This window comes from Pygocentrus nattereri, chromosome 2 (assembly GCF_015220715.1).
Source record: "Pygocentrus nattereri isolate fPygNat1 chromosome 2, fPygNat1.pri, whole genome shotgun sequence".
Classification (NCBI taxonomy): Eukaryota; Metazoa; Chordata; class Actinopteri; order Characiformes; family Serrasalmidae; genus Pygocentrus; species Pygocentrus nattereri.
In genome coordinates this window covers 18,529,249-18,601,337 of record NC_051212.1, presented here as the reverse complement: position 1 = coordinate 18,601,337, position 72,089 = coordinate 18,529,249, and the positions used below count along the sequence as shown (strand labels likewise).

The 72,089-nt window shown below is 42.4% G+C and overlaps 2 protein-coding genes and 2 non-coding genes across 10 annotated transcripts in view; 3 read left to right on the top strand and 1 right to left on the bottom strand.

Annotated features, from left to right (window-relative positions):
* The window catches only part of LOC108442815, a 10,439-nt gene extending 5,877 nt beyond the window's left edge, over nucleotides 1–4,562 (top strand). The window contains exons 2-5 of the mRNA XM_037535158.1: nucleotides 2,012–2,233; nucleotides 3,594–3,848; nucleotides 3,933–4,059; nucleotides 4,504–4,562. Coding sequence (XP_037391055.1) covers nucleotides 2,012–2,233; nucleotides 3,594–3,848; nucleotides 3,933–4,059; nucleotides 4,504–4,513 — 614 coding nt within the window. The 3' untranslated portion in view covers nucleotides 4,514–4,562. The remainder of the gene's footprint in view (nucleotides 1–2,011; nucleotides 2,234–3,593; nucleotides 3,849–3,932; nucleotides 4,060–4,503) is intronic.
* Nucleotides 4,563–40,285: 35,723 nt separating this feature from the next.
* On the top strand, nucleotides 40,286–45,431 carry LOC108442837. Of its 7 annotated transcripts, none has more exons than XM_017723080.2 (8): nucleotides 40,286–40,481; nucleotides 41,437–41,704; nucleotides 42,452–42,539; nucleotides 42,627–43,426; nucleotides 43,563–43,953; nucleotides 44,070–44,694; nucleotides 44,809–45,009; nucleotides 45,094–45,431. In XM_017723080.2, exons 4-8 carry the CDS (start codon nucleotides 43,368–43,370, stop codon nucleotides 45,282–45,284), a joined length of 1,467 nt encoding a protein of 488 aa, XP_017578569.1. In that variant the 5' UTR covers nucleotides 40,286–40,481; nucleotides 41,437–41,704; nucleotides 42,452–42,539; nucleotides 42,627–43,367; the 3' UTR covers nucleotides 45,285–45,431. The 7 variants fall into 7 exon arrangements, with proteins under 7 accessions (XP_017578569.1, XP_017578568.1, XP_017578566.1 ...); XM_017723079.2 differs by having other exon boundaries at nucleotides 41,395–41,704; XM_017723077.2 differs by having other exon boundaries at nucleotides 41,382–41,704.
* Nucleotides 45,432–51,882: 6,451 nt separating this feature from the next.
* LOC119262703 lies at nucleotides 51,883–52,073 on the bottom strand. The gene has a single exon (XR_005129842.1). It is a non-coding gene; the product is annotated as a U2 spliceosomal RNA (small nuclear RNA).
* A 13,760-nt stretch (nucleotides 52,074–65,833) lies between these two features.
* Nucleotides 65,834–66,033, top strand: LOC119262728. The gene has a single exon (XR_005129861.1). It is a non-coding gene; the product is annotated as a U2 spliceosomal RNA (small nuclear RNA).
* Nucleotides 66,034–72,089: the final 6,056 nt, after the last annotated feature.

Here is a 72,089-nt window from a genome sequence, read left to right as displayed (position 1 = left end):
TATTGAGGAGTACATTCAGAGGTAGCCTATTAAGTTTCAAATTTTGATGAAGCATTGAGTTATGGAATTTTTGAACTTATTAATTATTTCAGATGTGTTCATTGGCATATGGCAGCCATATGGTTTATAAAAGTGAAGATTTTTAATAGTTATTGAGGTTCTGGCTTTTCTGAGTGTGTTTTGACACTAGTTGTGTGGGAATTGAGCAAAAACCCTATGACTAGTTTGCAAAAGTAGGTTTTGCATATTATGCATTTTTTGTGAAAAATCTGTGTGGCCAAATTACAGATTATTTTGGTTTGACTGAAGGAATCAGGGGAAAAACATACCCTGTAGGTCTAAAATGTTCCTTTTAGAAGTTAAAAGGTCAAACATGCTGTGCTGCACAACTGCATCCCCTTTATGCTGCCTGGGCTTATTTCATGTGCCTGAGTAATGGGAGAAAACTTCACAGATCGTACTTTCTTGTCTCTGGGATCTACTATTTGGTTTGGCTAGATATTTGTAGAGAATAATCAGATGAATAAAAAGAAATATCTGCTGGCAGCAATAAGCGGGTTCAAATACACATCAGCAGCCCTTTTACAGTTTAAACTAGTTAGGCCTAACTTGGGCCTAAGGATGCCTATAAATAAAACCCGAGCAGTGTTCGGCCGAGAGAAATGAACAGACAGGATGGACATAAACATACATAACATAACATACAGTGTGTTTTAAACGTGTTCACGTTCATTTGTACTGATCATTAAAGGTTTGTAGAAGAGGCAAGAAATTGACAATATAGAGGTCAAAACTACATGATTTAGTGGCAAAATTTCTCACAGTTGTGTTTGCAAAGTGGGTTGAGTTCTCCATATTTAACCCTTTAGCATGTATGCCCAGGGCATCCGTAAGCGGGCCTGTTTGGCATAGAGAAGCTAAGTGAAAGAACAGGCAGTTACACTGTACAATGAAATTCTTACTTTGCTGTTCCTCCATTCACCAAATATAATCTTAAGAGAATAGAGAAAAAAATAAGAATAACTCTAAAAGCAATAGTACAAATGTGCAGTATGTGCAAAGTTGAAATAAAATTAGTTGCATGTGCAAATATGTAGAGCAGTTGTTCATAAAGTGCATCAAGTAACCGATGTGAACAGTAATGTTCTGTGCAAGGTATCGATGTTAACAGTATTGTTCTAACAGCAGCAGCAGTAGTATTATAGGTAAGGTGCAGTTATTAAGTGCAAGGTTGGCCAAAGTTAAACCAGTTCATGATGGGAGGGGGGGGGAAGAGGTAGTAAGTGCAGAGCCTTTCTGTCCTGAGCAGTAGAGTTTCCATACCAGACCGTGATGGAGTTGGTAAGAACACTCCTCACGATCGTACTCCTGTAGAAGGTGCTGAGAATTTTGGCTGGCATGCCAAATTTCCTCAGTCTTCTCAGAAAGTATAATCGCTGCTGGGACTTCCTGATGTGTGTGTTGCGAGACCAGGTGAGATCCTCACTGATGTGCATGCTGAGGAATTTGAAGGTTTTCACCCTCTGCACCTCAGTCTCACCAATGTACATGGGTGTGTGCAGCTTAAGCTTCCTCCATGGATCAACAATCATTTCCTTGGTCTTGTCTGCATTCAGGGAAAGATTATGACACCAGGCCACCAGCTCAGCCACCTCCTTCCTGTACGCTGTCTCGTCCCCACCAGTGATCAGTCCAACGACTGTAGTATGAGCAAACTTGATGCTGGTGCTGTTCTGGGAGGCCACACAGTCATAAGTGAAGTGTGTACAGAAGGGGGCTCGGTACACAGCCCTGGGGGACCCCTGTGCTCACTGTTCTTGTGCTGGATGTGCGGCTGCTGGCTCTGACTGACTGGGTTCTACCTGTTAGAAAGTTCAGCACCCAGGTACAGAGGGCGGGTGTCAGTCCGAGGGTGAGGAGCTTTTCCTAAAGGTTGGTTTAGGATGACCATGTTAAATGCTGAGCTGCAGTCAATGAAGAGCATTCTGATATATGTGTTCTTGCTCTCCAGGTGTGTGGGGGCTGTGTGGCAGCGTTCACTGCGTCGTCTGTGGACTTGTTCCGACGGTGTGCAAACTGAAGAGGGACTGTAGTGTTTGGAATGGTCTCCTGGATGTGAGTCTTAGAATATATCTAAAGCAATACATGAAAATGGGCCAAAGATGCAGTGCATTTAATGCAACGAACTATTCTGCCATGCTGAAATACAGGACCATGTGGACCAGTGCAGCTTGTAAGAGACTGTCATTACATATACAGTATCTTTTTGTCCAGAGGCCAAATTTATCAAAGTGTCTTAAGAAAAAAATGACATTTATATTTCATATACCTTTTTAAGAATACTTATTTTCTTTTCTTAACTATTTTCTTAAGTGTCATTCTAAGAGCAAGTGGTATTCTAGAAAATGTTCTTAAATGTTTTCTAAATATTATGACAGCCTCAGTTTAGTGCCTACATTTATCACAGACATTGCCTCTGCTACTCCTGCCCATCCTGTTTCTTCCACCATTACCTTTAGTTGTAGTTTGCTAAAAAAAATTTATCAACTATCGGTTTGATGTTTTTCCTACATTTTGCTCCCCTTGGTATTTTGCTCCCCTTACATGGTAAAATGCAATGTAGCCCACATAAGAAAACAATGAAGATTTTTCTTTTATTGAGAAAATAATGAAGATTATCTTAAGAGAATACCTGAGATTATTATTTTTATTTTTAACAGTTGCATTTCAGGCCTCATTCATCAACTGTTCTTTAGCAGAAATTTCTTCTTAAAATCCACTTATGCAGCTTTGACAAAGATTCTGCTATTCACCAATGTTTTCTTATTTGGGATTTCTTTTTAGGGAAGAACAGAATACACACTCGAGTACAAAAGTGCAAACAATTCTGTGGGTTAAGAACGCATCATAAATCTGTCAACTTTTACTTGGCATCTATTTCAAAAACAAATTAAAGAAAAAAAGTAGGAAGATGTTGGGGAATGAAAGTCCCTCTCATGAACTTTTAAGTGTTTGTTTTCCTAAGAACATCTTCATTGTTTCCTTATGTGGGCTACGGTGCAGTTTACCACACATCATAAACAACGCATGAGAGATTTTGAATGTGGATTAACTTCATTTCTGTTTAGTTAATCCACTCAGAGGAGCAAAAGAGAGGAAAATCATCAAACCAGGCATTTAAAAATTTAGTAAACAAGAACTAGGTGATGGTGGAAAAAAACAGGGAAAAGGCCTCATTGGAAATTATGATAATTGAGTGGTGACAGATGAGGATGGGCAAGAGGAGCAGAGACTGTCTGTAAATTTAGACTCTGACTTCGTCAGTTCTTACAGCCTAAGAAAGTATGGGTCTGTTAGAAGGTTGAAAAAACATTTAAGAATATAATAATTTCAAGAATACCATTTGTTCTTAGAATCTCTTAAGAAAATGGTTAAGAAAATAAAATAAGAATTCATAAGAGGTTATTTGAAGAGTAAAAATTTTTCATAACTTTTTTTTCTTCAGAATGAAGTTCTGAAAAAAAGACACTTTTTGACTCTGGCCTCCTGTCAGACAAACATGGTCCTGCATGAAAATTAAACTTATATTTCAGATCTGAAGAATATAGAAGCAGCAGACAGACAAACTAACCAGGAGCAACAGACGTTGGAAGTGAGACACAGATTAGATAGCCAAGGACTACCCTCAGATGACCGAGGCAGGCACAGTCATGTTTCGGCTTTGGACATCAGTGGAAGACGAAGTCCAGGAAGACATTGTGCAGCCCTGGAAGACGGTGGCAGCGACAATTCAGAGCGCCGTGGATCGGTCTTAGAGGCCAGAGGCAGGGGCAGTCTGGATAGTCATGGTTAGGACTCACATATTGGAAGTAACCAGAGTTTTGCTGATTGCACATATTTCTTTTCTCACTTCAAGTTTGCATTTTTTGTAGATTGGAAATTTGAACCAGACTTGAAGGTGATTTCACAAGAGATCCGCAAGAGAGAGAGAGAGAGAAATGCTGACGTTTTACAAAAGGCATATTTGCTGGGCTCGTCCATTTTCAGTCATCCTCAGGGGTATGTACAGTCTGTGCTTTCACTCTAATAGACTAAATAGACTGTAATAGACTAAAAATAAAAAAAGCAGCATGCACACTACAATGTCAGTACCATGTCCAAGGACCAAGGGCCACCACCCAAATAATCTATATTCAGTGGTGGTACTTTGGGATCTCTCTTCAATAATAAATGGCTTGGAAGGGGGGCTGGTGTGTGTGTATACATGTATGTATGTACTTATATATGCATACATATGTATATGAATGCATGCATATATATTGTGTGCGTCTGTATATATATATATATATATATATATATATATATATATATATATATATATATATATATATATATATATATATATGTGTGTATGTATATGTGTGTGTGTGTGTGTGTGTGTGTGTGTGTGTTTATTATTATTATTATTATTATTATTATATAATCAATGCCTTCATCTTGCAGGAACTGCTGACACACTCCAGCCACATGAGGTCTAGCATTGTCCTGCATTAGGAGGAATCCAGGGCCAACCACACCAGCATATGGTCTCACAAGGGGTCTGAGGATCTCATCTCGGTACCTAATGGCAGTCAGGCTATCTCTGGCGAGCACACGGAGGGCTGTGTGGCCCTCCAAAGAAATGCCACCCCACACCATTACTGACCCACTGCCAAACCGGTCATGCTGAAGAATGTTGCATGCAGCAGATCGCTCTCCACGGCGTCTCCAGACCCCGTCACGTCTGTCACATGTGCTCAGTGTGAACCTGCTTTCATCTGTGAAGAGCACAGGGTGCCAGTGGCAAATGCCAAGCGTCCTGCACGGTGTTGGGCTGTGTGCACAAACCCCATCTGTGGACGTCGGACCCTCATACCAACCTCATGGAGTCGGTTTCTAACACATGCACATTTGTGGCCTGCTGGAGGTCATTTTGCAGGGCTCTGGCAGTGCTCCCTCCTGTTCCTCCTTGCACAAAGGCAGAGGTAGCGGTCCTGCTGCTGGGTTTTTGCCCTCCTACGGCCTCCTCCACGTCTTCTGGTGTACTGGCCTGTCTCCTGCTAGCGCCTCCAGCCTCTGGACACTACGCTGACAGACACAGCAAACCTTCTTGCCACAGCTCACATTGATGTGCCATCCTGGATGAGCTGCACTACACTGAGCCACTTGTGTGGGTGGTAGAGTCCGTCTCATGCTACCACGAGTGTGAAAGCACCACCAACATTCAAAAGTGACCAAAACATCAGCCAGAAAGCAGAAAGGTACTGAGAAGTGGTCTGTGGTCCCCACCTGCAGAACCACTCCTTTATTGAGTGCATCTTGCTAATTGCCAATAATTTCCACCTGTTGTCTATTCCATTTGCACAACAGCATGTGAAATTGATTGTCAATCAGTGTTGCTTCTGTGGAGTTATTAGCCTTATTATTGATCATATTACTGTTTTAAGATTTATTAAAGAAAGCTTATGTTTAGCATTGAAAGCTTAATGGTCATATTGTCCAATTCTAAGAGCTAAGAGTCAGCACATAAGGCTGTGTGCTGACTAACGGTTACACAAGGACGTCAGATAACAGGAAATACCTCGAAGCTAATCGTAGTAGACACTGGGATTAGCACACCACACATGTGGTTCATCTGGTCAGATAAGCAGAGCCATTGTCTGGAAAACGGGGGGGGAGTTGATAAACACAGGGAATACCTTAAGCTGACCTTGCAGACACGCTCACGTCTCGAGCGCATCCTTAAACTTTTATGGTATAGATTGGTGAGCTGGGCTAACACACACATTGGAGGCTTGATGGAACCTACGGATATCTTGGGTAAGGGAGGAGCGGTCATGCGACTATTAAAAGGGAGTCAGATGAGAAGGGGTCAGAGCTTACTTGGGAGATACATGATGCATGTTCTCTGTTTGTAACCTCTCCAGAATTCTGTAATAAAACCGTTTGTTTAACTTCAGTCTGATCTACTCGTCTCATTTGTTTTGCATCAACAAACACGCAGGACTGGATTCGTCCACACTTCCTAAGTGGACAGTTTGATTTGTATATTGTGTTGTTTAAGTGTTCCCTTTATTTTTTTTCAGGTGTGTGTGGACACACACGGATGTATGAATTTTTTTATGTAAGAGAGAGACACACACACGGATGTATGAATTTATGTAAGAGAGACACGGATGTAGGGCTGAACAATTAATCGCGATTTGAATGGATGCGATTTTCCAATCGCAAGAGCTGCGATTTGAATGAGCCAATAGCCTGCAAGTAGGACCAGGGAAAATCTACCCAACAACAAAAAAACGCGTGAACGGCCTGCTGTTGACCAATCAGAAGCCGCTAGTCATGCACATCCCTAAGGCAGAAATCGAAAGATTAACCTTTCATTTGAGCAACCGTGCGAGGCCCAAAGTCCAGTGGACGAGTTGGTACCAACGAAAAATGGCATGTGTGTGTGGGAGCATTTTGGTTTCAGGAAAACTGACATTGGCCAAGAACAGGTACTGTGCAAGACGTGTGGAGCATCGGTGCTAACCGCACGAGATGACACCACTAACCTCTATCAACACCTGAAGAAACATCATGGACAGCTGTACGATGAGTGCATGTTAAAAAGGTCCAGGGATGAATCCCTACCTCAGGCACATTTATCTGGTACCACGGCCAGGCAAACTTCTGTTACACAGGCGTTCGACCGCATTGCACCATATGGAAAAAAAGCTCGCGAAGGCACCGCGAGATAACCGATGCTATCGCGAAGTACATGGCTAAAGACATGGTACCGATTTACAGTGTCCAAAAATGGCTTTCAAAACTTTCTCTTGACTCTTGACAAAAGATACCAGCTTCCATCCCGCACATACTTCAGCCAAGTCGCCATTCCAGAACTGTAAACTACATGTAGGAACAATGTTGAAACGGAGCTGAGAAGTGTGGAGTATCACGCGACAACGACAGATATGTGGTCGAGCCGAACCGCTGAACCTTACCAAAGCCTCACTGTTCACTTCATAAATTAACATTTTGAATTAAAGATGTGAAAGATATGTTCTCTACATACTTCGTACTTTTCTCTTGACCATACGGGAGAGAACATCGCGAATGGATTAAAAGACGCGTTGGCCAACTGGGGTTTAAATGACGAGGGGCAAGTGTGCATAACCACAGATAACACGTCTAACATGATAAAGGCAGCCGACATAAACCAGTGGACCAAAACTTTCCAAGATTGAGCAGGCAGGCCCGCAAATATCTTTGTGCACCAGGAACAAGTTCACCCTCAGAAAGGCTCTTTAGTGCAGGAGGCAACATTGTTGTCAGCGTTCATGCATTAAGCCACAAAAGGTGGACATGCTCATCTTTTTGGCAAGAAACCTGTCATCACTGGTTTCTGTCTATAAATACGAACATTTGGTGATGCTACTTTTGCCCTTAATGTGATTTACTGCTAAGTTTATTTTGTAAAAATGCATCTTGTACTCAGAGTTTAACATATAACTGTGATATTTTGCTTATTTCAGCTTTTCTACTAATGCATGACTGTCCACTGCTGACTAGTCAGTTACTGATGTTGCAGTTAAACCTTTATGCGAATTTCTGTATATTTTGTTGTTAAAATAAAACTGACAACTGCATTTAATCTGACAACCCTGGGAATTTTTTTCATGTAAAAGTTTTTAATTATATTTGATAGATATTTGAAACACTAATACAGGTTTAGGATTTAATGAATTAAAAACAATCACAATTTAAATCGCAATATTCTGTGGAAAAATCGCAATTAGATATTTTGCCCAAATCATGCAGCCCTACACGGATGTATGCATTTTTTATCTGAGAGAGAGAGAGAGAGACAGGGATGTATGCATTTTTTTACGGGAGAGAGAGACACAGACACGGATGTATGCAATTTTTATGGGAGAGAGAGACACAGACACGGATGTATGCAATTTTTTTGTGTGAGAGAGAAAGAGACACGGATGTATGCATTTTTCATGGGAGAGAGAGACACAGACATGGATGTATGCATTTTTTATTTGTGTGTGTGAGAGAGAGAGAGAGAGAGAGAGAGAGAGAGACACAGATGTATACATTTTTATGTGAGAGAGAGAGAGACACACACGGATGCATGCATTTTGAATGAGAGAGAGAGACAGACACGGATGTATGCATTTTTTATTTGTGTTTGTGTGAGAGAGAGAGAGAGAGAGAGAGAGAGAGAGACGGATGTATACATTTTTTATGTGAGAGAGACACGGATGTATGCATTTTTTATGGGAGAGAGAGAAAGAGACAGACACAGACACGGATGTATGCATTTTTTATGTGTGTGAGAGAGACAGAGACACGGATGTATGCATTTTTTATGTGAGAGAGACACAGACACGGATGTATAAATTTTTTATGTGTGTGAGAGAGAGAGAGAGAGACAGACACAGATATATGCATTTTTCATGGGAGAGAGACACAGACACAGATTTATGCATGTTTTATGTGAGAGAGAGACAGAGACACGGATGTATACATTTTTTATGTGAGAGAGAGACACAGACACGGATGTATGCATTTTTTATGGGAGAGAGACACAGACACAGATGTATAAATTTTTTATGGGAGAGAGAGAGAGAGAGAGAGAGAGAGAGAGAGAGAGAGAGAGACAGACACAGACACGGATATATGCATTTTTCATGTGAGAGAGAGAGAGAGACACGGATGTATAAATTTTTTATGTGAGAGAGACACAGACACAGATGTATGCATTTTTTTTGTGAGAGAGAAAGAGACACGGATGTATACATTTTTATGTGTGAGAGAGACAGACAGATGTATGCATTTTTTATGTGAGGGAGAGAGAGACGCAGACACGGATGTATACATTTTTTATTTGTGTGTGTGAGAGAGAGAGCGAGAGAGAGAGACACGGATGTATACATTTTGTATGAGAGAGAGAGAGACACACACGGATGCATGCATTTTTTATGAAAGAGAGAGACACAGACACATGTATGCATGTTTTATGTGAGAGAGAGAGAGAGACACAGACATGGATGTATGCATTTTTTATTTGTGTGTGTGAGAGAGAGAGAGAGAGAGAGAGAGAGACACGGATGTATACATTTTTCATGTGAGAGAGAGAGAGACAGACACGGATGTATACATTTTTTATGTGAGAGAGAGACACAGACACGGACGTATACATTTTTTATGTGAGAGAGAGACAGAGACACGGATGCATACATTTTTTATGTGAGAGAGAGACACAGACATGGATGTATGCAATTTTTATGGGAGAGAGAGACACAGACACGGATGTATGCATTTTTTATGTGAGAGAGAGAGACACACACGGATACATGCATTTTTTATTTGAGAGAGAGACACAGACATGGATGTATGCATTTTTTATGGGAGAGAGAGAGAAAGAGACACGGATGTATACATTTTTATGTGTGAGAGAGACAGACAGATGTATGCATTTTTTATGTGAGAGAGAGAGAGAGACGCAGACACGGATGTATACATTTTTTATTTGTGTGTGTGAGAGAGAGAGCGAGACAGAGAGACACGGATGTATGCATTTTGTATGAGAGAGAGAGAGACACACACGGATGCATGCATTTTTTATGAAAGAGAGAGACACAGACACATGTATGCATGTTTTATGTGAGAGAGAGAGAGAGAGAGAGAGACACGGATGTATACATTATTCATGTGAGAGAGAGAGAGACAGACACGGATGTATACATTTTTTATGTGAGAGAGAGACAGAGACACGGATGCATACATTTTTTATGTGAGAGAGAGACACAGACACGGATGTATACATTTTTTATGTGAGATAGAGACAGAGACACGGATGCATACATTTTTTATGTGAGAGAGAGACACAGACACGGATGTATGCAATTTTTACTGGAGAGAGAGACACAGACACGAATGTATGCTATTTTTATGGGAGAGAGAGACACAGACACGGATGTATGCATTTTTTTGTGTGAGAAAGAGAGACACAGACACGGATGTATGCATTTTTTTGTGTGAGAAAGAGAGACACAGACACGGATGTATGCATTTTTTTATGTGAGAAAGAGAGACACAGACACGGATGTATACATTTTTTATTTGTGTGTGTGAGAGAGAGAGAGAGAGAGAGAGAGACGGCTGTATGCATTTTTTATGTGAGAGAGAGACACAGACACGGATGTATACATTTTTTATGTGAGAGAGACACAGACATGGATGTATGCATTTTTTATGGGAGAGAGAGAGAGACAGAAACGGATGTATACATTTTTCATGTGTGTGAGAGAGAGAGAGACACACACGGATACATGCATTTTTTATGTGTGTGAGAGAGAGAGAGAGAGAGAGAGAGAGAGAGAGAGAGAGAGACACAGACACCGATGTATACATTTTTTATGTGAGAGAGAGACAGACACGGATGTATAAATTTTTTATGGGAGAGAGAGAGAGACAGAAACGGATGTATACATTTTTCATGTGTGTGAGAGAGAGAGAGACACACACGGATACATGCATTTTTTATGTGAGAGAGAGAGACACAGACACGGATATATGCATTTTTCATGGGAGAGAGAGACACAGACACGGATGTTTGCATTTTTTATGAGAGAGAGAGAGACACAGACACAGATGTATGCAATGTTTATGTCAGAGAGAGACACAGACACAGATGTATGCATTTTTTATGTGAGAGAGAGAAAGAGACGGATGTATACATTTTTTATTTGTGTGTGTGTGAGAGAGAGCGAGAGAGAGAGACGTGGATGTATACATTTTTTATTTGTGTGTGTGTGAGAGAGAGAGAGAGAGAGCGAGAGAGAGAGACATGGATGTATATGTATGTGAGAGAGAGAGACACACACGGATACATGCATTTTTTATGTCAGAGAGAGACACAGACACGTATGTATACATTTTTTATGTGAGAGAGACACAGACACGGATGTATGCAATTTTTATGGGAGAGAGAGACACAGACACGGATTTATGCATTTTTTTTGTGAGAGAGAAAGAGACACGGATGTATACCTTTTTTTTGTGTGAGAGAGACAGACAGATCTATGCATTTTTAATGTAAGAGAGAGAGAGACACAGACACGGATGTATACATTTTTTATTTGTGTGTGAGAGGGAGAGAGAGAGAGAGAGAGAGAGAGAGAGAGTGAGAGAGACACGGATGTATACATTTTTTATGTGAGAGAGAGAGAGACACACGGATGCATGCATTTTGTATGAGAGAGAGAGAGACACACGGATGCATGCATTTTTTATGTGAGAGAGACACAGACACGGATGTATACATTTTTTATGTGAGAGAGAGAGACACAGACACAGATGTATAAATTTTTTATGTGAGAAAGAGAGACACAGACACGGATGTATACATTTTTTATGTGAGAGAGACACAGACACGGATGTATGCAATTTTTATGGGAGAGAGAGACACAGACACGGATGTATGCATTTTTTTTGTGAGAGAGAAAGAGACACGGATGTATACCTTTTTTTTGTATGAGAGAGACAGACAGATCTATGCATTTTTAATGTGAGAGAGAGAGAGAGACACAGACACGGATGTATACATTTTTTATTTGTGTGTGTGAGAGAGAGAGAGAGAGAGAGAGAGAGAGAGAGAGAGAGAGAGAGAGAGAGAGAGAGACACGGATGTATACATTTTTTATGTGAGAGAGAGAGAGACACACGGATGCATGCATTTTTTATGCTACAGAGACACAGACACAGATGTATGCATGTTTTATGTGAGAGAGAGAGAGAGACACACACACACGGATGTATGCATTTTTCATGGGAGAGAGAGAGACACACACACGGATGTATGCATTTTTCATGGGAGAGAGAGACACAGACACGGATGTATACATTTTTTATTTGTGTGTGTGTGTGAGAGAGAGAGAGAGAGAGAGAGAGAGAGAGAGAGAGAGAGAGAGAGAGAGACACGGATGTATACATTTTTTATGTGAGAGAGAGAGAGAGAGAGACACACGGATGCATGCATTTTGAATGAGAGAGAGAGACACAGACACGGATGTATACATTTTTTATTTGTGTGTGTGTGAGAGAGAGAGAGAGAGAGAGAGAGAGAGACACGGATGTATACATTTTTTATGTGAGAGAGAGAGAGAGAGACACACACGGATACATGCATTTTTTATGTGAGAGAGAGAGACACAGACACGGATGTATGCATTTTTTTGTGTGAGAGAGAGAGAGACAGACATGGATGTATACATTTTTTATGAGAGAGAGAGAGAGAGAGAGAGAGAGAGAGAGACATGGATGTATGCATTTTTTATGGGAGAGAGAGAGAGAGAGAGAGAGAGAGAGAGAGAGAGAGAGAGAGAGAGAGAGACAGACATGTATGTATGCATTTTTTATGGGAGAGAGAGAGAGAGAGAGAGAGAGAGAGAGAGAGAGAGAGAGAGAGAGAGAGAGAGACAGACAGACCCGGATGTATGCATTTTTTTATGTGAGAGAGAGAGAGAGAGAGAGAGAGAGAGAGAGAGAGAGACAGACAGACAGACAGACAGACACGGATGTATACATTTTTATATAAGAGAGAGACACAGACACGGATGTATACATTTTTTATTTGAGAGAGAGACAGACACGGATGTATATATTTTTTTATTTGAGAGAGACACAGACACGGATGTATACATTTTTATATAAGAGAGAGACACAGACACGGATGTATACATTTTTATATAAGAGAGAGAGACAGAGACACGGATGTATACATTTTTATATAAGAGAGAGACAGACACGGATGTATATATTTTTATATAAGAGAGAGACACAGACCCGGATGTATACATATTTATACATACATACACTCAGAACACTCCGGCTCCGACTTACCGTTCCTGCTTTTGGATCTGCGACGCAAACGCAACAAGGATTTTCAAGCAGCACTCGCCTTTTATAGCCTCCGCGACTGTGATGTCACCGCTGCCCGAACGCCCCGCCCACATTTCGTCACCATGGTTACATGTAAACAGTCGAGCAGCATCAGGTTTTTACTGTAAATGAATGAATTCCCAGACAGTATCAGCCGCTGGATCCGCTCAATCTATGGTAAACGGCCACCTCAACTCCAGTGACCAACAGTGATGTAATATAAAATCTTAGCAAAAGACTAATATATATGTGTATATATATATATATATATATATATATATATATATATATATATAGAGAGAGAGAGAGAGAGAGAGAGAGAGAGAGAGAGACAGACAGACCCGGATGTATACATTTTTATATAAGAGAGAGAATAGATCCATTGAGTCTGAGACTTCCGGTGTGACGCAGCATGGTGTAGCCGTGTTTTTGCAGCTCTCCGCCGATCGGAGTTTTATTTTAATGTTTTGAGGCTCGTTTGCACTTCTTGGTTGGTTTGTCACTGCACTTAATGTCTTTGTGAACTTTGTGGACTTGTTTGGTGGTCATTATGCCTCCAAAAGCCGCTAAAGCTACCAAAGATCCCGGCCCCTCTCAGCTGCTTATACGGCCAGCTCTCCAACACACAGCCTCGCCGTCCAGAGCCGTTACTCACTCTACGGCTAAGTACCTCACTCCGGTTGAGACGCTGGACACCTCCACGCTGAGATCCGAGATCGCGCAGGCTGTGGCCGAAGACCTGAGGGCAGCGATAAAGTCCGAGCTCCACGACATGAAGGTTGAAATTATTCGCGATTTCACTGCTCTAAAAACTGAGGTCTCAACTCTGAAATCCACGGTGTCGGATATGGAGCACTCGTTGACCACGTACTCAGGGGATGTGTTAGCACTGCAGGCTAAATGTGATGAGCTGGATTCCAGGTCTCGCCGCCAGAACATCAGGATCGTCGGTGTCCCAGAGGGGGAGACGTTCTCGCTCACCAGCTCTGCAGTGTCAGAGTTGCTGCCGCAGGCCTTTGACTTGGACAAAGCTCCTGCACTGTAAACCCTAACAAGTTAAGTTTACTCAAATTATTTGAGGTAATTTGCCTCAAATGAATTAAGTTTTCGAAACTCAGTTTTTTTTGTAATTTGTAAAACTGTATTGAGTTGAACAAACGCATGTCTTTAAGTTCAACAGACAAACCCTCAGTAATTGACACTCAATATGTACTGGACCTGTAACTTAACTTTTTAAGTCATAGTAACTATTGCACAACTGATCTAACTTGCTTGTGTAAGTTTATTGCAATTATTATAAAAACTTATTGTCACTCATCAAAATATGCACATCGTACTGGTTTTATACCCAAAATATTCGAAGTTCAGGTGGCACTAATATTACAACTGCAAAAACATCAAAATTACATAAAGTCAATGGTATCAAATCTTATTTATTGGAAAAGAGCAGCAGTTTCATAAAAAAGGTAAAAGCACCTCACAGAGCTCCAAGTTGTGCAAATGTTAACCTTAAAAACATTTGGTTGATTTTACACTTTACTTAAAATTAAACTTCAAAGTGAACAACCTGGAAAATTAATCAATTCTGGTGCAATCACAACATAACCCACAAGATCTGTAGTGTTGCATACCTGGTACAGACATTTAATATACTGAGCCTTTTATCTGTCATTCCAGGAACTGTGTACAATCGTCAAAATAAGACAGTGTTGATATACAGCCACATTTATTCATACCCCTACTTTCTTTTTTTTAAAAATGGACATCACTCAGAGGCTCCAGCACCCCCCCCCCCCCCCCCCCCCCCAAGACCCAGAAGGAGAAGCAGCTTAGAAAATGTGTGTGTGTGGACATCACAGTCTGGAGTGTTTGCAAAGAAAATACGAACTATGACCTTACATAGAATTATTCCCTGTGTTAATCTGTTGAACACTGCTCCAAGAAATTAAAGTGGCTGATGTAAATATTTTCTCTTATTAGTCAACAAGAAGCTTTCTGTTGTAGTGCAGGGAGAAGCAGACATGAAGCATAAACAGTAATTCTGAAAATTAACTGAACATAAACATTCAAGAAAAAAATTGACAATATAAATTGGCACTGCCCAATGAAAAACATGTATCTCAAAAGTTCCAAGACATTAAATTTGAATGTAAAGAAAAAATGTTTTACTCCAAATATTTTTGGAGCATTTCTATTGGTCTGTTCATCCTAAATTATTTATGTAGTATAAAGACCAATTGCTTTGTGATACAAAAAATACAAAATACAAAAATTAAAACATGTTTTTCATTGCACAGCAGTGCTAAATTAGAACATATTTACTATTTTTCATAGATCAAAGATCAGTTGTTTCCTAACCCTCAAAAAAAAAACAGATTATCATTGATGATCAGTTTGCTGACCCAAAAACTAGCAACTGGTAACTAATCAACTGTTTTACAGAAGAAGCTGGTTTAACAGGGACTGCAATTTTGGTTTTAGTTTATTTTGGCCTAAATTGAGTATTACCTGCTGGATGAATTCAAATGTGTAGCTCATACACTTTGGGTAGTCAAGGTGTAATGCATAAGTGAGCCCAAAGAATAGGCACATAGCTTGTGGGAGGTCGTGAAGATTGTCCATGACAACTTTACCCTCCAGGATGATCCCCACGGACAATGGATTCAAGGACAGGGAGTTCGGTGGGTCCCCTCCTTCATCATGCTCCACAACGAGGATCCCAGTAGCAATACTGCTGAACGTCTGCTCTTCATCAGCATCCAGTCATTGAACAGTCATTCAAACACAATGCATTAAGTTACGATCCCAAATGTGAAAAAGCTGCAGCAGTATGGAAAATTCAAATAAAAAACAAAGCTTTCTAAAACTTACTTAGACTTCTATTATTGCAAACAGAATAAAATTTTATGGCTTCTCTGGCCAACATAATATACATCCATTTCTGACATTCAGGCCTGCAGCATATAAAAGTTGACACAGGGCCACTCAGGGCTAGTAAAAAGGTACAAATATAATAATGAGGTGATTTGAAAGAGGTGACCAATCAGGATTTGGGACACATGCGACATCCAGGAAAGGTCTAGTCCTTCACAAAGCAAAGATAGGCAGATAATTGCCAGTTTTCTGAAAAGTACATGAGAAAATGTTTAAAAACAATGTTCCTCAAAGAAAGCTAGGAGGGGACTTTGGTAATTTCACCCTCTATGGTACATAACATAATTAAAAGATTGCAAATGATGATTACAATCACCTTTTCAGATCAAAAGTTTATTTAACCTCACTACTAGCCCTAAATTGCCCCCATCCCAACTTCTTTGAAATGTATTACAGTCTTAAATGGCAGGAAAGGAAAGTTGACTAGAGAAAAAACATGACGTATCTACTTTCTGCATTAAAATACAAATGATTTTACAAAAAACTAAATAAAATGACTGTCAAATTGTAGGAATCACACATGAAAACTAGAATGAAACAAAAGCGAAGATTTTACACTGTCATTTAAACCATTAACATTCCAGGCTTATTACATGCAAAGGCTTACTATTTACTAACTACAGGGACTTCAGTTCAAGCTAATAGAGCTTAGGTTACTGAAGTGTGTAGTAACACTTGGCTAGTCCCACACTGCACAGAAGTACACTAGACACACAAGCATATGAATCATGTGTTAAAAACAGAGCTCCAATGTCAGAAGTGCACACATTAGTGTAGTACGTAAAGTACACTGATGTGTAGTTTGAGACACAGATTAGATGAGTAAACCAGAAGTGCGTGAAGGGAACTACTGTACCATTCAAGTTAGAACAGAAAATTTAAATACAGAGCGGGCGAATAAGAAATCAACTTCAATTTCACATCAATAAAAGTTTTTAATATCTAACAGCTTTGGCGATGTGGGTAGCCATTTTATCCAATTTTTCTAAAATCTCAACTTTTTCAAAGTTGACAGATATCAAGCTTAATCTGAGTCTTTTGGGGAGACACTTTTCCACAGGACTGATGGCATGTTTCACAAGACAGTTTGTATGGGACTAATAATCTACAACATACCCAAATGTTCTGTCCACTGCTCGTAACTCTTATCAGTTGTGTTAGAAAGCCCAACAGGTGAAACGTCATCTGCTGGTAAAACGGCATTAACGCAGTCTGAACATGTCAGGACATGCCCAGTCACATTGAAACCTGAAGCTGCTGGGACAGACTGAAGCTGCTGGGACTCTCCTGTGTATTTGCCATATCCCGTGTGCGTTCTTGAACAAATGTAAGCGATTTCCATCTCCTTAGTGATAGATAGTTTGATTATTATTACAGTTTGTGTTAAACGGAAATATATGGTGGGAGTTTGGTTAGCTTGAGTTAGCCAAGTAGCCTGCAGCTCAATAGTTGTTAGCTAGCACTGCAGCTAACTTTGAATGCCTGTAATGGCTTAATAATGACGAATATTTCATTTGCAATGTTTATATTACGACTCGGTTTATCCGACTCGGTTTATTGTAGTGATTGTGACTAAGCTTAATTTGAGAGTTTGAAACGTCGACTTATTCGTTGTCGTTTATACCATATAAAGTTATGCTGTTACGCATGTTTACCTCGGCGAATATTACGTTGGCAATTCTATACTTTTCTCCGCCATTGATATTACATGGCTGTTACGGTATTATGCGTAAGTGGCAATTTGTATTGAAGTAAGGAATCTTACTAGTCAACTTCTAACTGTATGGCAGGTTATTTGTTAATGTTTAAATGTAATTTGAGGAAGGTTCTCATCATTTTGTAACACATTGTATTACCTTTCTGTATATTTTCAGACCACACACACACACATACACACAAATACACACACATTCACACGTTGCAAAGGGATGTCAAGATAAAACCATTTAATAAAGATAATGTGTTCTTAATAGTGGCTAATAAGTGTATAACAAACTATAGAATAGAAAACAATATCTAAGTGCGAATAATATATACACAAAACATGGCTTTCTGTAAAAACTTTGACAGAATCTGTCCAGTAAGTCCCCTCTTCGTTTTGAAAACCTCAACGAGTCGAGAGTTGTGTTGATCAAAGCCTTCATAAAAGTACTGCTTTAAATCAATCCCAACAATTCTAGTGAATTCCGTGTAAATGAATTCCATGTAAACCTTACAGAGAGAAGAGAAAAATTAAAAATGTGTCCAAAAGACATCTTTACCTTTCAGATAACATTCAGTCACCAAAGCATACCTGATTTTCCTGGAAAAGAGCAGGCCATCGTTCCACCAGTTGGCAGATTGCACGTTTTTTTCTCCACCACCACAAAGGAGAGATCCATGTTTTGCTTTATGGTACTCAAACTTGGAGCTCTTTTCTGCACTTCTTTATCTCACATTTTTTTGCCTTTTTTATATTCTTTCTTGGCGGTTCTCCATCAGGCAAATTCATTCCACGTTTTCCACCATTGACTGCAACATCATGGCTTCCCGATTTCCGCTGTTTGGTTCTGTAGTTTCCCATCTTAAATTTGAGGCTGTTTTTCCACCCACTCCAACCATTTCGTGAACCTCTCTCCGAGAGACATGGGTGTTTCTTTACAAGTGCAGCAGCAACCTCATCAAATTCTGCATTATCTGGATATGCTCTGAATGTGTACATTCTTTCTGCTAGTCTCTCCAGGATTTCATGTTTGAGCTCTTTAGTGATTTTCAGAAGAGCTCCATCTTTGAGGTGAGCCAGATTTCCTTGTCGAAGCCTATATTCTACATCAACACTAAAAAGGGGATGTCAAAGTCTTCTGGCCATTGTCCTACTCTTTCCAGACATGAAGAATTAGAAATTATCTCAGTGTCAGCCTTGCTGGGTGTATCACTCAATTGCTCACTGAGTGCATCTACAGGCATCTTCAGTAGTGTAGGGATAAGTTTCAGTGTAGGTTTTTCAGGAAGTTCTGACATGTCAGTTGCACAAAGAGTTATTGAAATCTGGATCCTCATATTGTACTGTGAAATTAAAGTTAAATCCCAAAGTTTCTTGAACTTGACATATTAAATCTTCAACTGATGCTGGTTTTGCAGGCAGAACAACTCTCCTTATGTCAGCTTCTGAAACAATGACTCTCATGAGCATCCTTGAGTTCGTAGCCATCTAGAAACAATAACAGAAAATTAATAGTAGTTCATACGATCTGAAATGTTCACTGTACCATGCTGTCATTACCTTGCATACAAAAAGGATCTCTGTGTTGATGGCAACAACCTGCATTACCTGTTTGAATTCAGGGAGACCTGAACATGAACCAGCAGGGAGTATCATATCTGCACTGTATTTAATTCCATCAATAAAGACAGAATTTGCAACAAGAACTGAATGTGTCTGTGGAGCTCTCATCAAATACATTCTGTATATTCTCAGGGTACGAGGAGACCAACGCAGATCTAACCATGTCCATCTCAACACAAAAATGAGCTGGAATCCAAATGGAATGCCAGCATTTTTTGGTGTTTGATGGCCAGCCTAAGAGCAACATTTCTATAATTTTGAGAGTCACAAATGATCTTTTTGAATACCTTATGCTTACCCTCAAAACGCATTGTCCAAACATCTGAAAGAGGACCAAACGCTAATCAACTCAGGATAATGTTCCACAAAATGGTGTTCTGGCTGCAAGTGTAAATTGGGGAAAGTAGCTTGCAGCACCTCTCTGTGCTCTGACAATTTACTTTCCAAGAAATTAACTGACTCCTCAGTGTGTCTTGGTGCTACAGACAATTCCACAATATCTTTGAGAAGCATTAAAATTTCCCAGGCATTGTCTCCTTCTGGGATACTGTGACCAATGAGATGTAGTAGTAGCCTAAGTATTGTCCAATTTTCATGGCCATTTCCACCAATTGTCCTTCTGCTAGAAAAGTTTTTGACAATTTGCTGAGGTTGGTCAGTTTTGTCAGTGAATGAATATGCAAATGACTTTATTGTCTGGTTAAGGAAATCTAAAGTGAAAGACTTCTTGGCAATGAAGTCTGAAATGCACAGACAAAGCTCAGTGGGAACAATCCCTTCCAAAAGATTATGTAATATGTCAGGAGGATAGCCAGTGACACAGTGAAAATGTTCCAAATTTTCTGTCAGTGGGCATCCACCATTCACCCCATAGTGTGGACTCAAAGCACGGTCTAGCCTCACCTCCTGTACATGTTTATTGTGATTTTCTATAGTGCGAGGTTCAAAGTCTCTGGTACTCACCTCTCTGTTCTGGGCGTCACTTCTTGTTGCCATACAGAACCTACAGACTCGCTGTACTGTGAAGCTCTCTTGAAATCCTGCAAGAGAGTGAGCTCCTAAGTTATCAGCTGAAACGTACAAAACTGTGCCCCTGACACTTTTCTCCAAAGGCTCAACATATACACCATGCTGCTCTAATGAAACAAGGTCTTTGATAAGTGGTTGCAAAACTTTTGCATAGCCGTGTTCTTTCATGCTAACTGTATTGCACAGGAGAGCGAGCTGGATTGTATGAAGTGTGGACCTGTACTTTGATGGAAGGTTTGTAATCACCCAGTACACTGCACACATTTTGTGCTTTTTCTTTGAAGTTCCTAGGGGGTTTGAAACTTCAAAATCATCAATGTAAAGACCAAGAGCAACTCTTAATTCGTCAGTTTTGAAAAAGTAATTTCCCTTGAAATTAGAACCATCCTTGTAAGATTGGTATTCATATTGGGAATTAGTCTGAGTTGATAGGACATTGTCCAGAATATCATGCTTGTTTAACAACAGATTTCTTGCCCTTATCAACCATATATTCCACTGGCATTACTAACAGAAACTCTCTCAACACATATAATGCTCGTCTTTTTGAGGTAGATAAAGGACCATTTGTGCCACAGAATTTCAAAAGGACATTGCTTTCCGATACTGTGTTTACCACAGCTTTTACGACTGAATCATTTATACCGTCACAGTATCTTGTAAGAATACCCTTAAGGGAGTCATGTACTAAGGGCTGTGACAACTGATGTATTTGATTAAGCTGTTGAATTATTTCCTGCACAGCTTTCTCTGGTACATGAAGAATCATTTGCATTTTTAAAAAAAGAGATGCTAAATTATGCTCCGACTGACTTGTTAGATCCTGGAGGTCTGTGACTGTGGATTCTTCTGTGTCCTCTAGCTCAAGGGTGTCTACATCTGTCATGCTCTCTTGTGCAATATCACATACACGATTGTGACAAATTTCCCAAATTATTTCTGACAAACATTTTCCAAGTGTGTGTGTCCTGTGTTGTTTACTTTGATGAGCATTGAATGTTGAGTACACACTAGTTTGGAAGCTGCAGTCTGCATAAGGGCACTGTACTCTTTGATTAACTCTTAGATGAAACCTGCGAAGGTGAGAAAAAAAATCTGCCCCAGTACAAGGTTCAGTAAATTCACACAGCTGACAGCTGAAAGTTAACTTGACATTTTCAGTTTGTCCATAATGAGTATTTGAGTGGACTCTTGATAAATGAGCCCTAAGTGCATTCACAGATTTAAATGTGCACAAACATTTATCATGCAGACATGGAAAGGGGACAGTTCTTGTGTAGCCTCCATGTTTTAAGCGATAATGCCTTAGTAGTTGTGCTCTTTCTTCAGTGTTGAATGGGCAGTATTTACATTTCCACAACATGCTTTCTCAGGATAGACAAACACGAATTAGCTAATTGTTTAAACTGCCTTGCTATAAATCCATGTGGGAACCCCGTAATATTATAAAGCAAACTACACAAGAATAGTTGAAAAAAATGGTTGAAGGCACCCGAATAAAACTGCTGCACCAATTAAAGTGGAACTTATCTGCAAAATGTAACTGCAACACCGGTTAAGATGGAACGGGTCGTCGAGTTTTGCATAACGTTTTGTTGGTTGTTAAAACTGGATTAAAAGGACTGGACCAATGCATTTCTACAGTCAATGTCTAACAGCCATGCTAAATAAACACAACGCTCACTTTTCTTTGTGCGTTCTTGGCACTTGGTTCTTAAACTCCTGAAGTAATCGCGAGCGCTACAGATTTAATGAACTACATGTAAAATGATATGTTACTAAAACACAACCATTCAAGCTAACGAGATAGCTGGCTAAATATCGGCCAGTTAAAACAAGTTAACAGCTAACCGAGCCAGCAAAAAAGCAATACGTAAAAGAAACGAGGTTGAGAAACCTTAACCATTTCAGTCAAACCTCAGCAACATACAGAAAACTAGCTAACGCTCGCTATTTGAACAGTTAATCCAGCTCCAAGCTACATTCTCTGGCTAGCTATGTGTTTAAACTGTATGCGAACACCTTCCCGATCAGTTTTGGATATGATCTCACCAAATGAACTGAAACTTAATTTATTTTTTTGTTAAATTAATAAAATTTTAAATTAATTAAAATTGTTTAATTTAGTTTTATGTTATTTATGTAGTAAATAAGATTTGATACCATTGTCTTTATATAATTGGGATGTTTTTGCAGTTGTAATATTAGTGCCACCAGAATTTAGAATATTTTGGGTATAAAACCAGTACGATGTGCATATTTTGATGTGTGACTAACTTTTTATAATAATTGCAATAAACTTACACAAGCAAGTTAGATCAGTTGTGCAATAGTTACTATGACTTAAAAAGTTAAGTTACAGGTCCAGTACATATTGAGTGTCAATTACTGAGGGTTTGTCTGTTGAACTTAAAGACATGCGTTTGTTCAACTCAATACAGTTTTACAAATTACAAAAAAAACTGAGTTTCGAAAACTTAATTCATTTGAGGCAAATTACCTCAAATAATTTGAGTAAACTTAACTTGTTAGGGTTTACAGTGCAGGAGCTTTGTCCAAGTCAAAGGCCTGCGGCAGCAACTCTGACTCTGCAGAGCTGGTGAGCGAGAACGTCTCCCCCTCTGGGACACCGACGATCCTGATGTTCTGGCGGCGAGACCTGGAATCCAGCTCATCACATTTAGCCTGCAGTGCTAACACATCCCCTGAGTACGTGGTCAACGAGTGCTCCATATCCGACACCGTGGATTTCAGAGTTGAGACCTCAGTTTTTAGAGCAGTGAAATCGCGAATAATTTCAACCTTCATGTCGTGGAGCTCGGACTTTATCGCTGCCCTCAGGTCTTCGGCCACAGCCTGCGCGATCTCGGATCTCAGCGTGGAGGTGTCCAGCGTCTCAACCGGAGTGAGGTACTTAGCCGTAGGGTGAGTAACGGCTCTCGACGGCGAGGCTGTGTGTTGGAGAGCTGGCCGTATAAGCAGCTGAGAGGGGCCGGGATCTTTGGTAGCTTTAGCGGCTTTTGGAGGCATAATGACCACCAAACAAGTCCACAAAGTTCACGAAGACATTAAGTGCAGTGACAAACCAACCAAGAAGTGCAAACGAGCCTCAAAACATTAAAATAAAACTTCGATCGGCGGAGAGCTGCAAAAACACGGCTACACCATGCTGCGTCACACCGGAAGTCTCAGACTCAATGGATCTATTTATTTATATATATATATATATATATATATATATATATATATATATATATATATATATATATATATATATATATATATATACACATATATATTAGTCTTTTGCTAAGATTTTATATTACATCACTGTTGGTCACTGGAGTTGAGGTGGCCGTTTACCATAGATTGAGCGGATCCAGCGGCTGATACTGTCTGGGAATTCATTCATTTACAGTAAAAACCTGATGCTGCTCGACTGTTTACATGTAACCATGGTGACGAAATGTGGGCGGGGCGTTCGGGCAGCGGTGACATCACAGTCGCGGAGGCTATAAAAGGCGAGTGCTGCTTGAAAATCCTTGTTGCGTTTGCGTCGCAGATCCAAAAGCAGGAACGGTAAGTCGGAGCCGGAGTGTTCTGAGTGTATGTAGGTATAAACATGTATACATCCGGGTCTGTGTCTCTCTCTTATATAAATATGTATACATCCGTGTCTGTGTCTCTCTCTTATATAAAAATGTATACATCCGTGTCTGTGTCTCTCTCTTATATAAAAATGTATACATCTGTGTCTGTCTCTCTCTCAAATAAAAAAATTATACATCCGTGTCTCTCTCTCTCTCAAATAAAAAATGTATACATCCGTGTCTGTCTGTCTCTCTCTCACATAAAAAATGTATACATCCATGTCTGTCTCTCTCTCTCTCTCCCACAAAAAATGCATACATCCGTGTCTGTCTCTCTCTCTCTCTCTCACATAAAAAATGTATACATCCGTGTCTGTCTCTCTCTCTCTCTCATAAAAAATGCATACATCCATGTCTGTGTCTCTTTCTCTCTCTCACATAAAAAATGCATACATCCGTGTCTCTGTCTCTCTCTCACATAAAAAATGTATATATCCGTGTCTGTGTCTCTCTCTCTCCCATAAAAAATGCATACATCCGTGTCTGTCTCTCTCTCCCATAAAAAATGCATACATCCGTGTCTCTGTCTCTCTCTCACATAAAAAATGTATATATCCGTGTCTGTGTCTCTCTCTCTCCCATAAAAAATGCATACATCCGTGTCTCTGTCTCTCTCTCTCCCATAAAAAATGCATACATCCGTGTCTGTCTCTCTCTCACATAAAAAATGCATACATCTGTGTCTGTGTCTCTCTCACATAAAAAATTTATACATCCGTGTCTGTCTCTCTCTCTCTCAAATAAAAAATGTATACATCCGTGTCTGTGTCCCTCTCTCTCTCTCTCTCTCTCTCTCTCTCTCTCACACACATAAAAAATGCATACATCCGTGTCTGTCTCTCTCTCTCTCACATAAAAAATGTATACATCCATGTCTGTCTCTCTCTCTCCCACAAAAAATGCATACATCCGTGTCTGTCTCTCTCTCTCTCTCTCTCTCTCTCTCTCTCTCTCTCTCTCTCTCACATAAAAAATGTATACATCCGTGTCTGTCTCTCTCTCTCTCCCATAAAAAATGCATACATCCGTGTCTGTGTCTCTCTCACATAAAAAATTTATACATCCGTGTCTGTGTGTGTCTCTCTCTCTCTCTCAAAAAAAATGCATACATCCATGTCTGTGTCTCTTTCTCTCTCTCACATAAAACATGCATACATCTGTGTCTGTGTCTCTCTCACATAAAAAATGCATACATCCGTGTCTCTGTCTCTCTCTCACATAAAAAATGTATACATCCGTGTCTCTGTCTCTCTCTCACATAAAAAATGTATATATCCGTGTCTGTCTCTCTCTCTCTCTCTCTCTCTCTCACACACATAAAAAATGCATACATCCGTGTCTGTCTCTCTCTCTCCCATAAAAAATGCATACATCCGTGTCTGTCTCTCTCTCCCATAAAAAATGCATACATCTGTGTCTGTGTCTCTCTCACATAAAAAATGCATACATCTGTGTCTGTGTCTCTCTCACATAAAAAATGTATACATCCGTGTCTGTCTCTCTCTCTCTCATTCAAAATGCATGCATTCGTGTGTGTCTCTCTCTCACATAAAAAATGTATACATCCGTGTCTGTCTCTCTCTCACATAAAAAAATGCATGCATCCGTGTGTGTCTCTCTCTCTCTCCCATAAAAAATGCATACATCCGTGTCTGTGTCTCTGTCTCTCTCTCTCATTCAAAATGCATGCATCCGTGTGTGTCTCTCTCTCACATAAAAAATATATACATCCGTGTCTCTCTCTCTCTCTCACACAAATAAAAAAATGTATACATCCGTGTCTGTGTCTCTCTCTCTCATAAAAAATGCATACATCTGTGTCTGTCTCTCTCACACATAAAAAAGGTATACATCCGTGTCTCTTTCTCTCTCACACAAAAAAATGCATACATCCGTGTCTGTGTCTCTCTCCCATAAAAATTGCATACATCCGTGTCTGTGTCTCTCCCATGAAAAATGCATATATCCGTGTCTGTCTCTCTCTCTCTCTCTCTCTCTCTCTCTCTCTCTCTCATAAAAAATTTATACATGTGTCTCTGTCTCTCTCTATCTCACATAAAACATGCATACATCCGTGTCTGTCTCTCTCTCTCTCACATGAAAAATGCATACATCCGTGTCTGTCTCTCTCTCTCTCACATAAAAAATGTATACATCCGTTTCTGTCTCTCTCTCTCACATAAAACATGCATACATCCGAGTCTCTCTCTCTCCCATGAAAAATGCATATATCTGTGTCTGTGTCTCTCTCTCTCTCTCTCTCCAATAAAAAATTTATACATCCGTGTCTCTGTCTCTCTCTCACATAAAAAATGTATACATCCGTTTCTGTCTCTCTCTCTCACATAAAACATGCATACATCCGGGTCTCTCTCTCTCCCATGAAAAAAGCATATATCTGTGTCTGTGTCTCTCTCTCTCTCTCTCTCCCATAAAAAATGTATACATCCGTGTCTCTGTCTCTCTCTCACATAAAAAATGTATACATCCGTTTCTGTCTCTCTCTCTCCCATAAAAAATGCATACATCCGTGTCTGTGTCTCTCTCACATAAAAGTATACATCCATGTCTGTCTCTCTCTCTCACATGAAAAATGTATACATCCATGTCTGTCTCTCTCTCTCACATGAAAAATGCATACATCCGTGTCTGTCTCTCTCTCTCTCACATGAAAAATGCATACATCCGTGTCTGTCTCTCTCTCTCTCTCACATAAAAAATGTATACATCCGTTTCTGTCTCTCTCTCTCACATAAAACATGCATACATCCGAGTCTCTCTCTCTCCCATGAAAAATGCATATATCTGTGTCTGTGTCTCTCTCTCTCTCTCTCTCCAATAAAAAATTTATACATCCGTGTCTCTGTCTCTCTCTCACATAAAAAATGTATACATCCGTTTCTGTCTCTCTCTCTCACATAAAACATGCATACATCCGGGTCTCTCTCTCTCCCATGAAAAAAGCATATATCTGTGTCTGTGTCTCTCTCTCTCTCTCTCTCCCATAAAAAATGTATACATCCGTGTCTCTGTCTCTCTCTCACATAAAAAATGTATACATCCGTTTCTGTCTCTCTCTCTCCCATAAAAAATGCATACATCCGTGTCTGTGTCTCTCTCACATAAAAGTATACATCCATGTCTGTCTCTCTCTCTCACATGAAAAATGTATACATCCATGTCTGTCTCTCTCTCTCACATGAAAAATGCATACATCCGTGTCTGTGTCTCTCTCACATAAAAAATGTATACATCCGTGTCTGTGTGTCTCTCTCTCTCTCTCATAAAAAATGCATACATCCATGTCTGTGTCTCTTTCTCTCTCTCACATAAAACATGCATACATCTGTGTCTGTGTCTCTCTCACATAAAAAATGCATACATCTGTGTCTCTATCTCTCTCTCACATAAAAAATGTATACATCCGTGTCTCTGTCTCTCTCTCACATAAAAAATGTATATATCCGTGTCTGTGTCTCTCTCTCTCTCTCTCTTTCTCTCACACACATAAAAAATGCATACATCCGTGTCTGTCTCTCTCTCTCTCCCATAAAAAATGCATACATCCGTGTCTGTCTCTCTCTCCCATAAAAAATGCATACATCTGTGTCTGTGTCTCTCTCACATAAAAAATGCATACATCCGTGTCTGTGTCTCTCTCACATAAAAAATGTATACATCTGTGTCTGTGTCTCTCTCCCATAAAAAATGCATACATCCGTGTCTGTGTCTCTGTCTCTCTCTCTCTCATTCAAAATGCATGCATCCCGTGTGTGTCTCTCTCTCTCACATAAAAAATATATACATCCGTGTCTCTCTCTCTCTCTCTCTCTCTCTCTCTCACAAATAAAAAATGTATACATCCGTGTCTCTTTCTCTCTCACACAAAAAAATGCATACATCCGTGTCTGTGTCTCTCTCCCATAAAAATTTCATACATCCGTGTCTGTGTCTCTCTCTCCCAAAAAAATTGCATACATCCGTGTCTGTGTCTCTCCCATGAAAAATGCATATATCCGTGTCTGTCTCTCTCTCTCTCTCTCTCTCTCCCATAAAAAATTTATACATGTGTCTCTGTCTCTCTCTCTCTCACATAAAACATGCATACATCCGTGTCTGTCTCTCTCTCTCTTATATAAAAATGTATACATCCGTGTCTGTGTCTCTCTCTCAAATAAAAAAAATTATACATCCGTGTCTGTCTCTCTCTCAAATAAAAAATGTATACATCCGTGTCTGTCTGTCTCTCTCTCACATAAAAAATGTATACATCCATGTCTGTCTCTCTCTCTCTCTCCCACAAAAAATGCATACATCCGTGTCTGTCTCTCTCTCTCTCTCACATAAAAAATGTATACATCCGTGTCTGTCTCTCTCTCCCATAAAAATTTCATACATCCGTGTCTGTGTCTCTCTCTCCCAAAAAAATTGCATACATCCGTGTCTGTGTCTCTCCCATGAAAAATGCATATATCCGTGTCTGTCTCTCTCTCTCTCTCTCTCTCTCCCATAAAAAATTTATACATGTGTCTCTGTCTCTCTCTCTCTCACATAAAACATGCATACATCCGTGTCTGTCTCTCTCTCTCTCACATGAAAAATGCATACATCCGTGTCTGTCTCTCTCTCTCTCACATGAAAAATGCATACGTCCGTGTCTGTCTCTCTCTCTCTCTCACATAAAAAATGTATACATCCGTTTCTGTGTCTCTCTCTCACATAAAACATGCATACATCTGTGTCTGTCTCTCTCTCTCACATGAAAAATGCATACATCTGTGTCTGTCTCTCTCTCTCTCTCTCTCTCCCATAAAAAATTTATACGTGTCTCTGTCTCTCTCTCTCTCACATAAAACATGCATACATCCGTGTCTGTCTCTCTCTCTCTCACATGAAAAATGCATACATCCGTGTCTGTCTCTCTCTCTCTCTCACATAAAAAATGTATACATCCGTTTCTGTGTCTCTCTCTCACATAAAACATGCATACATCCGTGTCTGTCTCTCTCTCTCACATAAAACATGCATACATCCGGGTCTCTCTCTCTCCCATGAAAAATGCATATATCTGTGTCTGTCTCTCTCTCTCACATGAAAAATGCATACATCCGTGTCTGTCTCTCTCTCTCTCTCACATAAAAAATGTATACATCCGTTTCTGTGTCTCTCTCTCACATGAAAAATGCATACATCCGTGTCTGTCTCTCTCTCTCACATAAAACATGCATACATCCGGGTCTCTCTCTCTCCCATGAAAAATGCATATATCTGTGTCTGTGTCTCTCTCTCACATAAAAAATGTATACATCCGTTTCTGTCTCTCTCTCTCCCATAAAAAATGCATACATCCGTGTCTGTCTCTCTCTCTCATAAAAAATGTATACATCCGTGTGTGTCTCTCTCTCTCTCATACAAAATGCATGCATCCGTGTGTCTCTCTCATACAAAATGCATGCATCCGTGTGTCTCTCTCTCTCTCACATAAAAATGTATACATCCGTGTCTCTCTCTCTCTCACACAAAAAAAATGCATACATCCATGTCTGTGTCTCTCTCTCCCATAAAAACTGCATACATCCGTGTCTGTCTCTCTCTTTCTCTCTTTCTCACATAAAATACGTATACATCTGTTTCTGTCTCTGTCTCCCATAAAATATGTATACATCCATGTCTGTCTCTCTCTCTCACATGAAAAATGCATACATCCGTGTCTGTCTCTCTCTCTCACACATAAAAAATGTATACATCCGTTTCTGTCTCTGTCTCCCATAAAAAATGTATACATCCGTGTCTGTGTCTCTCTCACATAAAAAATATATACATCCGTGTGTGTCTCTCTCTCTCATACAAAATGCATGCATCCGTGTGTGTCTCTCTCTCTCTCTCACATAAAAATGTATACATCCGTGTCTCTCTCTCTCTCTCTCTCTCTCTCTCTCACACACAAATAAAAAATGTATACATCCGTGTCTGTGTCTCTCTCTCACATAAAAAATGTATACATCCGTGTCTGTCTCTCTCTCCCATAAAAAAATGTATACATCCGTGTCTGTCTCTCTCTCCCATAAAAAAAATGCATACATCCCTGTCTCTCTCTCTCTCAGATAAAAAAATGCATACATCCGTGTAGGGCTGCATGATTTGGGCAAAATATCTAATTGCAATTTTTCCACAGAATATTGCGATTTAAATTGTGATTGTTTTTAATTCATTAAATCCTAAACCTGTATTAGTGTTTCAAATACCTATCAAATATAATTAAAAACTTCTACATAAAAAAAAATTCCCAGTGTTGTCAGATTAAATGCAGTTGTCAGTTTTATTTTAACAACAAAATATACAGAAATTCGCATAAAGGTTTAACTGCAACATCAGTAACTGACTAGTCAGCAGTGGACAGTCATGCATTAGTAGAAAAGCTGAAATAAGCAAAATATCACAGCTATATGTTAAACTCTGAGTACAAGATGCATTTTTACAAAATAAACTTAGCAGTAAATCACATTAAGGGCAAAAGTAGCATCACCAAATGTTCGTATTTATAGACAGAAACCAGTGATGACAGGTTTCTTGCCAAAAAGATGAGCATGTCCACCTTTTGTGGCTTAAGGCATGAACGCTGACAACAATGTTGCCTCCTGCACTAAAGAGCCTTTCTGAGGGTGAACTTGTTCCTGGTGCACAAAGATATTTGCGGGCCTGCCTGCTCAATCTTGGAAAGTTTTGGTCCACTGGTTTATGTCGGCTGCCTTTATCATGTTAGACGTGTTATCTGTGGTTATGCACACTTGCCCCTCGTCATTTAAACCCCAGTTGGCCAACGCGTCTTTTAATCCATTCGCGATGTTCTCTCCCGTATGGTCAAGAGAAAAGTACGAAGTATGTAGAGAACATATCTTTCACATCTTTAATTCAAAATGTTAATTTATGAAGTGAACAGTGAGGCTTTGGTAAGGTTCAGCGGTTCGGCTCGACCACATATCTGTCGTTGTCGCGTGATACTCCACACTTCTCAGCTCCGTTTCAACTTTGTTCCTACATGTAGTTTACAGTTCTGGAATGGCGACTTGGCTGAAGTATGTGCGGGATGGAAGCTGGTATCTTTTGTCAAGAGTCAAGAGAAAGTTTTGAAAGCCATTTTTGGACACTGTAAATCGGTACCATGTCTTTAGCCATGTACTTCACGATAGCATCGGTTATCTCGCGGTGCCTTCGCGAGCTTTTTTTCCATATGGTGCAATGCGGTCGAACGCCTGTGTAACAGAAGTTTGCCTGGCCGTGGTACCAGATAAATGTGCCTGAGGTAGGGATTCATCCCTGGACCTTTTTAACATGCACTCATCGTACAGCTGTCCATGATGTTTCTTCAGGTGTTGATAGAGGTTAGTGGTGTCATCTCGTGCGGTTAGCACCGATGCTCCACACGTCTTGCACAGTACCTGTTCTTGGCCAATGTCAGTTTTCCTGAAACCAAAATGCTCCCACACACACGATGTGCCATTTTTCTTTGGTACCAACTCGTCCACTGGACTTTGGGCCTCGCACGGTTGCTCAAATGAAAGGTTAATCTTTCGATTTCTGCCTTAGGGATGTGCATGACTAGCGGCTTCTGATTGGTCAAAAGCAGGCCGTTCACGCGTTTTTTTGTTGTTGGGTAGATTTTCCCTGGTCCTACTTGCAGGCTATTGGCTCATTCAAATCGCAGCTCTTGCGATTGGAAAATCGCATCCATTCAAATCGCGATTAATTGTTCAGCCCTACATCCGTGTCTCTCTTACATAAATTCATACATCCGTGTGTGTGTCTCTCTCTTACATAAAAAAAATTCATACATCCGTGTGTGTGTCTCTCTCTTACATAAAAAAATTCATACATCCGTGTGTGTCCACACACCTGAAAAAAAATAAAGGGAACACTTAAACAACACAATATACAAATCAAACTGTCCACTTAGGAAGTGTGGACGAATCCAGTCCTGCGTGTTTGTTGATGCAAAACAAATGAGACGAGTAGATCAGACTGAAGTTAAACAAACGGTTTTATTACAGAATTCTGGAGAGGTTACAAACAGAGAACATGCATCATGTATCTCCCAAGTAAGCTCTGACCCCTTCTCATCTGACTCCCTTTTTATAGTCGCATGACCGCTCCTCCCTTACCCAAGATATCCGTAGGTTCCATCAAGCCTCCAATGTGTGTGTTAGCCCAGCTCACCAATCTATACCATAAAAGTTTAAGGATGCGCTCGAGACGTGAGCGTGTCTGCAAGGTCAGCTTAAGGTATTCCCTGTGTTTATCAACTCCCCCCGTTTTCCAGACAATGGCTCTGCTTATCTGACCAGATGAACCACATGTGTGGTGTGCTAATCCCAGTGTCTACTACTATTAGCTTCGAGGTATTTCCTGTTATCTGACGTCCTTGTGTAACCGTTAGTCAGCACACTCTTAGAATTGGACAATATGACCATTAAGCTTTCAATGCTAAACATAAGCTTTCTTTAATAAATCTTAAAACAGTAATATGATCAATAATAAGGCTAATAACTCCACAGAAGCAACACTGATTGACAATCAATTTCACATGCTGTTGTGCAAATGGAATAGACAACAGGTGGAAATTATTGGCAATTAGCAAGATGCACTCAATAAAGGAGTGGTTCTGCAGGTGGGGACCACAGACCACTTCTCAGTACCTTTCTGCTTTCTGGCTGATGTTTTGGTCACTTTTGAATGTTGGTGGTGCTTTCACACTCGTGGTAGCATGAGACGGACTCTACCACCCACACAAGTGGCTCAGTGTAGTGCAGCTCATCCAGGATGGCACATCAATGTGAGCTGTGGCAAGAAGGTTTGCTGTGTCTGTCAGCGTAGTGTCCAGAGGCTGGAGGCGCTAGCAGGAGACAGGCCAGTACACCAGAAGACGTGGAGGAGGCCGTAGGAGGGCAAAAACCCAGCAGCAGGACCGCTACCTCTGCCTTTGTGCAAGGAGGAACAGGAGGGAGCACTGCCAGAGCCCTGCAAAATGACCTCCAGCAGGCCACAAATGTGCATGTGTTAGAAACCGACTCCATGAGGTTGGTATGAGGGTCCGACGTCCACAGATGGGGTTTGTGCACACAGCCCAACACCGTGCAGGACGCTTGGCATTTGCCACTGGCACCCTGTGCTCTTCACAGATGAAAGCAGGTTCACACTGAGCACATGTGACAGACGTGACGGGGTCTGGAGACGCCGTGGAGAGCGATCTGCTGCATGCAACATTCTTCAGCATGACCGGTTTGGCAGTGGGTCAGTAATGGTGTGGGGTGGCATTTCTTTGGAGGGCCACACAGCCCTCCGTGTGCTCGCCAGAGATAGCCTGACTGCCATTAGGTACCGAGATGAGATCCTCAGACCCCTTGTGAGACCATATGCTGGTGTGGTTGGCCCTGGATTCCTCCTAATGCAGGACAATGCTAGACCTCATGTGGCTGGAGTGTGTCAGCAGTTCCTGCAAGATGAAGGCATTGATTATATAATAATAATAATAATAATAATAATAATAATAATAATAATAAACACACACACACACACACACACACACATATACATACATATATATATATATATATATATATATATATATATATATATATATATATATATATATATATATATATATATATATACAGACGCACACAATATATATGCATGCATTCATATACATATGTATGCATATATAAGTACATACATACATGTATACACACACACCAGCCCCCCTTCCAAGCCATTTATTATTGAAGAGAGATCCCAAAGTACCACCACTGAATATAGATTATTTGGGTGGTGGCCCTTGGTCCTTGGACATGGTACTGACATTGTAGTGTGCATGCTGCTTTTTTTATTTTTAGTCTATTACAGTCTATTTAGTCTATTAGAGTGAAAGCACAGACTGTACATACCCCTGAGGATGACTGAAAATGGACGAGCCCAGCAAATATGCCTTTTGTAAAACGTCAGCATTTCTCTCTCTCTCTCTCTCTCTCTCTCTCTCTCTCTCTCTCTTGCGGATCTCTTGTGAAATCAGCTTCAAGTCTGGTTCAAATTTCCAATCTACAAAAAATGCAAACTTGAAGTGAGAAAAGAAATATGTGCAATCAGCAAAACTCTGGTTACTTCCAATATGTGAGTCCTAACCATGACTATCCAGACTGCCCCTGCCTCTGGCCTCTAAGACCGATCCACGGCGCTCTGAATTGTCGCTGCCACCGTCTTCCAGGGCTGCACAATGTCTTCCTGGACTTCGTCTTCCACTGATGTCCAAAGCCGAAACATGACTGTGCCTGCCTCGGTCATCTGAGGGTAGTCCTTGGCTATCTAATCTGTGTCTCACTTCCAACGTCTGTTGCTCCTGGTTAGTTTGTCTGTCTGCTGCTTCTATATTCTTCAGATCTGAAATATAAGTTTAATTTTCATGCAGGACCATGTTTGTCTGACAGGAGGCCAGAGTCAAAAAGTGTCTTTTTTTCAGAACTTCATTCTGAAGAAAAAAAAGTTATGAAAAATTTTTACTCTTCAAATAACCTCTTATGAATTCTTATTTTATTTTCTTAACCATTTTCTTAAGAGATTCTAAGAACAAATGGTATTCTTGAAATTATTATATTCTTAAATGTTTTTTCAACCTTCTAACAGACCCATACTTTCTTAGGCTGTAAGAACTGACGAAGTCAGAGTCTACATTTACAGACATAGTCTCTGCTCCTCTTGCCCATCCTCATCTGTCACCACTCAATTATCATAATTTCCAATGAGGCCTTTTCCCTGTTTTTTTCCACCATCACCTAGTTCTTGTTTACTAAATTTTTAAATGCCTGGTTTGATGATTTTCCTCTCTTTTGCTCCTCTGAGTGGATTAACTAAACAGAAATGAAGTTAATCCACATTCAAAATCTCTCATGCGTTGTTTATGATGTGTGGTAAACTGCACCGTAGCCCACATAAGAAAACAATGAAGATGTTCTTAGGAAAACAAACACTTAAAAGTTCATAAGAGAGGGACTTTCATTCCCCAACATCTTCCTACTTTTTTTCTTTAATTTGTTTTTGAAATAGATGCCAAGTAAAAGTTGACAGATTTATGATGCGTTCTTAACCCACAGAATTGTTTGCACTTTTGTACTCGAGTGTGTATTCTGTTCTTCCCTAAAAAGAAATCCCAAATAAGAAAACATTGGTGAATAGCAGAATCTTTGTCAAAGCTGCATAAGTGGATTTTAAGAAGAAATTTCTGCTAAAGAACAGTTGATGAATGAGGCCTGAAATGCAACTGTTAAAAATAAAAATAATAATCTCAGGTATTCTCTTAAGATAATCTTCATTATTTTCTCAATAAAAGAAAAATCTTCATTGTTTTCTTATGTGGGCTACATTGCATTTTACCATGTAAGGGGAGCAAAATACCAAGGGGAGCAAAATGTAGGAAAAACATCAAACCGATAGTTGATAAATTTTTTTTAGCAAACTACAACTAAAGGTAATGGTGGAAGAAACAGGATGGGCAGGAGTAGCAGAGGCAATGTCTGTGATAAATGTAGGCACTAAACTGAGGCTGTCATAATATTTAGAAAACATTTAAGAACATTTTCTAGAATACCACTTGCTCTTAGAATGACACTTAAGAAAATAGTTAAGAAAAGAAAATAAGTATTCTTAAAAAGGTATATGAAATATAAATGTCATTTTTTTCTTAAGACACTTTGATAAATTTGGCCTCTGGACAAAAAGATACTGTATATGTAATGACAGTCTCTTACAAGCTGCACTGGTCCACATGGTCCTGTATTTCAGCATGGCAGAATAGTTCGTTGCATTAAATGCACTGCATCTTTGGCCCATTTTCATGTATTGCTTTAGATATATTCTAAGACTCACATCCAGGAGACCATTCCAAACACTACAGTCCCTCTTCAGTTTGCACACCGTCGGAACAAGTCCACAGACGACGCAGTGAACGCTGCCCTCCACACAGCCCCCACACACCTGGAGAGCAAGAACACATATATCAGAATGCTCTTCATTGACTGCAGCTCAGCATTTAACATGGTCATCCTAAACCAACCTTTAGGAAAAGCTCCTCACCCTCGGACTGACACCCGCCCTCTGTACCTGGGTGCTGAACTTTCTAACAGGTAGAACCCAGGCAGTCAGAGCCAGCAGCCGCACATCCAGCACAAGAACAGTGAGCACAGGGGTCCCCCAGGGCTGTGTACCGAGCCCCCTTCTGTACACACTTCACTTATGACTGTGTGGCCTCCCAGAACAGCACCAGCATCAAGTTTGCTCATGATACTACAGTCGTTGGACTGATCACTGGTGGGGACGAGACAGCGTACAGGAAGGAGGTGGCTGAGCTGGTGGCCTGGTGTCATAATCTTTCCCTGAATGCAGACAAGACCAAGGAAATGATTGTTGATCCATGGAGGAAGCTTAAGCTGCACACACCCATGTACATTGGTGAGACTGAGGTGCAGAGGGTGAAAACCTTCAAATTCCTCAGCATGCACATCAGTGAGGATCTCACCTGGTCTCGCAACACACACATCAGGAAGTCCCAGCAGCGATTATACTTTCTGAGAAGACTGAGGAAATTTGGCATGCCAGCCAAAATTCTCAGCACCTTCTACAGGAGTACGATCGTGAGGAGTGTTCTTACCAACTCCATCACGGTCTGGTATGGAAACTCTACTGCTCAGGACAGAAAGGCTCTGCACTTACTACCTCTTTCCCCCCCCCTCCCATCATGAACTGGTTTAACTTTGGCCAACCTTGCACTTAATAACTGCACCTTACCTATAATACTACTGCTGCTGCTGTTAGAACAATACTGTTAACATCGATACCTTGCACAGAACATTACTGTTCACATCGGTTACTTGATGCACTTCATGAACAACTGCTCTACATATTTGCACATGCAACTAATTTTATTTCAACTTTAAACATACTGCACATTTGTACTATTGCTTTTAGAGTTATTCTTATTTTTTTCTCTATTCTCTTAAGACTATATTTGGTGAATGGAGGAACAGCAAAGTAAGAATTTCATTGTACAGTGTAACTGCCTGTTCTGCTGTGCATATGACAAAACTCAAATCTTTCACTTAGCTTCTCTATGCCAAACAGGCCCGCTTACGGATGCCCTGGGCATACATGCTAAAGGGTTAAATATGGAGAACCCAACCCACTTTGCAAATACAACTGTGAGAAATTTTGCCACTAAATCATGTAGTTTTGACCTCTATATTGTCAATTTCTTGCCTCTTCTACAAACCTTTAATGATCAGTACAAATGAACGTGAACACGTTTAAAACACACTGTCCATTGTTTATGTCCATCCTGTCTGTTCATTTCTCTCGGCCGAACACTGCTCGGGTTTTATTTATAGGCATCCTTAGGCCCAAGTTAGGCCTAACTGGTTTAAACTGTAAAAGGGCTGCTGATGCGTATTTGAACCTGCTTATTGCTGCCAGCAGATATTTCTTTTTATTCATCTGATTATTCTCTACAAATATCTAGCCAAACCAAATAGTAGATCCCAGAGACAAGAAAGTACGATCTGTGAAGTTTTCTCCCATTACTCAGGCACATGAAATAAGCCCAGGCAGCATAAAGGGGATGCAGTTGTGCAGCACAGCATGTTTGACCTTTTAACTTCTAAAAGGAACATTTTAGACCTACAGGGTATGTTTTTCCCCTGATTCCTTCAGTCAAACCAAAATAATCTGTAATTTGTTCACACAGATTTTTCACAAAAAATGCACTTTTGCAAAAAAAAACTACTTTTGCAAACTAGTCACAGGGTTTTTGATCAATTCCCACACAACTTGTGTCAAAACACACTCAGAAAAGCCAGAACCTCAATAACTATCAAAAATCTTCACTTTTATAAACCATATGGCTGCCATATGCCAATGAACACATCTGAAATAATTCATAAGTTCAAAAATTCCATAACTCAATGCTTCATCAAAATTTGAAACTTAACCTCTGAATGTACTCCTCAATATGAATATCAATTGTGGGGCACTGTAACTTAAATACCTCAATCTGTAAATCCAATCAGGCTGAAATGTATTAATTATTCATTTTTATAAATATTTATAAATTTTATAAATATTTTATAATTATTTTACAACTACTCTTTGGATTTTCATCTCAACTGGTCTAGAAATACTCAGGCCTCTCTAGGTAAATCATTTTGGGAAAAAAAATGCCTTTATTACTTAACATGGTGTTGCTCCATCAAATAATCACTGTAGCCATGACATTGCTAGCTTCAATTGCTTCAAATTTATCAGTCCTTGGTTCAATCATCTCAAAACGTCATAGGCTTGTCAAATAAATACATTCTGGTGGTGTCTGCCAAGTTTCTTCAGGTGGGGTGGCTTTAGCACAAATCACAATATTATTACAAAGTCCACAGATAAACAATCAATGCCATCAGATTCAGGCTACCTTGTCACCCACTTTCACTTGGCTGCTCTATGCCAAACGGGCCCCCCTATGGGTGGCACTGGGCCTCATTATGGCATACATACTAAAGAGGTTACATATGGAGAACCAAACCACTTCGCAAACACAACCATGAGAAATTTTGCCATTAAATTATGTAGTTTTGACATCTATGTCGATGTATTCCTGCATCTTCTACAAACCTTTGACCAGCACAAAAGAATGTAAACTTATTTAAATTGCTCTGCCCACTGTTTGACAACACATGGCCTTTTGATAAGCTGACTTCCTTTCAGTTTCATTTTCCCTGCCTATAAATAAGGCCCAAACAGTGATAGTCCTTCTTAGGCCCAATTGGTTTAAACTGCAAAAGGGCTCATACTCCTCATACATACTTGAATCCACTTGTTGCTGCTCACCGCTGTATTTCTTGTTATGATGATTCTTCCCTACAATAACCTGGCCAAACCAAACTGTAGGTCATGAAACATGAAACTTCAACAGATGGTTTCCCACTACTCATGTGCTGAAATAAGCCCAGTTGGCATAAAAGGGATGCAGTTGCACAGCACGTTCGACCTTTTAACTTCGAAAGCAAAATTTTTAGACACCGATCCCTTCAGTCAAAACAAAATAATCTGTAATTTGGGACTTTTTCCTCCGCCCAGTTAGATTATTCACATAACTGAAAATGTGCAAAACATTTTTGCAAACTAGTCAGAGTTTTCTCTCAATTCTCCCACCACTGGTATCAAAAAACTCACAAGAGCCTGAACCTCAATAATAAGCAAATAATCTTGACTTATACAAACAATATGGCTGCCATATGCCACTTAACACATTTGAAATTATGAATTAATTCCGAATGACACTGACAAATGAAGGCCTTTTGAGAAGCTCTGAATTCCATGCATTTTTCTTCTTCTGTCTATAGATAAGTCCCAAACTAAATCAGGCCTTGTTAGGCCTAGGTGGCTAAAACCATATCACTGCCGTTTGCAGCTATATCGTTCTCTTTGGTTTCATATTAGGGCATCTGAATGAGCACTAAACTCAGGACAGCCATATAATCTGAAATAAAGCCAAAATTACAACAACTGCAATCAATTCTTGTGCATTTAAGAAATTGACAAAGAAAAAACCTCCAGCCACATAAAACTCCAGAGATGCTCATCCGTTACTTTTGGTCCATGTGCATGAAATTCTCGAGCTGACAGAGACCACACAAGTTGTGAGAAAACAAATTAAAAGCCTACACATTTTTCTTACACATCAAAAGATGCAATATTGTCAAACAATCAAATTAGAAAACAAAACTGGCATAAAAACAAAAACCCACGAACAAAACCCCAGAGGTTTTCTGCATGCATGCATATTGTGTCAGATTGTGCACCAAACTACTCATCAAGATGAAGTCTCAAAAGGTAAATGGGGAAAAAATAAATAAAGACGATTTCACAATTTATAATAATAAAGACCTGGACACTATTACACTAAACAGCCCTCTTTTTAATAAGACCTAAAAATCCTCACTCTTCCTTACAAAAGATGTTAGCACATCATTGTATGTCTTTCAGGGGTCGTGTCCACGGTCGTGCAAAGTCTACAGCGACTGTACACAGGCACGCGTTCTGATTGGGAGTCTACGCTCAGAGTCTACAGCGACTGTACACAGGCACGCGTTCTGATTGGGAGTCTACGCTCAGAGTCTACAGCGACTGTACACAGGCACGCGTTCTGATTGGGAGTCTACGCTCAGAGTCTACAGCGACTGTACACAGGCACGCGTTCTGATTGGGAGTCTACGCTCAGAGTCTACGGCGAGTGTAGACAGTCGCGCGCTCTGATTGGGAGTCTACGGTGACTCGAGTCTACGGTGACTCTGGACCAATCACCTTCAGGATCGCTACCACAGCGTGCAAGTCTAGACTAATCGCGCGCCGGATACTCGATCGTCGCCGCTGTGTGCAAGGCTAGAGCAGTCTCGTGTCGGATACTCGATCGCAGCCGCTGTGGGCATGTATAGCGTTTCTCTGTGACAGGAGTGACCCGTTGGTGATCGAGCATTGAGGTAAGAACCCATGTTAACTAGAAGAGCAGTTACTTTTCGGAGTTCAAGTCAAACACGATGTTTAGATTAAAGCGTTATTAGAAGAGTCTGCTACGCAGACGAGGAATTTGGTTTTGTTTACAGGAGCTCATAGATCACAGTATCAGACAGACATTCACATGCAGGGAATACGATTAAATATAAAATAAAACAAAATAAAACCTGCATTGCTGCCATGACTCATTCAGGCAGGCAGGCAGGCAGGCAGGCAGGCAGGCAGGCAGGCAGACACACACACACACACACACACACACACACACGCGCGCACACACACACAGTTATACCTGTAAACCTTACATTGTGCAAAGTGTGAGTCTAAAGTTAAAGTGCTCAGTGTGACAGTCAGATAAGTGGGATAATAAGGCAGGTAAGTGGGGTAATAAGGCAGGTAAGTGGGGTAATATGGCAGGTAAGAAAGATGCTAAAATAAAAACTGGTTTGAGCGACAGATCCAGAGGATGGATTTGAACTTGATACTATATGCCAGTATATGTAGAAGTGCAGTTGAAGCTGGAATATTGTTTTTGTGTAATATTGGAGAAAAGAATCTTCTGCATATAAAAGACAGTAGTTGACCCCAGCTCCACCTCCAGCAGCTCTCACATGCTGCTTAACCTCTAAATGCCTCATTATGAATCATTTAATGATGTCATGTATGATCATATATCAGTCAGAAGAACCAAACCAGTACCATTTACTTTAATACTACATTTTACCTCTAAAACCTGCACACTTTTACTTAAGTAGGATTTTTGATGCAGGACTTTTACTTGTAATGGAGTAATCTGAATACTTACTTTTTAACACCAAACACTGCTGATGTTGATGATGTATAGTAAGCACAAGCTTACTGTATCCAAGTGTTTTTATCTAGAACTGAGGATGACAACCCCAGTTATCCGCATTGTCAACCCAGAAGGCCCTGTGAAACGTCAACAGGCTGTACTGGTGTCGACTAAAGAGGCCAGGTACTATCGGGAGAAAAAAATGGTCTTCCCCAGACCTCCACCGGAGCTGCTGAACAAGGCCACTGCCCTGTCCCACGCAGAGAAACTCCTTCAAGCAGAGGGCATCCCTGCGCCATCACATCAGCTGTGCTTGGGAAAGCTGGTGCTGCTATTTGGCCAGTATGAGAATGCCCCATTCCACTGGCTTGTGGCAAACGACGTTGGCTACATGAAATAGTAAGCATATTATATTTTTAATGGTATTGTAGGCAATGCATGTAAAACCATTTGATGTCATGCTTTAAAGAAATTACCTACATATGTTTGCATAAATCTACGGCTGTTATTAGTGTTTATTAAAAGCCCTTGCAAAGTATCATAATAAGTAAAGAAAATCACAGTGATATTAATGATGACAGTACTAAGTTGATGCATATGATTCCAGCATAATTGACAAGCACAGGTCAGAGGTAACAAACCCACATAGGAAGGCAGAGATACTGAGCGAGTGTGTGAAAGACTTCCTCGCAGAATATGCAGAGAGCTTCCCACAAGTCTCCATTGTCCTTGAGGCCAACATTGACAGGTGTATCTACGGTCAGAAAGGGTTTGAGGATCACACCTTTCAAGAGATGTGGGAGCTCTGCAGTCAGTACCCTACCCAAAAAGACAGGCCAGAGCAGTTCAGCAATGAGCAGAGGGAAAGAATACAGAAGGCGTATGGTTCTGTGAGGAGGTGGTTGCACACACCAGTGACGCACATCAGAAGTGTGCAGATGAAGAGGTTCAGGAAGTATACTAATGACAAGGACAGAGTAAGTGTTATGAAACAGGAAGAGAGCAGAATAGCATTGTGCATTAATATAATAGCTTAATAAATGAAAATTGTCCAATAAGTGTTATTTTAATCATGTTGGCTGAATGTGTCAATAAAAAACTGGTTTGTCATAAAATCTAGGGAGTTACAATGCATTTGTTTTCCAGCACCCGCAGACAAGCACCACCAAGTGTAATCCTACATCATGGCCAGGTGATGACACTGAACTGTTAGCTGCAAGCCAGTCTATAGAAGGTAAGTAAGATACAGAGTTAATGGACGTAAACATGGTTCTAAAAAAAAATTATAATACAAAAAATACTTTGTTTGGTAAATTCTTAGACTCGCTTAAAGCCCAGTCCCAGGGTTCTAGGCACATGGCCAAGATCAAGCCACCCGAGTTCACTGTCTGGACAAAACAGCCTGACAAGAAACCACGGTCAGTTGTCCAGCCAGAACAGCCTGAGAAGAAACCACAGTCAGTTGTGCGGCCAAAAAAGCCTAGGCCTACTGTCCGCCTCCAGCAGCCCAAGTCCACTGTCCCTCTAGAACAGCCTGAGCCATCTGTCCAGCCCAAACAGAACGCATCCACTAGCCAGCACACAGAGGCCCCGTCCATGACCCAGGGCCATGATTATCCTGTGGAATCACTTTGCAGTGACAGCCCCGCAAGTGCTATTCACATTATGTACAGACAGCATAAATCAGAACAATTTGTTTTAGTATTATTTTGTACACAATAATAACCAAATCCCTTGTGTATGTTGTTTGTGGTGCAGGTGGAGCTAGAGGGCTGGGTACGTCTGTGGGAAGACTCCAGTGGCATCCCATCTGCCGACATTTCCTGCCTCAAAGAGGACACCGAAAGAGGGATGTTCACTCCAGTTCAAATCTACAGGGACAACACTGGTCTGTTCAAGAGGTGACGGGTGATGAAATCCGACCGCATGTGGTTTTACCCACCGGATTCTCCCGGCTACATCAGGGGGGCTGTGCCAACTCCTCAGCCATTTTTTCGGAGCTGTGTCATTGTGTGGCGCCCTGTTGGAGTGTGGAGGTACTCCCTGAAGTGTCTGCGAGGTGATGAATGTGTGGGTAGAGGACAGAATGTGCACCTCTACAAGTCTGGCTACCACCCCCGGGTATAACTCATTTCTCCTGTGTTTGAGTTTAATTACGTTACAGTTGAATATTTTTTACTGTGTATGTCAATATGCAAAAATAGGAGTGCACAAAGTCATATGCTGCTAATGATTTTTATTATTATATGTACATCAGGTACGTCACATCTGTGATGTGTCCAGCTGGTACACAATGCACACTGAGGTATTGTGCTGTGGACCCTGTACAAAGATGGCTAGGAGTGGAGAACCGGACCGAAGGCAACACTATGGTCAAGGTGTGGCGGCAGATACAGGAGAATCATGTTGAGGAGTACCTTCAATGTAAGGACCTGTACACCACACTCCTCATGACTGTTTTGAAACCCGGAGGGATCGTCTCTGTGTTAGGGCACACTTTTCAGGCTCCACCTCCTCCAAGAGAGCTTCCCTCTGCACGGCTCCTGCGACACGCCTTCCTGCTGGCAGAGGCCAACAATGTCCAGGATTACAGGAGCCAGATCCTCTCCACTTTAGGCACTGTGCTCAAAATGGATTCCACAAAAAAAGTTTGTATATTAAAACGTATTGCCATGCTGTATGACACTAAACACAGTTGCAAAATTATTTTTTAAAAATCAACAGTCTAACAGTGGCTATCACAGTATGCAAAAATATTTTTTAGGTGGTGAAGAAGCTGTCTGGGGAGGGTGCAGGCTCAGTTGAGTGGTTCACCAGCATTGGAAACGAGCACTCCCAAATAGTTTCCTTTGTGCTGACCTGTGAAGAGTCTGCTGAGAAGCTGCAGCCGATGTGCCTTGGAGTGATGAACAGGTTTCGGCTGGCCAATCAGCCTGTCCCCAAGATCTTGTATGTGGACAGTGGGTGTTGCCGTGCACAGGGCCGAACAGCTGTGGAGACTTTGTTCCAGCCTTGGGTGGATAATGGGATGGTTGTGCGTCTGGACATCTTTCACTGGATCCACCGGTTTGATGCAGCCATCCGCACAGAATCTCACTCCAAGTATGCCATGTTCAAGTCTGTGCTGGCTGGGGCAGTGCTGGTGTACAACCGCACAGACTTGGAGCTACTCATCAAGGCTGTCAGAGCTAAGGACCTGCCAGCGCTGAAGTGTGTGTCAGATGAGGATGTTGTATGCCGCTATATTTCCAGGGAGCAGCTGAAACACCATGTTCGGAGGGTTACACTCGGGGTTCAGGAAACATTCCGGCTCGTCCACCTGGCCATTGAGGAGCTGAAAGGTCCCACTGGACTGGATGAGAATGGAGTGAGCCTCTTCAAAACACCTGGTAAAAAAAAGATCTCATACAAAAAAAATGTTATTACCGCATTAACACTGTTAGCATGTAAAGTGAACCTAACACACTGTGTGTGTGTGTGTGTGTGCGCACATACATATGTAGGTGTATTTACAGAGGCCATTGATGAGATGTGGGCAGCCCAGCAGCGACACCTGGAGTGCATTCAGGATCCACCAGATATGAACATGTATAGGGTGGCACGTAGCACAACCATCAACAACGTGGACGTGCCCTACTATAAATGTTTGCGTGGAAACAACAGCCTGGAAGGATTCCACAAAACTCTACCGAACATGATTCCAGGTACATAAGTGTAATCTGTAAACTAGTAACAGATTCGACACTTGACCCTGTCTTTATTCTAATACCTTTTATTGTGATGTTCAGGTCCCCACTGTGCAGCACGGCCCTATCAGGTTTATCTGATAAGTGGCATTGCACGGTGGAACTCAGACCGGACCTCGGATGCTGTGTTTGGTGGCAGAGGACGGCACCACAGGATTTGTTCTGCGCCACTACACCCACTGTCGGCAGCTGTTCGGGGAGTATGTGGAGGAGAACTTCCAGGCCCCTGCTGATGTTTTGTCCAACGAGCTGCTTGGGTTAGAGTACCTGTTCAGCCAGAGCACAGGCGAATCCTTCTCTCTCCAGGACATTGCCAATGATGGACCCAGTCCAGACGAGGAAGTGGTTCACCCTGAGCAGCCCGATACAGGTGAAGCTGACGAGGCATACCACAGCGACGTGGAGGCACATGGTGATGCACTGGATGCCGACTTGCCTCACATCACGCTCACTAGTGACGAAACCTTCACTGTTCACGCTCCGGCCTTTGTGAGTAGCTGTGTATCTTGCTAAAATTTTACACAGTGCAATGACGTGTGTGTATTTGTACTTACCACATCCGTATGCAATTTTTTTAACAGGAGGATGCCTGCAGCCCAAACCCTCTTCCTGGCTTTCAAAAGCTGGAAATGTTCTGCTCTTTGCTGGTGGAGATTGGAAATTTCAACCAGCTGTACAGAACACACTGGGGCAATACCCTCTATTGCCGCACGAAAAGGGATGATCTTGTCGATGCTGCTGTGATACAGAGGGTGAAGATGGCCAAGCGCTACGCACCAGCACAACAGGACCTCAGTGCTCAGAACAACAGGCTGATGTACACGCTGGTGAAACTGTTGTGGTTGCGCTCACCTCAAGAGTCTCGCACCAGCCCCGAAAAGAGCACCATCCTGAAGGTGTATGAGCGAATCCAGCATTGGATATTGGTGGAGGATCCATTCCTGTGCAGGGCAGGCATTCCTCTACCAAAAATAAACATCAAGACTGTGCGGGACTTCATCCGTCGCCAAGAGAGGCTCCTCAACCTGCATGCCACAAAACAGCCAGCCACAATCACAAAGACCACCTCCATCTCATATGCTGATCTACCTCCAGCACCACACCAGCCAGCAGTCCTCCCTCCACCACATTACCCCATGATGGAACAGACATAACCATGACACTCTCTCAGCCTCGGCCACCACTGACACCTGTGCGCCTGCCACTGCCAGTGAGAAAAAATCCCACCACCTCTACCATCAACAGATCTGTGTCTACATCTGCATCTACAGCAACCACCGCAAGTGCTGGCCCCTCCACATGGCCCATAACGCCTGTTGGTCAGGAGACGCCTGCGATTGCTGGCCCCTCTACACGTCCCTTAATGCCTGCCATTCAGGCAACCTGTGGGATTGCTGGTCCAATTATATCAGTCCTTGCAAATGTGCCTATAATGCCTGCTACTCAGCCCATTAGCACATCGCACAGCACTGGAGGTCCTTTATTCTGGGCGAGAGCTACTCAATACAAGCGCAAGCGAAAGGAACACCTCTCAGAGGTAGGAGCCCAATTGTCACGGGTGCAAAATCTCCCTGTCTGTAGAATCTGTGACCAACCAACCCAGGGACATAAAAAATACAAAAAAAAGAGTTTCTGCCATGTAAAAATGATGTCGTCATCAAAAGGTCTGGACAACATAGTCTATGACAGCTATGAACACTTCACCTCTGTTGTTGACATATTGAAGAAATAAGTTGTAAATATGCTGTACACTAACAGTTTCTGCCAGTTGTTCCAAAGAAGCACCTGTGTCTAGCTTTTATTTATTTATTTTTTTTTAATTGTCTTTTTTTGCCCCATTTTCCATGTCTATTGCCATTAAGATACTTCCTTAACTATGTTAATTCTTTTAATTTGTAATTGTGTTTTTAAAATATTTTCAGTGTTTTGTTTTACAAATTAAGATATCAGGAACGGGCGGCACGGTGGCGTGGTGGGTAGCGCTGTCGCCTCACAGCAAGGAGGGCCTGGGTTCGATTCCCTGGCCGGGCGGCCAGGGTCCTCTCTGTGTGGAGTTTGCATGTTCTCCCCGTGTCTGCGTGGGTTTCCTCCGGGTTCTCCGGTTTCCTCCCACAGTCCAAAGACATGCAATCAGGCCAATTGGACATGCTACATTGCCCCTAGGTGTGAGCGTGTGAGTGACTGTCTGTGTCTGTGTGTCTGCCCTGCGATGGACTGGCGACCTGTCCAGGGTGTATCCTGCCTTCCGCCCGAAGACTGCTGGGATAGGCTCCAGCTCCCCCCCGCGACCCTGACGGAGAAGCGGCTTAGAAAAATGGATGGATGGATGGATATCAGGAACAGTAAAACCAAGCATGTGCATTCTTTTTAGATCACTTTGGGACATTTACAGTGCTTTTGTTACAGCTTAAATATAGTGTTCTTACTTAATGTAACTAACTTGAGTGAAAGCTTTATATTTTTTAGCTGTACTTTTAATGTTAACACACAATCAAATTCAGATTCAGAATCTTTATTTACCCAGTGCAAGAAACATTTTTGGTTGCAAGTGTCAACAAAACTTAATTTTTCGTTAAAGTTCATTAAAAAGTGCAATTGTGCATACAGCACATGTGACATACAGACGATATAATGGATGTGCAGTGCAACTTAGGTAAGGTTATATTTCACTGAATCCTACACAAACACATGTATATTTAAACACTGGCCAGTCATGACTGTCACACAGATAACATGTGAATATGCCATATCTAATGAAACACATAATACACATATAATATGGGATATAAGATGTTGGAATATCTAATACAAATATGCTCAGTATAAACAAGACAGTACTTTCCTGATCCCTGGGGAAATTGCATTGCCATGAAAACAATCGTACTACAGTGAATATCAACAGTCAACCGAGTAAATAACAGAATACAGTTACTTGAAGACACTGTTACATTAACACAGCAGAGCAGCAACGATTCTTCACTTTTCACTTTGAAGAACGGATAAACCTACAGAAATAAACAAAAACACAAGACATCCCGTCAGGCTGTGTTCTTTCACCCAATCAGAGCACGGATAAGTGACAGCATATCGTCATTGCGTCACATGGAAACGCCTCCCAGCTATCGAAAAAAATCATCCTAACACGCGTCGCGCGCTTTACACTACTTTTTGGCACACCCCCCATCGAGGTCAGCACAGCCTAGAGTGCAATTGTGTTTTATTGTGGATTTCTTTAGAAAGTTTCCACATTAAATTGCTTTATAATTAGTCTGACAGCGTTAATAAACATTCAGTGTGACTCTTGTTGTCCAGCAGTTCGTGGTTCGCTGGTTTTCCCTCATAAAACCAACAGAAGCCCCGTGGTGTCAGAGCGGCGCCGACGGCGTTAACAGGCTGGCGCTGCAGGTCAGGCCGAGTGCAGGTCTGCAGCCGGACCCTCAGATTGGCTATTGCAGAAAATGACGGACAGCCCCATCTAATCTGCGGTTGGCCGATGCTAAATGTGATCGACGGCCGAGAGTAGTTATTACATTGGTTGATGCAAAAACTGATTGACAGACTCCCGCCCCCAGTTCCCTCCCCTTTAGGGCTCCGGTCTGCAGCGTTCCGCTTCTCCTCTGACCAGCCTGTCTGTACTGACAGCCTCGGTTTGTGAGGTCGGGAACAACACACAGATAACAACGTCTAACGGTTTTATTGAGTGATATCCAGTTTCATTTGCAGCGTCATAAAAATTAAATAAAATAAAATGAATAAGAAAAAAATAAAATTACTCATTTTAATACAGTAATATAATCTCTTCATGAGTTACCTTTAACAATCAGAATCACTTTATTTCGCCAAGTATGTTATAAAAACACGTCTTGGTGAGTCACACATGTATGACATGTAAGCACACTGAACAGACCAGACAAGCACACAGACTCTTAACAAGTATTTAAATAAGAGGGAAATGCAATAAAAAAAGAGTAATAAAGAGCCAGTGTGAAAGGAGCTAAAGGGATATGTGAATATCTGTACAAGTGCAGAAATTAACTTCTATAGCCATTTAGGTTTGAGTAGAGTAAATAGCTATTATATACAGAATATTACAGAATATGAACATTTGTAGAAATATTAACGTAACGCTATAGATTGTGCTATATTAACAGCATTATGCTAGAGAAGGAGCCATCCTGTAATACAGTAAGGGAGGTTTATCTGAGTATTCAAATGATAATGTACACAACATATTCTGATTTCTTAGATTGGATTAAGATGTAGAAATCCAGTAAAGAGGGCTGAATTTTTAGCTCAGTAATCAGACTTCTCAGTGCATGTAAATTCAGATTTCTCAGTCTGCATGTGTGCAAAAATGCACACATGGCAGCAAAACACTTTTGGGGCAACGCTGAAACTGACTGCATTCTTGACAAAATCAAGGATTTAAATTTTCCTTATCTTCTAGCGGACCTATGGTCATACGCTATATTGCCAAAAGTATTCAGTCACCCATCCAAATCATTGAATTCAGGTGTTCCAATCACTTCCATGGCCACAGGTGTATAAAACCAAGCACCTAGGCCTGCAGACTGCTTCTACAAACATTAGTGAAAGAATGGGTCGCTCTCAGGAGCTCAGTGAATTCCAGTGTGGTACCGTGATAGGATGCCACCTGTAACAACAAGTCCAGTCATGAAATGTCCTTGCTACTAAATATTCCACAGTCAACTGTCAGTGGTATTATAACAAAGTGGAAGCAACTGGGAATGACAGGAACTCGGCCACAAAGTGGTCGGCCATGTAAAATGACAGAGCGGGGTCAGCAGATGCTGAGGTACATAGTGCGCAGAGGTCGCCCACTTTCTGCAGAGTCCATCGCTACAGACCTCCAAGCTTCATGTGGCCTTCAGGTTAGCTCAAGAACAGCATAGAGACCTTCAATGGGTCTCCATTGGCCAGCAGCTGCATCCAAGCCTTACATCACCAAGCGCAATGCAAAGCGATGAATGCAGTGGTGTAAAGGTGTAAAAAGGTTTTTTTTTTCAGGAGTTGGGCTCAGCCCCTTAGTTTCAGTGAAAGGAACTCATAATGTTTCAGCAGACCAAGAGATTTTTGGACAATTTCATGCTCCCGACCTTGTGGGAACAGTTTGGGGATGGTGCCTCCCTGTTCCAACATGACTGTGCACCAGTGCACAAAGCAAGCTCTATAAAGGCATGGATGAGCGAGTTTGGTGTGGAAGACCTTGACTGGCCTGCACAAAGTCCTGACCTCAACCCAACAGAACACCTTTGAGATGAATTAGAGCGAAGACTGCGAGCCAGGCCTTCTCATCCAACATCAGTGTCTAACTTCACAAATGCGCTTCTGGAAGAATGGTCAAAAATTCCCATAAACACACTCCTAACCCTTGCGGAAAGCCTTCCTAGAAGAGTTGATTCTGTTGTAACTGCAAAGGGTGGGACAACATCATATGAAATCCTATGGATTAAGAATGGGATGTCACTCAAGTTTATATGGATGTGAAGGCAGACGAGTGAATACTTTTGGAAATATCGTGTATTTTCAAGTACTGTGGCACTGTGTTAAAAAAATAAAGAAGGTCGCAGCATGAAGTTTGAGTTTAAATGGTTTGTCATGTCTTCTATTGCTGGGTTACAGAGCATAAATCTGATTACTGCCCGACTGACGTAAACCAAGTGTTTCCCCCGTATCTGATTAGTTAAGTGCGGGTAAACATGTTAATCGAATTACTGACAAAATCTTTTCTGAAGTTGTCGGATTATTAAGTGCACGTAAACACACTCAATGTTGAAATGATATTCTGCATCGAGAGAGTGTGCGCATTTCCCCAAGTAATAAAAAAAACTCCTTGTTTATAAGCACATTTACTCTTCCTGCCAAAAGCCAAGGAACAGTAGTTTTTTTCATACATTCTTTATATGGACAACATTTACAAAAGACCCAGGAAAACCACGTGTTTGTTCAGAGAACTGAGGCTTCACTCCCTTTTTATTTGCATCAGCAGATTCAACACAGACTCAGACACTTCAGAAAACACAACAGACACACTGACCAGCCTGTCGGTACTGACAGCCTCCGTTTTAAGAGGTGCACGATTTTACATCCACTATTCAATAAACATAAAGGCGTTAATCTAATGCCAATTTCTCAATAGTAAACGGCACTGATAACCAGGAGAGAGTAGCTGGTAAACATCAGCTTTGCTGCCAGCTCTGTTCACCACAGAAGAGCAGCCAGCTGCACCAGCCGAACAAAAGTTCCAGCGAGGTCCGTTTATAAATTCCTAAACATTTTTAATGTAAAAGAACAGCATGAAACATTTTAACACACATATTTTAACAGCTTTTGAACTCGAGTTATATGAGTTTATACTGACGCCTCAGGAGCTCGCGGACACCGGGCGTTCTGCAGTCATGTATTTGATATAACGGGGGAAATAGGAAGAGGCCAGGGTCCTCCTAAACCTAAACCTCTGATGGAGCCGCTGTTGTAGCTGTTGTGCGGCTACAGGTAAAACCCACTGCAGTGCAGACTGTTTCAGTAACAGCTCAACACCTGTTTGGAGAATAAAGCCGATGAGAGCAGGCCGAAAAACTGGTTTCGTTTCCGCGTTTTTGGGGGAGAAAATCCTCGTTTATAAGCACAACATTTACAGCAAAAGACTTAAAAAGCCTGGTGTTTGTTCAAAGAACAGGGAAAGGTGGCTTCTTGGTTCGCGTCAGCAGATTCAACGCAGCCTCGATCACACCTTACACCACAAGAGGCGCCGTGAGCTCTACACGTCCCAGCTCTCCACCTACTTTCTCTTCTTTTAGACCAGCCAAAAGGGGGTGCACCGCTCCCGGAGGTACTGCAATACCGGGTCGATGCGTGGAGTGGACGGAGCAAGCCCCTATTCCATCTCCCTGCTCCAAAAATCAATTTAATATATGGTCCCCGGGTAGGGGACGTATCAGATATTAAACTGATAAGAACAGATACTACACTTGATCTTAGCCAAAAGGCCGAGAAGCGATAACAGTAAACTCGCGCATCAGACGGGTCATTCTTCCAAAAATATAAGACGAGGATGGTGAGCAGAGCTGCTGTCTGCCATCGACTCCTCACAGCACGGAACAAAAGTCAAGTCAAGCCGCTTGTTTCAAACTCAGAGAGGCAGAAAAGGCACTTTAAACGTGTATCTACGTCAACACCTTGATGACAGCGCGTATGTTAATCAGCTCACCAGCTGGCCAATCAGAAACGAGGAAACCCAGTTTTGCGCTCACAGAGCTTAAAGCTCGGTTTTTATAAAGTCACGTTTACACAAGAAAAACCTTCAGTCCACAGAGTCAACATATATCTGACTAAATAAGCTGAAGGGCGATTTTAAATGGTCCGTTTTGTGCAAGTGGACCTCTCAGCGGCCAAACGTGGTACTGCAGAGAGAAAATATCGCCGAGTCACAGAGACGCAGAGAAACGGAGAGGACTGATAACACGAGGCCTCGATAAGCGACTAACATATTTAAATAAACTATAGTTGCGGGCGAATTCACAGCGATATGAGTTAGAAAGGAGAGAGAGAGAGAGATGAACGTTGCCTATCAAAGTACACAAATCCTTAACATTATAAAGCTGTGTCTGAGCGGCTGACTGAAACCTCCCTTCCTGCGCGCTTGTGTAACGGAGTTGAAATGAAACAGTTGATAAAATATTGGGTTTCTCCGAAATGACTCCATTTTTGTAAAAAGGGTTCAGAACTATTGTAAAAAGTTATTTATATTTTTATAAAAAAGGTTACAATTATTTTTAGGGAGCTATTCTTTTCTTGCCGTGACATCACTGCAGACTATGTCCCTCTGCTGCTGCCGCACCTCCTACCTACATTATATGAGCACGTGGTAATCCTGGAGTGCAGTTTCGATTATAAATGCTATTTTTGTCGCGTTATACTGCTAAAAATGTCTTGAGGAAGAGAAACACACCGGTTGTAACCACAATAATGGCTGACAGTTAATTACACTGTGCAGGCAAGACCTCTCTGTACAGGCTTGGGCCTTGTCCTGGAGTGCTACATAGGTTTCTCCCAGACCTGGGAAAGGCTGATCATTACCATCATGACCATGAACCATGAACTCTCGATCAGTGAAAAAAAGAATAAGTGAACTGATGTGGTGTAATCATGAACACAGCGCCTTAAAGTGAGTTTTAACTTACAGATACTCTTAGTCAAATGTAATATCTCAAGGCCAGTGATTATTATTTAACGTAATGGTACACTATTCATTTTAAATGGCTAATAAGGGAAGACGTGGCACTTTTAGAAGAAAAACAAAGGTGTTTGTCACAGAAGGCCAAGGCTACCTGAAGAAACAGAGTGTATGTACAAGTTGACAAAATTGTTACAGATAAACAGGAATCCAGTATAGTCAGAGTTGCATGCTGCCGTAAGACAGTTCAGGTGTAAAATGTCCAAAGCAGAGTAAAAGGGCATTTTTTCCCCTGTTTTTTAGTTGCGGTCCCGGGCAACTCAGGTCAAAGCTCTCATTTGCAAAGCCATAATCTGTAATAAAAGATTGTACCCTTCCCTGCCGTTCTTGGTGTTTGCTTTCTGTTTTGTCGTAAATGAAGTTTTATTTTTGAATTAGAAGCATGCTGTTTTTTCCACAACACCACTACAACAACAGAAACAACAACAACAACATTCAGGGTTGGAAGAAGTATTAAGATCCTTTATTTAAATAAACGTGCATCAAAAATCCTACTTAAATAAAGTACAGAAGTGTTAGAGGCAAAATGTAGTTAAAGTATTTAAGCTTAAGTACTGGTTTGGTTCCTCTGACTGATGTATGTGACACCATTCGATTATTAATATTGAAGCATTGGAGTGTAAGCAGCATGTTCTTGCTGGTGTTGCTGCTGGAGGAGGAGCTGCTTTGAACTACTATATATATATATATATAGTTTATAGTATATATATATATATATATATATATATATATATATATATATATATATATATATATATATATATATATATATTGTGGACGAAACCAGTCCTGCGTGTTCGTTGATGCAAAATAAATGAGACGAGTAGATCAGACTGAAGTGAAACAAACGGTTTTATTACAGAATTCTGGAGAGGTTACAAACAGAGAACAGGTATCATGTATCTCCCAAGTAAGCTCTGACCCCTTCTCATCTGACTCCCTTTTTATAGTCGCATGACCGCTCCTTCCTTACCCAAGATATCAGTAGATTCCATCAAGCCTCCAAATGTGTGTGTTAGGCCATCTCACTAATCCACATCATAAAAGTTTAAGGATGCGCTCGAGACGTGAGTGCGTCTGCAAGGTCAGCTTAAGGTATTCCCTGTGTTTACCAACTCCCCCCGTTTTCCAGACAATGGCTCTGCTTATCTGACCAGATGAACCACATGTGTGGTGTGCTAATCCCAGGGTCTACTACTATTAGCTTCGAGGTATTTCCTGTTATCTGACGTCCTTGTGTATTCCACCATTAGTCAGCACACAGCCTTATGTGCTGACTCTTAGCTCTTAGAATTGTACAATATAACCATTAGGCTTTCAATGCAAGACATAATACATCTTAAAAGAGTAATATGAACAATACTAAGGCTAATAATTCCACAATTCCCCCTTTTGACCTTTCACCCGAAAGGTCAACATTCAGACATAACATCGTAACCTCTATATGTTGAGTTCTGACCTGCGCAGTTAATGACAAATCAAATATCCATGCTGTGGAGCTGCCTAGGGTGTAGTCTAATTGTATTCCCCCATATCTACTAATACAACGGTCTTTGTTCGTAGTTGATCGTCTATACACCTCATATTCCCCCCTTCGTGGCTATACAGGGCCTCAAAAAACAAAAGATGAACATGAGTGCGACTAAACATATAACACATTACATTTGCTTAACAACTGGACATTGTCTGGAGTGTGAGAGCGAAAAAACCTGTCAGGCAGCCAACTTTCCTGAAATATCCATCAAACAATTTGGACAGGAAAAATTCTCTCACGGTTCTCCTGCCACAAGCAACCTCCTTTATGGAACTCCAGTCCAACGTTAAAAGAAAAATTCAATATGTATGAAGGTGACTTAAGCTAATACATATGGAACCCCAAAAATAAACAAATTAAAATAATGTTCGTTAGCGGGCTAGTCGACCTATCGGACCCGATAACAAACCTAAAACCCATTTCCCTAACTCGTAAAAAGAAAAGAAAAGAAAAGAAAACATAAGACATCTGAGGTCCCAACGTATTCAAGCAAAGACATATAAACACATCAATGTATCAGACTGAAACTCTTCCACAGGTCGACTCCCAAGTGGTGTTGATGGTGTTGGGTGTAGACCTTCTTGTTCAGAGTCTCTCAGTCCTTTTTTATCATCCATCCATGAAGGTGTGCACCCCTTCAACGCATCCCGATTTCCAAACACTAAACCCCCCCCTTTCTTTCTAAAAGGGAAAGAAAACAACAGCGAGTCCTTGGGAAAAACAACAGACACATCATATGCGAATCACAACTCCATAAGATAATGCCAGATCCACTAAGAATAAATATATAATGGTTAAATATTCAAAAAGAATATTCTTCCACCAGTTCACCTTCTTCCACCTCATCCTCTTCTTCGTCATTAATGTTAATGGGAGTGCTGCTACCCAATTTAAACCTGTTTGCTGACAGATTTTGGCAATGCGATTTTTCAAACTAGCATTAATTTTTTCACAAATCCCTTGACTTTATGGGTGGTAAACTGCTCCAAGATGTTGTCTAATCCCCAATTTTGCAAAATCATTCTTACTATCTTATCCACAAACTCTTTCTCATTATCTGAGGAGATCTGGAAGAGTCCCCATCTACCTATGACTTCTTTACACAAAATTTAGGTACTGATAAAGCTACTACCACTAATAAATATCTTTTCCCTTCAACTGGTTTTATGATGCCAACAAAAATCCACAACAACTCATGCATAGGACCCCTTGGAGTCGGAATGTGACCAGGAGGAACTATCATACCCTTCCGAACATTATTTCTCCAACAGATTGTGCACCTACCTATGACATAATCAATCTGCTCAAGTAAGTATGGTGCCCAAAATCCATACGCCTTTGTGATTTTACTTCTAACTTCCCCTGTTGCAAGATAAGCTAACCCATGTGCTTCATCAGAGCATGCAACAGCTGGAGGTATCAATGATAGCTGAGATAGTTAGAGCTGAACCTGACTCAGCTATTGTTGTGATGATAGCTGATTTAGCAGAGACTGACTCTATTTGACCAAAGCCTGCTTCTTCTCCTTCTTCTTGTCATCCCCAGCTGGTTGGCTATATGATCTGTATTCATACCTTTTGCCATACTTCCAAGGCCAACCACCTCTGCCAGTTTGCTCCTCACTGGTAGGGGCAACCTCTTCTGTATTTTGGCTCGCAAAATGGACTGTTCCATTTGATTCAAATCCGGATCATTTCCTGTAACATTTCTCCACACTTGAAGGGCTCTGGACACATAAGCTCTCGGGTTTTTTTCCAGTCCCAGTGGCTCAATCAGAATATTATCAGGATGCGCATTTGTCGGAAATGTATCACTCGATGCTCTCTACATTCGACCTCAAACTGCAGAAAACAGCTCTGGATTATTCACAGCAGTCCCCACATATCAATTTAGTCCAGCTTTCTGTAGAATCTCGTCCATAGCTGGAATCCCTAGGAGATTAGCTAAAAGTCTCCTGATACCTCCTATGGCAGGCTGTGTTCCCACCATAAACTCTTCCGCACAACATCAACCGGAGTAATTACATTTGACACCTTAGTTTGCTTTTTTGTCTTTTTAACAGTTCCCTTATTAACCCTTACTGTTAATTACAAATTTCTTTATTCATCAATAAATGAACACACACTGAAGATTTATAAACAGTGCTAGCTAGAATTAAATGCACTTACATCTAAATACTAATTTCTAAGTTTGTGAAAGAGTTTGTGGATAAAACAGACGCCTCTTAGTCCCCCACAGATGTCTTCAATGGAGCTCAGGTTAGGTAATGCACTGGTTCTCCGCCCACAGTCATCTGGCTCTCTCCTGCTCATTCAAACAAAAGTGAATATGACACAACAAAGAGTTAATCCCAATCCATTCTTTTAACAATGCACACATTTATACACTTATCTGTCAGCACAGTGGTTATTTACTTCCCCAACTATTCTGTCCTTTCTTGGGAGCTCATCTCATTTATATATATATTTTATCGACGTCTCTGAAAAGAGGTTCATAGATTTTACTTAACTCTTAGATGTCCACGATATAATCAAAGGTCCTCTTTTGTCTCCCGAAGAAGACTCATTGTTGTTTATAACCATATAAAGGTAAAACAAAACATAGGACTCATCATCTATACGACTTTTCCTCCTCACATTAATAATATTCAAATTTTATAAACATTACTCACTTTAACTAGTGATTTTAAATTTAATTGTCCTCCATATAAGACGCTCATAAATCTATTTATTTATTTATTTTAATTTTTCAGCAAAGTCCCCTACAAAGGCTCCTTAAGTTTTAACTAAGTAAAGCAAATATCATTCCTTGTCAATCCTCAACTCTCATAAAGTTACTCTATAGACACACAGCAGGTCAGAGAACATAAACGCTTCACCCCCAGAAAGAGAAGAGGGAGGGGTGGCGCTCAGACACACACACAGACCCAAATCTGCGCACACACACACACGTCTTACTCAGAAAAGGAGGGGCTGACACACAGACGAAGTCCAGCTTCCTGTACACACACACAACGCACACACACACACAGAGAGGGAGAGAGAAAAAGAGAGAGAGAGAGAGAGAGAGAGAGAGAGACCAATCCCCCTTTCTCTTCTTTTTTTCTCTAAGAACGAAAAACTATACAACACACACAGAACGAGCTCAGCATTTTCCTTAAAGTCGACTCATTCATACATTACTATAGCATGCTTTTGCCACCATTCACTTTTCTTTAACTTTATCTACCCAATTCCCTGGGCCCGGGGTGTTCCCCAAATTTTATCAAGCCAAATCCGACTATTTCTCAAAGCCAATTTTCACACAGTGACTAATGTACAGATATCTTACCATTAAGAAGCTATAGGCCTAGTACTTGTTCTACCCATGCCAAGGCGTTACTTATTAAGTGAGTACTATTATCTGAGTGAATTCTTTTGGGAAACACGTGTTGGGGAATCCAGTGATTGATCAACATTTTACAGACTGATTTGCTATCTTTCCTCATAGTGGGGAACGCTTCCACCCAATCCAAAAATATGTCCACGAACATTAACAGATACCTGTACTTCCTGACTGTCTGAATCATATCTGTATAATCTATCTGAATGTGTTCCCCTGGGCAATTGGGCTTAGGGAATTTTCCTACCCCTGGTTTGCAAGTTTTTTGCCACATTATTTACATTACATACTTCACATTCTTTTACATGTGTGGCTATCATAGCGGTTAGAAATGGATGCCACCATCCTTTCAAGTTTTCCCTCATCTGTACCTCTCCTACTTGTGCCAACCCGTGAGCTTCTCCCAGCCCTGCTTTTACCAAAGTCCATTGGGACCTTCCCAGACTAATTCACTCTTTCTACCACCTTTATCCAGCCAAATAGTCTTTTCTTCTGGGCTAGCCTGGTCCTGCACTTGCCTGAACTTTTCTCCTGTCGGAATTGGTTCCCATGGTTCACCTTCCTTCAATACCATCTGCCAACTTTGTTCTTTTATAACCTGCTGCTTCCTTTGCTGCCTTGTCTGCTGCCTCATTACCTCTTTCCACCAATGAGTCCCCTTTCTGATGTCCCTTGCACTTTATGATGGCAACCTGTTTTGGTAGTTGTATCGCTTTCTCTAGTGCTAAGAACTCTTCCTTGTGTTTTACGGGTTTGCCTGCACTGGTGAGATAACCTGTCTCCTTTCATGGTGTAGTCTGGTCTAGCAAGGTCAGCCGCATGCACTAGTTCCTGCTTTAGTTCAATGAATGCCTGCTCTAGCTCAGGTGTCCATGTCAAAATGCCTGGCGTTAGGTTATCATAGGAGGGTGGGGATACTTGGGGATACTTACCATTCTATCCAGGTTGCCATTATATGTGCACTTCAACCTTCTGACCGTAGCTATTTCCTGTTCTGCATCTGATAACCTCTTCCTGGCTTTTCCCTTCTTAGACATTCCTACCTTTTCATGTTCTGCCTTAGCCTCGTCTAATTCCTTTATTGCTCTAGCTGTAAAATCATTTAACGCCTGTCCCAAAGAAATCTGGTCACGGGGAGACAGTTCTTTATCCAACATCCATTTTCTCAACAGTTTCTCTGTTTCTGCCTTCACTTTTTCCACTTTTTTGGGTCTATCTCTAAGTCATAAACCGCTTTAGCCAAAATGATTATCTGTCTCTCCAATGTTTTCCATTGCCAATTCCCCACTCCAACTGTATTATCCAATTCTTTTCTAAATCTCTTTTACTGTATTCAGCCATGTTGATCAAAAACTGGTACTCACCAAGACGTCTTCGAAGTTTTACTTGCTCAACTCACAATGCTCAGTTGTCACCGTTAGGTTTGCTGCATGTGAGGAACTTCAAACTTATCATGAATGGGCGCTTTAGAGGACCACCCTCAGGGACTCCAACCCGGTACTTTAGAGGACCACCCTCAGGGACTCCAACCCGGTACTTTAGAGGACTCAAACCTCAAGGACTCCAACCTGATACTTTTAGAGGACTTGAACCTCAGGGTCTCCAACCTGGTACTTTAGAGGACTTGAACCTCAGGGACTCCAACCCTGTTTTAGGGAGAGCCAATCCCAGGGACTTTCAACCCAGTCCTTATCCCATTCACTCGTCAGATGACGGGAGGGGTTCACCAATTCCCGGCAAAAAACCACAGACCCAATATCTTATTAATCACTCAGTATATTTTTACCTTATGTTTGTTCCAATTCAGTCCTTTAAATTTAATCACCTGATCCAACCTCTTTTACCCATCCATAATTTAGCAGTTGTCAATATGCAGAATTTATTTAAATAGGTTTCTGCCAACCTGAGTAAATGGCGCGCCTGTGATGAGTAATGGAGGAGAAAGATCAAGCCTGTTTTTCCAATGGTCTCCTTTGCATCACGTCGGGGTCATCAAATTGTGGACGAAACCAGTCCTGCGTGTTCGTTGATGCAAAATAAATGAGACGAGTAGATCAGACTGAAGTGAAACAAACGGTTTTATTACAGAATTCTGGAGAGGTTACAAACAGAGAACAGGTATCATGTATCTCCCAAGTAAGCTCTGACCCCTTCTCATCTGACTCCCTTTTTATAGTCGCATGACCGCTCCTTCCTTACCCAAGATATCAGTAGATTCCATCAAGCCTCCAAATGTGTGTGTTAGGCCATCTCACTAATCCACATCATAAAAGTTTAAGGATGCGCTCGAGACGTGAGTGCGTCTGCAAGGTCAGCTTAAGGTATTCCCTGTGTTTACCAACTCCCCCCGTTTTCCAGACAATGGCTCTGCTTATCTGACCAGATGAACCACATGTGTGGTGTGCTAATCCCAGGGTCTACTACTATTAGCTTCGAGGTATTTCCTGTTATCTGACGTCCTTGTGTATTCCACCATTAGTCAGCACACAGCCTTATGTGCTGACTCTTAGCTCTTAGAATTGTACAATATAACCATTAGGCTTTCAATGCAAGACATAATACATCTTAAAAGAGTAATATGAACAATACTAAGGCTAATAATTCCACAATATATATACATATACATATATACACACACCCCCGGTCTTCCGTCCGCTTAAAAAGTCAAGGAAAAGGAGACGAGCTCAAGAGGAAAGGTCTGAGAAGAGACAGAGGGCGGGTCCCCCTCAGGCGGAGCTCCTCCCCTCCCCCTCCGTGTCCCCCAAGACACAGGAAAATAGTGTGTTGGTGGGAGACGGGACCCCACCACCACCATTGGTCTATGGGGGCAGGCAGCCTATTTGGACGGGCTGGGAACCGTTGAGGAAGACCAGGGTGGAAGGGAAAGGGGCTCCCCCCATTAATTGACTTATTTTAACTGATTTATTTTAAGTATTTTAGTGGTTTTAACCACCCCCCCTTTTTTTATTTCATGACAGACCATGACAGAGTGGAGGAGAGGTAAGGCTCACTAGAGCGTGGGCTGTGTCCACTCCACAGGAGTTGGGATCCTGTTTGGAGACCACTCCTTCGAGAAGGTAAGCACTTTTATAATTATTCAGAGCAGGGCTTTGGGGGTGGACGCCACCTGCAGAGGCCAAAACATAAGGGTTTTGTGCGTCTACGCTCCAGTAGAACCCTTGTCGCACATTGCTTTTTTAGAAGCATTGGCCCGCTTTTGTATCACAAATAAGCACGTTTTTGTGGCAGGTGATTTTAACATTAACCTGGAAGGGCGCGATGACCCCAGTGCGAAACACTTTAAAAAGCTGGTCGCCGGCTTCAGCCTTACTGACGGTTTTAAGCTTTGCAACCCCGGTAATCCGGGCCACACCTGGCATAATAATAGAGGGGCATATAGCCGCATAGATTATATCTTGGTGTCACCCTCCATTAAAGTTAGGTTATAGTTAAGTATAGTTACCTCCTTGTCTCCACGGTGGTACTCTGACCACATGATGGTAGAGGCCACAGTTTCCATTGATGCACCCTCCTTTGGGAGGGGGTATTGGAAGCTGAACGTGGAGATCTTGGAGGAGAGAGTGTATCATACTCTCTTTAGAGACCGCTTTGTGGCCTGGCAAGGCTGCAAGAGTGACTTTGCTTCTCCGGCTGCGTGGTGGGAGCACATAAAAGAGAGGATATGTGCTCTCATGATCCACTATTGCAGCCGACACAAAGCTGAAAAGCTTAAGCGTGTGCGGGATCTGGAGAAGCAAATGCAAAAGTTCTATGATAATTATAATAATGGAGGGGCACTCGACCTTGATCGAGTGCAGGCCCTTAGAGCTGAGCTCAGGGCGCTGCATGAGCGGTCGGCGGCAGATAGCCTCTTTAATGCCAGGTTGCAGATGGCAAAAGAAAACGAAACCTGTTCTGCCTTCTTTTTTCAAAGGGTCAGGCAGGCCCGAGAGGAGAAATGTTTTACACCTCTCACAGACTCGGAAGGTAGGACCTGTTCGAACCCAGCCCGGATGCTGGGGATTGCACAAGGGTTTTATTCAAATCTTTTTAGCAAAAGGGTCATTCATTAGTTCTTCAAAGTCCATCTACTCAACACTCTCTGTTCACTCACTAGTACATTTCCCTCTCTATCCTTTATCAGCCTAACCTGCTGTACATCCTTTCCAGCTCTATCTCTCTGTTTAGCCAAACGATACAAGTCCTTTACTCCTTCTTTACTGTCCAGCCTCTCATACAGCTCATCATAGGCCTGAGCCTTTGCCTTTGCCACCATTCTTTTCGCTATGTGACTAGCCTCACACTACTCCTGCCTACTTCCTTCATCTCTCTGGTTATCCCACTTTTTCTTAGCTGCCTTCTTCTTCTGAATACTCTCCTGGACTTCCTCATTCCACCACCAACTTTCCTTGTCTTCTTTCCTCTGACCAGACAAAACACCCAACACATTCTTGCCAGTTTTTCTCACCACCTTAGCTGTAGTTTCCCAGTCCTCAGGTAGCTCCTCACTGCCCCCAAGGGCCTGTTGCAATTTTTCCCCGAACTGCCTGCAGCCATCCTCCTCCTTCAGCTTCCATCATCTAATCTTGGTTCTGTCTTCACTCTCTTCCTCTTCTTTGTTTCTAATCTCATTCTACAGACAAGCTGCCTTGCTACACTTTCCCCTGGTACCACTTTACAATCTCCAATCTCCTTTAGGTGGCATCTCCTGCTAAGGATATAATCCACCTGTGTGCACCTCCCTCCAATCTTGTATGTCACCCTGTGTTCTTCCCTCTTCTGAAAATATGTGTTCACCACAGCCATTTCCATTCTCTTTGCAAAACCTACAACCATCTGAACTTCCGCATTTCTGTCTTTCACACCATACATACCCAGCACCTCTTCATCCCCTCTGTTCCCTTCACCAACATGTCCATTGAAGTCTGCACCAATCACTAATCTCTCCTCTCTAGGGACACCATCTACCACTTCATCCATCTTACTCCAAAATTCCTCTTTCTCCTTTAACTGACAACCAACCTGTGGTGCATATGAACTGAAAAACATTCAAAATTACACCATCAACCTCCAACTTCAGGCTCATGATCCTGTCTGACACTCTCTTTACATCCAGAACACTTTTCCCAAGCTGTTCATTTCGGATTATCCCTACTCCATTTCTCTTCCTCTCTACACCATGATAGAACAGTTTGAATCCACCTCCAATGTTCCTGGCCTTGCTTCCTTTCCATCTGGTCTCCTGGACACACAGAATATCTACCTTCTTTCCATCATGTCTGCAAGCTCTCTGCCTTTACCAGTCATTGTCCCTATGTTCAGAATCCCTACTCTAACCTCCACACTCCTGCCTTTCCTTCTCTCTCGCTGCCTTCTAACCTGCCTTCCTCCTCTCCTCTTTGATGGTCTTCGACCTACAGTAGTCCAATTTCCACCGGCACCCTGCTGGTCAACAGCACCGGAGGCAGTCGACCGATCCGGTATGGCAATCATATTTGTGATCCGCATGATAGTTTTGGCACAAGTTTTATGCCGGATGCCCTTCCTGACGCAACCCTCACCATTTATCCGGGCTTGGGACCGGCACCAGAAGTACACAAAGTACACCCCTAATGGCTGGTTTTTATTCAGCATTGAATATATTCAGTATATTCAGTATTACTGCTAACGTTAGTTACCCTACTCTATTTCTTTTAAATGGTTTTATATTATACCCACTATGGCACAATTTCTGTCGATAACCATTCTGTCTTGTGTTAAACAGGTTGAATTTCACAATACTGAATAACTTATTTGAGCATTAAAGATGTTGAGGCGACCCTGTCTCGCTGAGGGTGCAAAACAGAGATGGCTTTATTTAATACAAGGCTTTGTTTAACCCCTCAGATTTCTCTGGTATACCTGCATAAAAACTATATATAACTATATATATATACTATAAACTATATATAACTATATATGTTGTTGTAGTGGTGTTGTGGAAAAAACAGCATGCTTCTAATTCAAAAATAAAACTTCATTTACGACAAAACAGAAAGCAAACACCAAGAACGGCAGGGAAGGGTACAATCTTTTATTACAGATTATGGCTTTGCAAATGAGAGCTTTGACCTGAGTTGCCCGGGACCGCAACTAAAAAACAGGGGAAAAAATGCCCTTTTACGCTGCTTTGGACATTTTACACCTGAACTGTCTTACGGCAGCATGCAACTCTGACTATACTGGATTCCTGTTTATCTGTAACAATTTTGTCAACTTGTACATACACTCTGTTTCTTCAGGTAGCCTTGGCCTTCTGTGACAAACACCTTTGTTTTTCTTCTAAAAGTGCCACGTCTTCCCTTATTAGCCATTTAAAATGAATAGTGTACCATTACGTTAAATAATAATCACTGGCCTTGAGATATTACATTTGACTAACAGTATCTGTAAGTTAAAACTCACTTTAAGGCGCTGTGTTCATGATTACACCACATCAGTTCACTTATTCTTTTTTTCACTGATCGAGAGTTCATGGTTCATGGTCATGATGGTAATGATCAGCCTTTCCCAGGTCTGGGAGAAACCTATGTAGCACTCCAGGACAAGGCCCAAGCCTGTACAGAGAGGTCTTGCCTGCACAGTGTAATTAACTGTCAGCCATTATTGTGGTTACAACCGGTGTGTTTCTCTTCCTCAAGACATTTTTAGCAGTATAACGCGACAAAAATAGCATTTATAATCGAAACTGCACTCCAGGATTACCACGTGCTCATATAATGTAGGTAGGAGGTGCGGCAGCAGCAGAGGGACATAGTCTGCAGTGATGTCACGGCAAGAAAAGAATAGCTCCCTAAAAATAATTGTAACCTTTTTTATAAAAATATAAATAACTTTTTACAATAGTTCTGAACCCTTTTTACAAAAATGGAGTCATTTCGGAGAAACCCAATATTTTATCAACTGTTTCATTTCAACTCCGTTACACAAGCGCGCAGGAAGGGAGGTTTCAGTCAGCCGCTCAGACACAGCTTTATAATGTTAAGGATTTGTGTACTTTGATAGGCAACGTTCATCTCTCTCTCTCTCTCCTTTCTAACTCATATCGCTGTGAATTCGCCCGCAACTATAGTTTATTTAAATATGTTAGTCGCTTATCGAGGCCTCGTGTTATCAGTCCTCTCCGTTTCTCTGCGTCTCTGTGACTCGGCGATATTTTCTCCCTGCAGTACCACGTTTGGCCGCTGAGAGGTCCACTTGCACAAAACGGACCATTTAAAATCGCCCTTCAGCTTATTTAGTCAGATATATGTTGACTCTGTGGACTGAAGGTTTTTCTTGTGTAAACGTGACTTTATAAAAACCGAGCTTTAAGCTCTGTGAGCGCAAAACTGGGTTTCCTCGTTTCTGATTGGCCAGCTGGTGAGCTGATTAACATACGCGCTGTCATCAAGGTGTTGACGTAGATACACGTTTAAAGTGCCTTTTCTGCCTCTCTGAGTTTGAAACAAGCGGCTTGACTTGACTTTTGTTCCGTGCTGTGAGGAGTCGATGGCAGACAGCAGCTCTGCTCACCATCCTCGTCTTATATTTTTGGAAGAATGACCCGTCTGATGCGCGAGTTTACTGTTATCGCTTCTCGGCCTTTTGGCTAAGATCAAGTGTAGTATCTGTTCTTATCAGCCTTATCAGATCTTACCATTTTAACTACAAATGTCAGAGGGCTGCAGAAGGCGACGAAAAGGACAGCTGTGTTTCGAGATCTGGCGTCCACTTCAGCCTCAATCTGCTGCCTGCAGGAGGTTCACCTGCGGGACCAGCGGGACGAGGCCCTCTTCTCTCAGGAGTGGAGGAGAGGTAAGGCGTACTGGAGCGTAGGCGGCGTCCACTCCACAGGAGTCGGGATCCTTTTTGGAGACCGCTCCTTTGAGAAGGTAAGCCCATTTACTATCGTTCAGGGCAGGGCTTTGGGGGTGGACGCCACTTGGAGAGGCCAGAACCTGAGGGTCTTGTGCGTCTACGCTCCAGTAGACCCCTCGTCCCGCATAGCTTTTTTAGAAGCACTGGCCCCCTTTTGTTTTACAAATAGGCACGTTGTCGTGGCAGGTGATTTTAATATTAACCTGGAAGGGCGCGATGACGTCAGCGTGAAACACTTTAAAAAGCTGGTCGCCGGCTTCAGCCTTGTTGACGGTTTTAAGTTTTGCAACCCCGGAAATCCGGGCCATACCTGGCATAATAGTAGAGGGGCATCTAGCCGCATAGATTACATCTTGGTGGCGCCCCCCATTACAGTTAGGACGGCTTCCTTGTCTCCACGGTGGTACTCTGACCATATGATGGTAGAGGCCACAGTTTCCATAGATGCACCCTCCTTCGGGAGGGGGTACTGGAAGCTGAACGTGGGGATTTTGGAAGAGATTGAATACCAGAGTCTCTTCAGAGATCACTTTGCGGCCTGGTTGGACTGCAAGAGTGACTTTGCTTCTCCGGCTGCGTGGTGGGAGCACGTAAAAGAGAGGATTCGTGCTCTTACGATTCACTACTGCAGCCAACGCAAAGCTGCAAAGCTTAAGCGCGTGCGGGATTTGGAGAAGCAACTGAAGACGTCCTATGCTGATTATAATAATGGGGGGGTTTTCGACCTCGACCGGGCACAGGCCCTTAGAGCGGAGCTCAGGGCACTGCATGAACGGTCGGCGGCAGATAGCCTCTTTAATGCCAGGTTACAGATGGCGGAAGAAAATGAGACTTGTTCTGCCTTCTTTTTTCAAAGGGTTCGGCAGGCCCGAGAGGAGAGATGTTTCACATCTCTCATAGACTCGGAAGGTAGGACCTGTTCGGACCCGGCTCGGATGATGGAGATTGCATATAGTTTTTATTCCAACCTTTTTAGCAACAGGGGCACAGATCGAGAAGTAGGGGAGCATTTTTTGTCTTTCCTGGAGATTAGCCTTCCGAGCGCTGCTCGGGACAGCCTAGAAACCCCCTTTAGTCTGGGAGAATTGACCGAGGTACTTGGCAAGATGAACCGGCGTAAGGTCCCGGGCCTAGATGGACTACCAGTGGAATTTTATTCCACATTCTGGGATGTCCTCGGCCCGGAGATAGTGGAGGTAGCCGAGGATGTGCACCGGCAGGGCAGGTTAACAGAGAGCATGCGGTCGGGGGCTCTCTCTTTGTTATATAAAAAGGGCGATCCTAAGGATCTCGCCAATTGGAGACCCCTGACCATGCTGTGCGTTGATCTTAAGATCTTCGCCAAGGCCCTGACAGAGCGCTTGAAGAAGACCATGTCACTCCTGGTTCACAGCGACCAGACGTGCGGGGTCCCTGGGAGGTCGGCAACCTGGAACCTCCACTTGATCAGGGATGCCATCTCCTGGGCCGGGGACAGGAATGTCCCTCTGGCGCTGGTGAGTTTAGACCAGGAGAAGGCGTTTGACCGAGTAGACCACAGCTTCTTAGAGAGGGTGCTGACGACATTGGGGTTTGGGCCCAATTTCTTAAGATGGCTTAAGACATTTTATACTGAGGTTGGGAGCCGTGTCTCCATCAACGGCCACCTCAGCGATTTGGTGCCGCAAGAGAGTGGAGTGCGGCAGGGGTGTCCTCTCTCTCCCCTACTCTACGCGCTCTATATAGAGCCTCTAGCGGCAGCCATCAGAGCCCACCCAGGAATAGATGGTCTCCCCATCCCTGGAGGCGGTGGTAAAGTAGTCAAACTGGCCCAGTACGCGGACGATACTACATTGTTTGTCCGCTCGGACCAGTCACTCAGGCTCGCCTTGGACATGGTCCAAGCGTTCGGTAAAGCTTCCGGTGCGGCATTGAATCTCGGCAAGTCGGTTGTCAAGTACTTTGGCCGATGGACGGATCGGAAGGATGCCGCTGGGGGGCTTGCCCTCAGCGACGGTCCCCTGAAGATCTTGGGGGTTTCCTTCATGCAGGAAGGGGCTGCCCGAGCAAACTGGGAACAAAGGTTGGACATAGCCAGGCGGAAGATGGGGCTGTGGAAATCCAGGTCCCTGTCCTTCCTAGGCAAGGTACTAGTATTGAAGGCAGATATCCTTCCCTCGCTGCTTTACCTGGCCCATGTTTACCCCATGCCCCGTAGTATGAGGAGGGGCCTAACTAGAGATGTTTTTAATCTCATGTGGGGGGGCAGGTATGAGTATGTAAAGAGGGAAGTGATGTACCTGGGAAAGGACAGAGGGGGGAGGGATGTACCAGACATCCCTCTCAAGTTGGACTGCCTGTTTTTCGCACAGCACTGCGCACGCCTGGCCGCTCCCCTTGAGCACCCCCATCAGTACTTTGTACGGTTGTGGCTGTCTTGGCCATTGCGATTAATCGTAAGTACGTGGTCCAACTCTGGCCCCAAGGCCGAGACCTTGCCGGATTATTATCAGCACTTGGTAAGATGGAGCAAGCTGCTACCGGCAGGTCTGCGGCCCGAGGCCTTCGTCAGGCACCGAATTTTATATAAAGAGGTGCTAAATGGACGGGGCTATCGCGCTGTTGTGGGCCTAGAGGAAGACACGTGGTCAAGGGTTCAGCCTAAAGGGTTGGACAACCGGCTGCAGGACCTGAACTGGCAATGCGTCCATGGCAAGTTGCCAGTCAGGGAGGTCCTGTACAGGCGCGGGCTCACCAGGCACCCTCGCTGCCCCAGACCCGCATGTGCTAAAGACGAGAGTCTACGGCACGTGTTTTGGGAATGTGGGTATGCGAGGGCGACTTGGAGTAAGGTGAACGGCCTGTGCAGGGCCTTAGACCCGCAGTTTGTATTGACCTATGAAAAGGTCATGAGGGGGTGGTCCCACGACACCAGGTTTCCCTTCTTGTCCCGGATGTGGTTGCTGGTCAGCGTGACGAAGCGCGAGCTTTGGAACGCTCGGACCAGCCTCATCCAAAAGGGGACAATCCTGGATATAGTGGGAATCTACAAAAAGATCTGTGCAGACCTGCGTTTCCGGATGGAGCATGACGTCATCCGGTGGGGGTATCATGCAGCGAAGGAAAGGTGGAGGGACCTTTTTGAGCTGTAAGACCCCCTAGACAGAGTTTTTTGACGCGGCTCCATCCAGGGGTTCCGTGAACCCCTTTTTTGAATTTTAATATTTTATGGTAATTTCTGTCATTTTTATATAAGGGGTTTTAAACCTTTTTTAGCCCAAGCACAGCCTAGAATTTAGGACAGGTTTTAACTTAGTTCTTTTAATTTTTTTTTTTTTTTTTTTTTTTTTTTTTTTTTTTTTTTTTTTTTTTTTTTCTTTTTTTTTTTTTTTTTTTTTTTTCCAACTATCAGCATTATTATTATCATTATCTTCCTTTTTCTTTTATTGAGTTATTGATTTATTTATTTATTTTTTAAAGCGGAAAAAAAAAAAAACAAGCAATTTTTCCTCTATTTAATCTTTTTTTTTTTTTTTTTTTTTTTTTTTTTTTTTTTTTAAAGGGAAAAAAAAACAAGCAATTTTTCCTTTATTTATTTGTTTTGAATTTAGTCCTTTGTTTTTTCCATTTGACTGGTCTTAGAGGAGTGATTTTTAGACTATTTTATTTTATTTTATTCAAAATTTGCGTGGTTTTAAATGGTTTTAAATGTTTTTTCTTTTTAAAAATGTTTGTTTTTAAAAAAAAAAAAATCTGTTCTTATCAGCGCTGTGCTTGGCTAGCTTTTAGGAAGGAGTTCCTGAGGTGAACGCAGGTGCAGCAGCAGGTGGCTTGACCGCCGCTGCCGCAGGTGATCCTCTGGGCTCCTTTTTAGGGTTTTATTTTCTTTTTTACTGGTTTTTCTTTTATTTTATATTATTTAGTTTTAGACTCCCCAGCCTCTTGGACCAAGGAGACGGATTCCCGGTGGACGGACCTGTGGACCTGCCTTCAGAGATGTCATCCATCGCCTCCGGAAGCCTTGCCATGGGGCAGGAACCTCGGGGCCCTCCCGGACCCCACGGAGCCGTACCTCGGACGGTACGGTTCCAGTGGAAGACCATCCAGGAAGGGGATACATTCCCGGAGCGGATCCCCTTCATCCGGGAGGTTGTCTTTGGGGCGCTGGGCCTGAGTCTTCAAGATTTGGTGTGTGCCCAGCGCAACAACGCCCAGAGGTTCTTCGATGTCACCATGGCATCGGAGGAGGCCTATGGGCAGGTCCTCGGGAGAGGGGTGGATTTGAAGGACCATCCGCTGGGCAGGGGATTCGACTTGCACCCCTTGGGGCACACCGGCAGGCGGATGGTCACCATCCACCTCTTCAACCCCTTCGTTACCGCCGATGCCATCAGAACTTTTCTTCGGCGGTACGGGGAGGTCCAGCCGGGAGAGAGGATGGTCAGAGATGAGCTGGGGGTATGGAACGGGCGCCGCCAATACATGGTGGATTTCAGGGAGGATGGGAAGGGGGGCTTGACGCACCCCCCGGCCTATTTCTCCCTGAACGGGAACAGAGGTTACCTGTTTTACAGGGGTCAGCCCGCCTTCTGCAGGGGGTGCCTGCAGCACGGCCATGAGGTCAGCGGGTGCAGGGACCTGAAATGCAAGAACTGCCTGGGGCAGGGCCACCTGGCCAAAGACTGCCGAGATCCCCGCCGGTGTAAGAACTGTGGCGGGGAGGGACATTGGGCCCACTCCTGCCCGAGGCATAAGGTAACTTATGCCACGGTGTTGGCAGGGGCAGGAGGAGGGCCTGCCGACTCTCGGACGGTCGGGGAGGAAGGATCAGCTGGGGACAGGGCGGAGGACAACTTGGATGTGGGAGCCTTGGTCGCCGCCACCTCCTCCCCAGTGGGGGCCGGAAGCCCAGCCCCGGGCCCGCACCCGATGACGGCCAAGGAGGCACCCCCCGTCTCTCGTCCAACCAAGAAAGCTAGGAAGAGGAGAAGGCTACAGGAGGACGAGGCGGAAAAGCGACAGAGGGCGGGCTCCCCTGGGCCGGCGCCCGAGGGAGCCCCCATATTCCCTTCGGAGCCCCCTAAGACAGAGGAGACTAGTGTGCTGGTGGGGGACGGGACGCCACCACCGCCACTAGTGTACGGGGGAAAGGAGGCCCCCCCCAACGAGGCAGCGTATCTGGACTGCACGGACACTGTTGGGGGTGACCGGGAAGGAAGGGAAAGGGGCTCCCCCCTTTTAATTGAGTTTTAATGTCATTTTTAATTTGTTTTAGTGTAGGTATTTTTAATGGTTTTAACCCCCCCTTTTTTCTTATTTCATGACAGATCTCACCATTTTAACTACAAATGTCAGAGGGCTGCAGAAGGCGACGAAAAGGACAGCTGTGTTTCGAGATCTGGCGTCCACTTCAGCCTCAATCTGCTGCCTGCAGGAGGTTCACCTGCGGGACCAGCGGGACGAGGCCCTCTTCTCTCAGGAGTGGAGGAGAGGTAAGGCGTACTGGAGCGTAGGCGGCGTCCACTCCACAGGAGTCGGGATCCTTTTTGGAGACCGCTCCTTTGAGAAGGTAAGCCCATTTACTATCGTTCAGGGCAGGGCTTTGGGGGTGGACGCCACTTGGAGAGGCCAGAACCTGAGGGTCTTGTGCGTCTACGCTCCAGTAGACCCCTCGTCCCGCATAGCTTTTTTAGAAGCACTGGCCCCCTTTTGTTTTACAAATAGGCACGTTGTCGTGGCAGGTGATTTTAATATTAACCTGGAAGGGCGCGATGACGTCAGCGTGAAACACTTTAAAAAGCTGGTCGCCGGCTTCAGCCTTGTTGACGGTTTTAAGTTTTGCAACCCCGGAAATCCGGGCCATACCTGGCATAATAGTAGAGGGGCATCTAGCCGCATAGATTACATCTTGGTGGCGCCCCCCATTACAGTTAGGACGGCTTCCTTGTCTCCACGGTGGTACTCTGACCATATGATGGTAGAGGCCAC

Bases quoted from the DNA above. Each gene is read 5' to 3' on its own strand.
- LOC108442837 (XM_017723080.2), top strand. From the start codon at position 43,368: ATGAATGTGTGGGTAGAGGACAGAATGTGCACCTCTACAAGTCTGGCT. The intron at 43,427-43,562 runs GTATAACTCATT...TATGTACATCAG, and splicing joins AGTCTGGCTACCACCCCCGG to GTACGTCACATCTGTGATGT. The intron at 45,010-45,093 runs GTACATAAGTGT...TGTGATGTTCAG, and splicing joins TCTACCGAACATGATTCCAG to GTCCCCACTGTGCAGCACGG.